General features: G+C 31.6%; 2 protein-coding genes across 2 annotated transcripts; both read right to left on the reverse strand.

The window, feature by feature from the left end:
• Window positions 1-39281: 39281 nt before the first annotated feature.
• Window positions 39282-41764, reverse strand: LOC112274275 (N-alpha-acetyltransferase MAK3). Its single transcript, XM_024503597.3, has 4 exons — window positions 41268-41764; window positions 40204-40324; window positions 39873-39928; window positions 39282-39676 (listed from the first exon to the last, which is right to left on the reverse strand). The coding sequence occupies exons 1-4, from the start codon at window positions 41508-41510 to the stop codon at window positions 39392-39394; spliced, it is 705 nt and encodes a 234-aa protein (XP_024359365.1). The 5' UTR covers window positions 41511-41764; the 3' UTR covers window positions 39282-39391.
• A 615-nt stretch (window positions 41765-42379) lies between these two features.
• LOC112274274 (uncharacterized) lies at window positions 42380-48512 on the reverse strand. Its single transcript, XM_024503596.3, has 13 exons — window positions 47862-48512; window positions 47065-47214; window positions 46630-46806; window positions 46267-46410; window positions 46021-46126; window positions 45620-45768; window positions 45331-45456; window positions 45084-45227; window positions 44811-44898; window positions 44311-44684; window positions 43742-44059; window positions 43213-43446; window positions 42380-42871 (listed from the first exon to the last, which is right to left on the reverse strand). The coding sequence occupies exons 1-13, from the start codon at window positions 48138-48140 to the stop codon at window positions 42734-42736; spliced, it is 2427 nt and encodes an 808-aa protein (XP_024359364.1). The 5' UTR covers window positions 48141-48512; the 3' UTR covers window positions 42380-42733.
• Window positions 48513-63958: the final 15446 nt, after the last annotated feature.

The following is a 63958-nucleotide window of genomic DNA, read 5'->3' on the forward strand; positions in this document are numbered from 1 at the left end:
GAAAAAGCTGACTCTCGATAAGGTTCCAAACAAGACACGTGAAAGACTGGATGTACCTTCATAGTAGCTGGTAACTCCAGACGATATGCCACCGGATTGATCTGCTTCTCGATAACAAATGGTCCTAATCTCCGATAGTCCAATTTGTCACATGGCCGCTTGGTCTTGATATTCCGTCGAAGAAGCCATACTTTACTTCCAACTTTAAAAGTAGGCGCCTCATTTCGATATTTATCTACAGATGCCTTGTAACTCTCTTGGGCAGATTGCAATTGAAGCTTCAACGTCGCTTGAAGCTCCGATAGTTGCTTCACAAATCCTTCAGCTGCTGGGTTATTATTTGCTGAAGAACTCAATAAATCGAGCTTGGGTGGTATCTGTAGTTGGAGAAGAATGGTGTTTGTTGAGTTGACGCATGAAGAGTGTTGTTGTATGCGAACTCAACAAGCAGTAGATATGTAGTCCAATCATCTTGTTGATAGTTGATGCTGCATCGTAAATATTGCTCCAAAACTTGATTCACCCGCTCCGTTTGACCGTCAGTTTGAGGATGAAAAGCCGAAGAGAGCTTAATATCCACCTTCAATATCTCAAAGAGGGACCTCCAAAACTTGGATACAAACTGAGTACCTCGATCCGACACGATATCATCTGGTAGGCCATGATAACGATATATGTTATCAAAAAAGAGTCTTGCGGTGTCTTCACTTGAGGATGTTTTCTTGCAAGGCACGAAATGCGCCATCTTTGTAAATCGATCCACCATAATAAAGATGCTGTCAAATGAATTCGATGGCGGTAGGTCCGTAATGAAGTCCATAGAAACTGAAGACCATGGTCGGTGCAGAATAGGCAATGGCTGGAGAAGTCCATACGGACAATGTCGAGGAATCTTGGATCTTGAACAAACATCACAAGAAAGGACAAATTCCTTCACATCCTTCCACATTTGGGGCCACCAAAAATCTCGTGAAATGAGCTCCAAAGTCTTGTTGAATCCAAAATGTCCCGCAGCTGGAAAGTCGTGGCGAGATTGAAGTACTCGAAGTCGAGTTGGTCCGTTTGGGATATACAACCGCTCCTCAAAATACAGAAGATCTTCCTCCACCTTAAACTTGTCATTATCGATACGTTGTTTGATGTCAAGAGCTATAGAATCCTCAATGGTCGCAGTACGTACCTCGCTGAGGAAGCCGTCATCGATAGTTGCAACAGTAGCAAAAATCCTGAATTTTTCTGGTTTCAACAATGTTGTACATTGTTGATCAAACGCTGCTTCTCCAGCCTTTGGCGCAAGATACGATCTCCTCGATAATGCGTCAGATAATCCTTGCTGTTTTCCAGGGCGGTAGGTGATAATAAAGTCAAATCGTGATAGAGACATATTCCATCGAGCTTGACGACGATTCAAAATTCGAGCTGTCATGAAGTACTCCAAATTCTTGTGGTCCGTATAAACAGTCACTGGATGTGCAGCTCCTTCGAGGAAGTGACGCCACTCTTGGAAGGCATCCACTATAGCAAGCAGCTCTTTGTCGTGGATCTCGTAGTTGATCTCAGTAGCAGAGAACTTCCGTGAATAGAACGCAACTGGGTGAAGCTTCTTGTCTATGACCATCTGTGAAAGCACAGCTCCCAAAGCAAAATCTGAAGCATCGGTCTCTAAATAGAAAGCCTTTGCAAAGTCAAGGTGTACCAAGATTGGAGCCGTAGTGAATGCCGTCTTGAGATCTTGAAATGCTTTTGCTGCTTGTGATCCCCATTCGAGCTTGTCTTTGCTTGTTAGACGCGTGAGTGGTGCAGCAACTTGAGAATAATTCTTGATGAAGATCCGATAGAAGTTAGCAAATCCAAGAAAACACTGAACATCTCTAACCGTCTTCGGAACTTCCCAAGATATAATTGCTTCTACCTTTTTTGGATCCATCTTCAAGCCCTCTGTAGTCGCAATGAAGCCCAAAAATTCCATCTCATTCTGGTGAAATTGACACTTCTCCAACTTGGCGTAGAGTCCTCGTTCGCATAGTTTTTCAAGAACCAAACAAACGTGCTTCTCATGTTCTTCTTCATTCTTGGAAAATATCAAAATATCATCCAGATAGATGACAACAAAGTCATCGAGGTACTCCCAAAAGATGTCGTTCATCATATGCTGAAAGATCGCTAGAGCATTGGTAAGACCAAAAGGCATGACATTGTACTCAAAATGGCCATACCTTGTACGAAAGGCTATCTTCCATTCATCTCCTTCTTTGATTCGCACAAGGTTGTAGGCTCCTCTTAAATCAATCTTTGTAAAAATCCTTGCACGTCTAAGTTGATCTAAGAGGCCGGAGATCAAAGGTAAGGGATAGCGATTTTTCTTGGTCACCTTATTGAGTCCTCGGTAGTCCACGCACATCCGCAGTGAGCCATCCTTTTTCTTCACGAATAGGATTGGTGCTCCAGCTGGCGACTTTGAATGTCGAATAAAATTCTTGGCTAGATTCTCATCGATGTACTTCCGCAATTCTGCCAACTCCGTCTGCGATAGGTTGTATATTGGACCAAAAGGTGGTTGCGCTCCTTCCTCTAAGTCTATGGCGCAATCATATGGTCGATGTTCCGGCAGTATATCGGCGTTCTTCTTTTGAAACACGTCTTCAAAATCCCTATATTGCTCTGGTATATTCGATGTTGAGATATTCTCGCCGCTAGTTGGAGCTGCATAAATGACAAATGGTGCGCCTTCCTTGGACGATCTTAGGAACGCTCTCGCTCCAATAAACATGGATTTCTTCATGTAGGTTCTACCAACAGGTTTATTATTATTTTTTTCAGGAAATGTTATCCTTCGTAGCCTCCAATCAATGGACGGATTATGATCTTCTAACCAAGAAAGACCAAGGATAACAGGGCTTGATGGGGTTCTAATAATATTAAAAATAACGTGACTACTATGGTCCTTAAACACCACTTCTATAGGTTCTGATTCGTAGGTAACGTTGCCTGACAATAAGGGTCGTCCATCTATCACCTCTACGTGAACAGGTTTGGACTTCTGTACTAAACGGATCTTGTGGCGTTTAGCAAACTCTTCATCTAAAAAACAAGTAGATGCCCCCGAATCCAATAAAGCTAAAGTTTTTTGTTTTTGAGGGCCTAAAAACAAAGGAATTATAAAACAACGGGCAGGTTGGACAGAGAAGGAGGAACCTGATTGTTGTCGTGATATTAGATTGTCCAGCCGCACGGTTCCTACTGTGGCTGGGCGTCGTCGTTTTCCAGAATCATCGCACTTCTAGTCTTGACAGGGTGCCAATTTTGCTTCTTGGGGCAATTTCCAACCTTGTGACCTTCTTCTCCACAGTACAAACATAACCCTTCCTCCATACGCCGTTTCTTCTCTGTTGGAGTAAGAGATCGGACACGCGCCGTGTCGATTTGCATGTCTGTTGCCTCCAAATGTGAGTTTAAGCTATTTGCAGACATAGTCACGTCGTAACGAGTCATTTGGTGTCTTGGACGTTGGTCTTGGCGACGCTGGAATAGGCGATTGTCACACTTTACAGCTTGGCTAATAGCTTCGTTGAATGTTTGAGGATCAGGAAGAGATAACAGCAAGTCCTTCACATCATCCTTCAAGCCCCAATAAAACTGACTCACCAACGCCTCTTCACCCCAATTAATGTCACTTGCCAATTGTCTGAAATCCGAGGCATAGACTGATGCAGAGCGTGTTCCTTGTCGTAGCGATCGGATCTTTGTTGTAGCCCATCAAACTTTATCATGCTCGCCAAATGCTTCTGCAAACGCCTCCAAGAACGTTTCAAAGTTCCTCAGGATTGGCGATCGCTTCTCGAATAAGGGAGTAAACCAAGACAAAGCTTGTGCTGTTGTCAAGGACAAGAACTCGATGAAAGCTAAAGAGTAAGTGAGACTTTTCTCAAAAAGAAATAGGACAAAATAGAAATATGTATATTAAGAAAGAAACTGGAATAGCTATTGCCAAAATACAAGAAAACTAGAGACCCTTGAAACTAGACTAGAAGCAAGAAAGGAGTTGACAAGAGTGAAGAGGGCTTCACTCTTGCCTCTATATATACTATCTAACTAGAAGCCACGTGGCGATGTTCTATAAGACCTCCAATATATGTTGACTTTCTAGGCCACATGCCTTTGCTTGCAAGGCAAGTTTTCTATGGATGGACCACGTAGTTAGCTTGTTCTTTAAGCTTCCAACATGTGTGGCACATGGCTAACTTGTTGACCAAGTTTCTAACCTAAAAGTCAACTATAGACTCCTATAAAGTCAAAGCAGTGTCTATGAAGCTTCTAAGAAGCTTCTCTAGAAGATATTACACAATTAACCTACTTTTATCTACTTTTACATACTTTTATCTATTCATATAGGTAATTATATGTATGTCCGTGATATTACCCCCCCCTTCTAGGGACGAGTTCCATGAGGAGCGGTGATTATATATTGAAAAAATCTAATATGCGGCGAATTGTATTTGCTACATACTCTGATCTTTGTTCTCTTCGAAGATAGTTGATGGGTCCTCTTAGCCATCGATAGTGTCCCATTCCAGGGCGAGAAGACCACCCTGTTATTTGATCACTGTTGAGGCCTTCATAACTTCCTTCAAATAATACATTTGAAACACCATCAGGAGTCGTTCCTATCTCCAATAATATCACCAAACATCGAGAATCTCTTCCAAGGTCGTGATACCAAACGCGTTGTATCTCACCATCTATTCGAGGAAGAACATGTCGTTCTTGAGGGTCTTCATGTCGGTTGCGTCGTCTTGAAGGTTGTGACAATCGCAATGTCTCATCCGGTAAGTCAGCAAACGAAGGTTCTTGAGTTGAATCCGCTGGTTGTTGGCTCTCCATCTAATTAGCGTCACAAAATGCAAAGAAGTTACAAACAAGGATAGGAAATTGAATGTTATCTTGCCTCAATCTTGTCTCTTTTATAAGAGAGGTTTTCATCTTGGTTTTGATGGATGTCGTTGATGAAAAACTTTGACTTTAGCTGATGCATTTGCTAGATTCTTAGATGGCTCCCATGTGCGCTCACTAATATCATATCCGCACCAATGAACAAGATATTCCAGCTTATTTCGGCGCCGCCTTGAGTCTAATATCTCTTCCACCTCAAATTCTTCATTATTATCTACTTCTATAGGAGGCGGTGGCATTTGTCTTCTTCCTTGTATATCCACTATCTTATATGGTTCAAGAAGAGACACGTGGAATACAGGATGGATCTTCATTGACTCCGGTAGATGTAACCGATATGCAACTGGGTTGATCTGTTCAGAAACAGAAAAGGGGCCAAGCCTATGATAGTCCAATTTGTCACAAGGTCGAGTGGTCTTGATATTGCAACGAAGTAGCCATACCTTATCACCCACGTTGAGTTGTGGTTGCTCTTTACGATATACATCTGCATTTATCTTTTGTCGTTCTTGAGCTTTCTTCAACTGCGCCTTCATTATTGCATGTAACTCTGACAACCGATTTGCCATATCTTCTGCTGCAGGATTATCAACTTTTGAAAAATCAAAAGTATCAAGTCGTGGATGATAGCCATAATTGGCAAAGAAAGGTGTTTGTTGCGTGGAGGAATGTACCGTATTATTATAAGCAAACTCTGCCAATGGCAGAAGGTTTGTCCAATCATCTTGTTGGTAGTTGATGGTACACCTTAAATACTGTTCCAAGACTTGGTTTACGCGCTCTGTTTGTCCATCAGTTTGAGGATGGAAAGCTGAAGATAGCTTTATGTCCACTTTTAAAATCTTGAAAAGAGTCCTCCAGAATCTCGACACAAATTGAGTTCCCCTATCTGATATGATATCTTTAGGTAATCCATGATAGCGATAGATATTATCAATGAAAAGCTTAGCTGTTTCTTCACCTGTGATAGATTTTGTACATGGCATAAAATGTGCTATCTTGGTGAAACGATCTACTATCACAAATATAGAATCATAAGATCTTGAATTTGGAAGATCTGTGATGAAATCCATAGAAACAGAAGACCATGGTTGTTCTAGTATAGGTAATGGCTGAAGAAGTCCGTAAGGTCGATGTCGAGGAATTTTTGATCTTGAACAAATATCACATGATTGTACAAAGTCTTTGACTGACTTCCACATTTGTGGCCACCAAAAATCTCTTGATATGAGTTCCAGAGTCTTATTATATCCAAAGTGCCCTGCTGCTGGAAAGTCATGACGTGCTTGAAGAACACGCAAACGTGCTTTTCCTTCTGGAACATATAGGCGTCCTTCAAAATATAATAGATTATTCTTGAACTCGAACTTAGAAGAATCATGAGACTTGGAAGAATTATTCTCGATATCATGAACAAGAGGGTCTGAGGACATACTGGACTGGATTTGCTTGAGAAAAGTTGAATCAACAGTCAATGTTGATTTCACTGCTCGGAGATGAAATTGCTCCGGTTTCAAGAGGACCGTTCTTTGTTGCTCAAAAGCTGCATCTCCTTCTTTTGGTGCAAAATAAGAACGTCTAGACAGGGCATCGGACAAACCTTGTTGTTTTCCTGGCCGATAAGTGATAATGAAGTCGAATCTTGACAAAGACATACTCCAACGAGCTTGACGACGATTCAACACGCGTGCTGACATGAAATACTCGAGGTTCTTGTGATCTGTATACACAGTGACTGGACTAGAAGCACCTTCTAGATAATGATGCCATTCTTGAAAGGAATCCAAGATTACAAGAAGTTCTTTATCGTGGATCTCATAATTGATCTCGGCTGCTGAGAATTTTCTTGAATGAAAAGCTATCGGATGAAGTTTGTCATCTGTTCCCATTTGTGATAAAACTACACCCAAGGCAAAATCCGATGCATCTGTTTCCATAAAAAATACCTTGGAAAAGTCAACACGATATAAGACTGGTGCAGAGACAAACGATGTCTTCAAGGCTTCAAATGCTGCTTCCGCTTCTTGATTCCATTGGAATTTATCTTTACTAGTCAAGCGTGTAAGTGGAGCTGCAACTCGTGAGAAGTCTTTGATGAAGATTCGATAGTAATTGGTAAATCCCAAGAAACATTGGACATCTCTTACAGTCTTTGGAATCTTCCAATCCATGATTGTTTGGACTTTCTTAGAATCCATCATAAGACCATCATTTGAAATGATGTACCCTAAAAAGTCAACTTGAGTAGTGTGAAATACACACTTTTCCATCTTGGCATACAATCCTGTATCTCTGAGTTTTTGTAATACTTGACGAACATGTATTTCATGTTCTTCAACATTCTTAGAATAAATCAGGATATCGTCTAGGTAGCAGACGACAAAATTGTCTAAGAATTCACGAAATACATCATTCATGAGATGTTGAAAAGCAGCTGGTGCATTCGTGAGTCCAAAAGGCATGACATTATATTCAAAATGCCCGTACCTGGTTTGAAACGCAGTCTTCCATTCATCTCCTTCTTTGATCCGTACTAGATTATATGCTCCTCTTAGATCTATTTTTGTATAGATCTTAGCTTGATTTAACTGGTCAAGGAGTCCTGATATCAAAGGTAATGGATATCTGTTCTTGATTGTGATCTTGTTGAGTCCTCGATAGTCAACACACATTCGTAAAGATCCATCTTTTTTCTTTACGAATAAAATTGGAGCTCCTGCTGGAGATTTTGAATGGCGTATGAAATTCTTCGCTAAATTCTCGTCAATATATGTCTTGAGTTCAGCCAACTCATCTTGCGATAAACTGTAAATTGGTCCAAATGGTGGCAGAGTTCCTTCCTTGAGATCGATTGAACAATCGTATGGGCGATGCTCAGGAAGAATATCTGCATTCTTTTTTTCAAAAACGTCTTGATAATCCTGATATTGACTTGGAATGCCACTTGAAGTCTTTACGCTTTCAGAAATAGGTGCAGCATAAATAGCAAAAGTTGATCCTTCTTTTGCTGCGTGTATAAATGCTTTTGCACCTATAAGTGCGAGTTTTACTATACTAGACTCATGGTTTTTTACTTGATTAATAGAACTGTTACTAATGCTCTGAAGAAAATCAAGTTTACGAGAAATCCAATCTATTCGAGGATTATACTTTTCTAACCATGATAAGCCTAAAATTACTGGATTAGAGGGAGATCTAATTATATTAAAAATTACGCAACTACTATGACCATTTATTACTACATCTACAGGAAGTGTTTCGTGAGTTACATCTCCAGAAGACAACGGACGACCATCTATGACTTCTACGTGTACAGGTTTAGTTTTTTGTATTAATGATATTCTATGACATGTAGCAAATTCTTCATCTAAGAAACAAGCTGAGGCTCCTGAATCTATCAAGGCAGAGGCTTTGTAATTATTAGGTCCTAAACGCACATCTATTATAAAACAAGGAGATGGTTCTGAGGAGAGGATAGGACCTTCATTAGAAGTTGTACAAGATTCCAGCCGCACGGTCCCTATTGTAGCTGGACGTACTCGTTTTCTGACATACTGTCTTCTTTGATAGCCGTACTCCTCATTTTGTAGTTACGTCGCTTCTTTGGACAATGTTGAGCAGTGTGCTTAGGTTCTCCACAATATAAGCACAATCCTTCTTGTCGACGACGAGACTTTTCTTGCTCAGTAAGAGGTTTGAAACGTACCGCATCAATTTGCATATCCTCTACTTCTGAAGGTATGTGTTGAGGAGACGACGGTGTTGCCATTGAATTGTAGTAACGTTGAGGCCCACTTGTGCGACTCTCGGATCGAAATTCAAAAAGTCGATTGTCGCACTTCACAGCAAAGTCAATTGTTTGACTCAATGTTTGAGGATCAGGTAAATTAAGCATCAATTTCTTTACCTCATATTGTAATCCGTAGAGAAATTGACTCACAAGTGCGGCATCATCCCACTTGATATCAGTTGCAAGTTGTCGAAATTGCGAAGCATATAATGTTACTGATCGATTGCCTTGTCGCAAAATACGGATCTTGTTGGTTGCAACACGAATTGCATCATGTTCTCCAAACATGGATCGAAACTCCGCCAAAAAAGCCTCCAGATTATCCAATATTGGATCTCGTCGTTCAAGAAAAGATGAAAACTATGACAATGCTGAACCTAAAAGAAGTGTACCAATGAATCTAACTTGTGACCCTGGAGTTGGATAGCTCTGGGGTTGAAGTTCAATCACTAGTTGGACCTGATTGATGAATCCTCGAAACTTTGATCTCGTACCATCAAATTTCTCAGGTAAGGCAACTCTTGGTTCTCTACTGTGTATAGGGTGTTGTACAATTGGAGAAAGAACGTGATTTGTTGTAGATGTTGAAGCAGCCCCAATCATCTCTATATCTTCACTTCCTACCATTCTTGTTGCTCCTTGTGGTGGTAAATTGAGTTGATGCATCGCAAGCATTAACTCCCTCAATTGTTCTTGCATCTGCGCCATTGCACTCTTCATTTCAACAAGCTCTGCCATAGTAGCACTTAGAAAAGAGAAGATGTCTAATAACGCTCAAAACAAATAGAAGAGAGGAATTGATAACAAAGAAAATACTAAGAACAATATCAGTTTAAAAGAGGGTAATCCGCAACTTCTAATGCGCTTACGTCTTATCAAGAAAAAGGGGTAATCCACTCTTAATCAAGAAAAGACAAAGCTCTGATATTGTAAGTGTACTCTTGTCAATCTGTCAAGGACAAGAACTCGATGAAAGCTAAAGAGTAAGTGAGACTTTTCTCAAAAAGAAATAAGACAAAATAGAAATATGTATATTAAGAAAGAAACTGGAATAGCTATTGCCAAAATACAAGAAAACTAGAGACCCTTGAAACTAGACTAGAAGCAAGAAAGGAGTTGACAAGAGTGAAGAGGGCTTCACTCTTGCCTCTATATATACTATCTAACTAGAAGCCACGTGGCGATGTTCTATAAGACCTCCAATATATGTTGACTTTCTAGGCCACATGCCTTTGCTTGCAAGGCAAGTTTTCTATGGATGGACCACATAGTTAGCTTGTTCTTTAAGCTTCCAACATGTGTGGCACATGGCTAACTTGTTGACCAAGTTTCTAACCTAAAAGTCAACTATAGACTCCTATAAAGTCAAAGCAGCGTCTATGAAGCTTCTAAGAAGCTTCTCTAGAAGATATTACACAATTAACCTACTTTTATCTACTTTTACATACTTTTATCTATTCATATAGGTAATTATATGTATGTCCGTGACAGTTGTAAGCAAGGTTCCAACAAGCCCAACACGCGCTTCCTCCGTCAGATAACGTTCGGGCTGTAAAATTGTTATCAACCTGATTTGGTTGACAAAACCTCGAAACTTGGAACGAGTTCCATCAAACTTATCCGGAAGACTAACTTGAGGCTGCTTTCGTTGTAGGACTACTCGATCTTGTTGAAATGGAGGTAGAACTGCTTCTTTTGGCACAGAAGTTTGAGGCTGATATGCTTTAGATGGCGCTATCCCAGATGCTCCATTGTTATGGAGTCCTACCATGACTCCTTCGATCTCTGTTGTCCTATGTGACAACGAGGCAAGAGCATTTATGATGGCGTCTAGTTTGGATTCCAAACTTTCAGCCATTTTAACGTCTTAACCTTCGGCTAACCTTCAGAAAGAAGAAAAAAGAGTTTTGACAAGAGGATAATATTGGTTCAGAGGAGAGTACTCCGCAACCTCTAAAACGCCTTAAGACTCCAAGATGAGGGGTAATCCACTCTCTCCAAGAAGAATAAGGCTCCAATATTGAGAAAGAAGAGATATCAGTTTAGAGGAGGGTAATCCGCAACCTCTAAAATACTAGCACACCTTCAAGAAGAGGGGTAATCCACTCTCTAACAAGAAGGAACTAGCTCTGATACTAGTGAAAATGTAGTCTCGACAAACTGTCACGGACACAAAATACAGACTTGAAATCTAACAAGAAGTTCAAGAAGAAGTGGTAGAACTAGATTAAACAGATGAGTACAAGAACAACACCAGAAAGGTGAGCTAGAACTCCAAGAGATGTGTTGTCGAGACTGAAGAACCCTTCAGCCTCGACTCCTATATATACTACTGAATAGGAAGCTTCTCGAGCTACTTCCGCTAACTAGGACGCTTCTCCAACAACTTCTACTAATTAGGAAACTTCTCGAGCAACTTCCTAGAATCTATCAGAATATTCTAGAACCTTCTAAGAATATTCTAGAACCTTCTAAGAGAATCTTTAGGGAATATTCTAAGAATCTTCTAGAACCTTCTAAAGGAATCTTTAGAGAATCTTTAGAGAATATTCTAGAAGAATATTCGAAGAATCTTCCAATGTATGTCCATGACAAATAGAAGCCTTGAAGACAAAGGAGTTGACATCTATTTTGCTAAAATTGAGTAAGCTTAGTACATACTCTAAGACTTTAAGACAAGAAGATGTATGTCATTGGTTCTTTAACATGCAACAATACCTCTAATTATTTGGGGCAAATACCATTGAAAGAATTATATATGCAACTAAATATCTGAGAGATGCAGTAGCCATATGATAGTAACATTGAGTTCAAAGCTGTAAAGCTTAAGGTAGATTTTGTAATTGAAAGAAGTTTGAGACCGAGTTCAAGAATCAATTTTTGTCCATCAATGCGGAAAAGATAATATGTAATCAATTAGAAAATTTTACGCAACAAGCTCGGTGTAAGATTATGTCTCTCGATTCAAGATCCTATACATCCAAACTGGCAATGTTTCATAAGTAGAGATAATGGTTCAATTACTATGAGGTTTAAAACTTGAAATCCAGTGAAAGGTGGAACTAAGGGATGCTTAAACATTCAAAGAAGTGATTCTTATTGCAGAGACGGTCAATGCTATAAATTTAAAAATTTGTAGAATACAACCTATAGTGTGAAGTCTTATGGTGCTATCTAATACTATGGCACAAAAATCAATGCTAATGGAGATTGATGGCCTACAAAGATTATTGATACTACAAAGTCAATGAATATTGGAACAAAAAAGATTATGTTTCTATTGTCGAAAGTCAAGCCATCAGATTGGAGGTTGTCCAAAATGTCAAAATTTAAGCACCAATAAAACAAAGCAGATTCACAATCTTAAAACTCACCAAGTCGATAATAAATTAGAGTACAAAAATGGTGTTGGGATAGAGAGAGTTTGCCTCAAGAAAGCATTGAGCTCCTAGCAGCCACTAATTACTCAATCAAGTCTTGAGATAAGAAAGACCAAGTTTTTATATATATATATATATATATTTAACACTTTTAGGTACTATTATACCAAATATATAAGTCTTAAGTTTTCAAAAATATCCAAAATATGATAAAATCTCTAAACCCTTAAATATCTTTATAAGATATTATTTTTGAACTTTAAAAATTCATATCTTCCAATCGGACCATTGTCATATTGTATGATTTGCTATCTGGAAATATACTAGGTATCTAATTGTAGAGAGTTTAGGTTAAACTTTTATATGTATCTTGTCTTAGCTTCCAAAACTTCTTTATTTTGCATAAAATTCAAAATATAGCAAAATTCCTTCAAAACATATTTTTCCCACAAAAGATTTTCTCTTCCCAAACTTTAGAAATTCATAACTCTTGATCTAACTATTTTATTTGTTTAAACTTCATAGGGTAGGTAGAATTTATCCTTATATTTTATCACAAAAAAATCCAACTGCAAATTCACTTATGATCTTCTAGCATCTAAGAAATCCTAGTAGATGCTCTAAATCCTAATTTACAAGCACTTAAATACCATTTTCTTAATATCTCAAGAATCCAACACTTAAATACCTTTAAACTTATGTATAATGTTTATTAACATGAATATACACATTTTTTGAAATTTTGAGTCAAAACCTTATCAAATTGCTCAAGATATAGCTCAAGACACAACTATTAGTAAATCGGGTTACTTACTATCCTAAGATTGCATGTACTAATTTCAAAATCTAATATCTCCTTTATCTTAAATTAGAATCTAGAAAGCTACATATGAAAAGTGTAGTTGTAAAAATACCTTCTTCAATTGCAATTGTTGATCTTCAATTGCCTTCTATATACGTGCATTTTATCAAAAAGAGTGATAGTAGCTCTCAAATCAATACCTTAACTTTGAGCACCTACATCTCCTTCATATAAAATCCAAATCATACGAGATTTATACCAAAACCATAGCCAAATCTCAATCATTATTCCTTCGTTGTTTTTCGTAAACGTATATTATAATCCAAAGAGTGACAGTAGGTATGAAATTGATACCTTAACTTTGAGAACCAATAACTCTTTCATGAAAATTCCAAATCACACAAAATTTACAGATAATCCATATCCAAATACCTAAACTTGATGACACTAGCCTCTAAAGCTCAAATTACTTCAAAAAAAAAATCCTTATCCCTAACAAGGCCTTAGGCAGCCTCCTTGAAGTCCATTGGGCATAGCCTTCGACCAATAGGAATAAAGATCTCCATTTCTTGTCTTCATCCAACCATGTTTTGCTTTCATCCCTCCCAATAAGCCTCCTACTAATTAAGAATTTCTTCTTTAGGCTCTAATCTCCTCTCAAGGCTTCATATTAAATATTTAGATCCTAAATTTTTTTTAAATGCTATAATCAAAATATATAAAACTCAAAATAAAGTTTTTTTATATCCACTCTCTTTAAATTAATCTATTAACTATTCTAACATACACCAAGATTTATAAATATATTATATGCTCTAACTAATTTTTACATATTATAAGAAATTATAGTATAATAACAGGGCTCTTCAATAAAGGTGTCGAGGACTAGTATTAGGAATAGCTATTATCTCTCTGAGATAAATACTATGACCTTGGATAACTATAAAAAGAGTCGACTAGTGTATCTAACGGGACTACTAAGAGGACAATCATGTTGAGTGCTTATAGATTACGATTCTACAAAAAAATTCATCTCAATTAAAATTACCAACTGACTTAGAATTAAAACTAAGGCAATCAAGGGAGAAAGTATATACCTTGCAGATGATCGAAAGAACGTATTAAGTGAAATATGTGAAGAAAATTTTTTGAGATAAACAAACGCTGTCGTACTGTAAATACTTACAGTATGTAAAAATTAGTTAAAACATAGTATATGTTGATAAATCTAGATGTGTGTTAGAGTGGCTAGTAGATTAAATTAAAAAGAGTTGGTATAAGAGACTTTACTTTGTTTCTATATTTCTTTTGATTTTGGCATTAAATCTATATATATAGATATATATACATATAGGACCTAAATATTTAGTATGAAGCCTTGGGAGAAGGTAGAAGCCTAAAGATGAAGATTTAAACTAATAGGAGATTAATTGGGAGGGATGAAACCAAGGTATGGTTGGATGAAGGTAGAAATAAGGATCTTCGTCCCCATTGGTCGAAATCCATGCCCAATGGGCTTTTAGGAGGGTGCCCGCAACCTTTATAAGGGTTTCGGCGACTTCAAAGAGGCCATTAGGAAATCAAAGGCAAGGGTTGTAAAGTTTAGGGTTTTGGCTACAATTTTTGTGCAAATTTCTAGGGTTTGGAGTTAGGGTGAATAAGTTATAGCCGTTTGAATTTAAGGTGTCAATTTGAGACCTACTGTTACTCTTTTGAGTTTAAGAGGAGTTTTACGGAAGCTTTTGGAGATCGGAAGGTGCGGCTGGAATGGCAACTTCAAGACATACATCTTTTGCGAAGGAAATTTTGCATTTGGAGTTTATGTAAAGGAGTTATAGGGAGTTAAAGACAACGCATTCAAATCAAAGGCAGTAAGTGAGTGGTTTTGTTCAAAGTAGTGTTAGGAGCCATAACTTGAGTTTTCGAACGAAATTTTGGCTCAAACTTTAAGAAAATGTAAAAATTTGTGTTATAAAGCTATCTATATAAGTTTCGTGGCATTTGGACTTATGGTTTGTGGGATATGAAGAAAATTGCGCACGCGTATATAAAGATTAGGGTTTGAAGCGACTGTTAGAGTTTTGAAGATATCTCAAGATCTGCGACGAATTTGCGGTTGAAATTTGTTGTACAAATTAATAACAACATATTAGTACTTTATGTAAATTTTGAACTTGTTTGGACGGTTGGATCAAGAGTTATGAGGTGTTGAGGTTCGGGAGAATTTCCACACAAGGATATACAAGGTTTTAGAATACTTCTACTATATTTTGGGTGTAGTTGGTTATTTAAGACTTAAGTATTTGGTGCAATTGTCCCAAAAGGAGAAATTATATACATAAAATTAGGGTTTCCTTATTTTAAACTTGATTGAGCAATTAGTGATAGCCAAAAGCCCAGCGCTTTCTTGAGGCAAAACCTCTCTACCCCGACAACGCCTATATCTTGAGAGAGAAATTCAAGGTGTTAAAGCTAAGATATGATATTCCTCTTAGTATACTATGGCTAAAGATGAAAAATAAGTAAGTTGATTAGGTAGCAAGGACAATATTTTTTAAAGATGAAAGATGCAAAGTGTCTTGTGACTATAAATTTCATCCCTCTATCTAAATTACAAGATGGCCTCAATTAAGAGTTACTTGTAATGGGTAGTGTGAAGTAAAAGATGTAATGAAGAAGAAAAAAAGAAGAAATAACACAAATAAGTAAAAGGAATGTATACAAGCAAATACACACTCTAAAACTCGGTTACAATCTGTTCACTGAGTTTTTACCTAATAAAAAAATAAAAATAAAAGTAAAAAGTATATTTTTAAGAAGTTAATTTTTTAAGATTTCCAATCATATAAGAACATATAAATCCAAGATACTATGAATAAGTTATGAAGGTTTAAAAATAATAAGTAAATAAATAGAAGTTAAGTGAAAATGTTTTACCTCAAGGATAACTTGTTTATAGGTCAAGGGTTCGAGCCTCACCAAGGGTCACATGTAGTATATATCGGGTATCTAAAGAGGCCTTGAGGCCTTAGTCTTATCTTCCTACCTATATCCAAGGTGCTACAACCCATATAGGACTTGTACACCTTCCTTCCTACAAGGACTAGACTAGCTGTTGGTCTTCCTATTTTCTACTAGTAAAACTCATTTTTTTATATTTTTGACTTCACCATGGTGTTTAAAAACACCCAATTAGCTTAGGAATGTAAAATGGCCTTCAAATCTTACTCCCTTTCTTCATAATGGCTTTCGAAGTCGTAAAACTTATTTTTACCAAGATCTTAAATATTGTTCTAAAAAATTATAAATAAATTTTAAATAAATTCTGAAAAATCCTATAATTTTTCTATAATACTAATATCCATGTAAGGCTATATTTTCCTAACTTTGTGATTTTTGATAATAATAAAAATCAATTTAAATTCACTATAAATCCTATTTTTTATATCAATAACTAAAATGACATGAGGTTCTTTCTCATGCTTCTTCTAACTACTAACATTTATAATTTTTATAATTAGTATATAAATATATAAGACCAATATAAATATTTGCCTTAATAAATAATCCTTAATATTCAATAATAAATAAAAATACTAAATCAACGAAGATAATTACCTTCAAGACTTACTAAGACTCCATGTCCACTACTAACATTCTAATTTTCTATTTTTCAAAGGATTTCTACACTACTCACTATATATTGTGATTTAAAGCATTCTTAAGGTATATTTTTATTCTAAATCAATAAGTGAATCAATTTGATGATTCACATGACTCTTTATACATCTTCATCAAGTGAAAAGAAAAGACTTATTTATAGAGATGACCTTTATGAAGAAGCAAATACAGCATGACCAACGAGTATATATGGTGATTCCAAATCTTACATCAGTGGTGGAAAAGACTGCCAAAGGGATAGAATGGGTAAAGCAATTCATATAAGAATATCAAAATATCTTTCCAAATGACCTACCTAGTGGCCTCCTTTCAAATAGAATTATTGTATAGAGCCAAATCAACAAGTCAACCAATTTATTGCCTAAGACCAAAAGAACCTGAAGACTTCCAAAAGACATTAGATAAACTCTTAGAAAAAGACCTCATTTGAGAAAGCACATCACCATGGAAGCACCTGTATTCTTTGCATCCAAAAAAGATGGTGGACTTTGCCCTTGCATCAACTATTGAAGTCTCAATAAGCAGACTATTAAAAATATATATCCACTTTCATGCATGGATGATCTTCTTGACCAACTTTGAGATGCAACCATTTTTAGTAAATTGGATGTTTTAAGCAACTATTAAAAAATACCTATTGTGAGAGAGGATGTAAAAAAGACGGTATTATGTATGCACTATGGTTATTTTTAAATAGTTGATTTTATCCTTTGGCTTCACCAATATTCAAGCCTCTTTCATAGGTCAGATGAACAGATTGTTTTAGAAACTTTTGGATAAGTATGTAGTTGTCTTCATTGATGATATTCTTATATATAGTAAAATTTTTGAAAAGCAGAAGCAACACTTATGAGAAGTATTGCATATTCTATAAGATAGTTAATTCTATTATAAACAATCAAAATGTAAACTTTGGAAGTTAGAAGTCACTTTTTTGGGACATATGGTGTCCTCCAAAGGCATGCATATGGAGCAAGATAAGGTGACAGCAATGGAAGATTGACCAACTTCCAAAGATGCTTTTGAAATTTGCTCATTTTTAGGCCTTACATGATACTATTGTCGTTTTGTTTGGCAATTTGCTCACATTCCTATGTCATTGACAAACCTATTGGAAAAAGATACCCTATTTGAATTGAAACTAGAGTAGCAAAACGCCTTTGATAAGTTGAAGGATGCACTTATTACTGCTCCAATATTGCAATCGTATGATCTTAATCTTCTTTGTATGCTTAACATTGATGCTTTTAATTTTGCCATTGGAGTAGCCCTTCAACAAGACTTTGGTAGGAGCCTTCAATCTATGGCATATGAATCACGTAAGCTTAGAAGGACAAAACACAATTACTTTGTACATGATTGAGAGCAATTAGCAATTATACAAGCTACATAGGTGTAGCAACACTATCTATTGGAAAAACCAATGGTTGTTTGGATTAACCATTAATCCTTACTATATGATTTATATTTGAAAAATACGAAATTGTGGCATTATCATTGAGAAGAACAGTTGGAGCTTTTTGATATCTAACTTGAATACAAGCAAAGGTGACAACATACTATATTAGATAACTTATTGTGGAGACTAGACTTGAAGGATGAATTAGGAGACAAGGCAAAAATCACTACCATTAGTAATATCATTTCAAACTTGATAAAAGAAGCTGAATAGAAAGAAGCTACATATTGAAATACTTATATTAAAATGGTTAGTGATTGACTGAAGGTGGGCGATATATAATATCAAGTTTATATTTTTAGTAATGGCTTACTCTATTTCAAGAAGTAAATTTATGTATCTAACAATACTATACTTCAGACGCACATATTCTAAAAAAAACATGATATTCTAATATCTGGATATCTGAGACGAGAGAAGACTCTAAAACGGATGTCAAAGATATGATTTAAGGCAGATTTGGATTATGATGTTTGAACCTTAATACGCTCTTGCAAGTCATATCAATATAATAAAGTATGCAATGTAACATCTCTTAGAATATTGTAGCCAATTTTGCTACATATGGCACATTGAGAGTAGATAATTATAGATCTCATTATGTATTTACCGCAAATACTTCATAATCATACCGAGGTTGCTATCTTTGTGGATTGACTCTCAAAGCAACTTTACTTGGCTGTAGTACATTCGGATATTGATGCTCCAATGCTTGCAGGAGTCTTCTTTGATACCATCTTTTGTCACCATAGATTACCTCTTGTCATCCTTTCAGATTGGGATCCATGCTTCACAAGAATTTTTTAGTAAGCCTTATTCAAGCTACTAGATAGACAACTTGTCATATCTATAGCCTTCTATTTTCAAACTGATAGATAAATATAGCATACAAATCAAACCTTAGAGAATATGCTGTAGGTATTTGTAATAGTTCATCATATTGATTGGCATGAATACTTGACGTCTTTTGAATTTTCTTACAATGATAGTATTTAAGTAAGTATTGATCATTGATTATTTTTTCTTAATATCAGTCAACATCTAATTATGCCAAGAACTCTCCATCGTCCCATTGACACTAATAATCTGTTAATGGAGGAATTTACACAATCGCTTATAATGGCCTTACAAGAGGCATGACACTACCTTCTTACTACACAAAATTGACAGAGCATTATATAAATAACCATCAACAACACAAGACCTTTTGAGAAGGTAATCAAGTGCTACTCTCCAACGCCAACTTGCCACTTGCTATACCAATCCAAATTCATAAATTAGTACCTCGGTGGCTTTGACCTTTCTATATTTTTGCAATAATTTTTAATGTCAAATACTACCTTGAGATTTTGCTACATATTCGGGTCCGTTCAATCTTTCATGTTTTGCAATTGAAGGAATTTCATACTGAGCCAAAATATATTTTGGATCGACATCAACCACCACCGTTACCATCAATTGTAGTTAATGACCAATAAGAATATAAAGTGGACAGCATTTTAGAGCATCGCTACCTTCATCATGGTAGTCGACATCTACAACTTTAATACAAAGTTCTTTAGAAAGGTTATCCCATTTATGATGCAAAGTGGCAACCTGTACAAAATCTCATCCATTACCAAGAGACAATTTGGAGATACCATTAGAAATGAAACAAAGATGTTCCGCATTAGTAGAAGAGGATTAATTGTAATAGGATATAGATAAGATAATTGTATAGATAATTAGAACCATGGAAATTTTTAGAATTGAAGTTATATTAGTGAACCAAGTAGGATCTACCATGGAACATTCTAGAAAGAATTTAGGGCAATTATTTAGGTGGAGACTACTATAGAATCTTCTAAAAAAGGCTTAAGGTGGTTATCTAATTAGGGCTTATTATAAAACCTTCTAAAATAGGAATTTAAGGTGATTATTTAGATAGGATCCATCATCTATAAACATTCTAGAAAGTCCAGAGTGATAAGATAAGGTATAAATAAAATGGCCAAGGCCTTTTGAAGCATCTCATGAAGTATGGCCTTTGACCTTTTTTCTTAGTAAAATTTGGTTTTGCATCTTTTTATTTAGTTCTATTTTCGTTTGCTCAGTTTTATCTTTGAGGTCCTATTTTGTTTAATTCTATTCAATTTTGCTCTGGTCCAGTATGTCCTATCTTATAATGAGGTTTTAAGTTATTGTGGATTAGAAGGATCTTGGATACTTGAAATAGATCAGTCTTATTTCACATAAGATTTCTATTTTTAGAATATTGATAAGTTTATAAAATCTATAATAGTTGCAAATCTATTCTTACTTTTGTTGAGAGTGAGAATCATGTCCTTGACTAAAAGGAACTAGAAAGTCACTCAAATATGATATAATATTGAACTAGAGTGGCTATTGCCAAAAACAAGAAAACTAAAAAGTCTTGGAATAAGACTAAAAACTAGAAAGATGTTAACAAGAGTGAAGAAGGCTTCATTCTTGCCTCCATATATACTTTCTAACTAGGAGCTATGCGGCAATATTCTATAGGACCTCCAACATGTATTGACTTTACTAGCCACATGTTTTAACTTGAAAGGCAAGTTATTTATATGTATACCATATAATTAGCTTGTTCCACAAGCTACTACATGGAGTTAACTTGTTCCACAAGCTACCAACATGTGATTAACTTGTTGGCCAAATTTCTAACCTATAAACACATCTAAAGTTAAAATTGCATCTATGAAGCTTTTAGGAAGCTTTTTTAGAAGACTTTATGAAATTAATGTATATTTACCTATTTCTACCTAATCATATGAGTAACTATTGGAAAATATATACATATATATATATATATATATATATATATATCCGTGACAATAGAAATACAACAATAATTCTATTAAGTCTAATAAAATCTTAAATAAACTTTAAATAAACCTTAATAATCTTAATTGAACTTTAATCAATTCAAAATAAATTTAAAAGAAGTTATAAAAAAAATACAAAGAAGTCCTAAAATAACCTCAAAAAAATAACAAGAAATGTTTTAAAAATATAAAAATAAACCTTAAAAGAAATAAAAATAATCTTAAAAAATTACTAGAAAGAAAAACTTACAAAAAAATACCAAAGAGTCCTAAAAAATACTAAAAATAAAAATCTTAAATAAATCCTAATCAAATTCTAATTTAATTCTAATTTAATTCTAATTAGATCTTTAATTGAACCTTAACATAATTCTAAGTTAAATCCTTATTGAATCTATAATTGAATCTTAACCAAATTTTAGGCCAAATCTTAATTCAAATCCTAATTGAACCTTAATCAAATCCTTGGTCAAATCTTAACAAAATCTTAATGAATCATAAACCTTAGAAAAATCATAAACCAAATCTTAAGAAAATTCTAATAAAACTCTAAATCTTAAACAAGTTCTTATAAAATCCTATAGCAGATTGAAATTTCAACAATTAATGATCAAACTATTGATATGAACTCAAATTTTGCACGCTTCTTAATAACTTAGTTAAAAACTAGTACAGAAAGATGAAATTAATTGCACTTACCAATTGAGAGAATTTGCAAGATAATTCAATCAGATATTGAGCAACCTCCTACTCTAACCTAAATATTGAACTTTTAATACCAATATGTCCTTTTTGGATTTTTTAAGTAAAATTTCACTTAAATGTTAGAAATTAAGTCTAGTATCTATATAAAAAAATTCATTTCAATCCAATTAAAAAATTCTAATAGTCTTAAAAACACTCATTAATCCTCAAATTCCAATTTCTAAGACCTAAACCCACAAAAATCTTCATATACTTCAATCAAACCATTTGATTGATTTCAAAATTTTCATACATATTTACAACTAATACACCAATATATTACCTAAATTTCACTTGTATACATACTACAAAACTCAAGAAATCTTCAAATTTGTTAATATATTTTTATTTTTCATATTCTAATCCTACTAAGAATATAATAAACTTTGAAAATCTCTCAAAATCTCAATATTGATTTAAAATGACATAAAATCAATGCCCAAAAATCTCTCCTTAAGTTTTTTTTCAAATCTTACTCTTCAATCTACCAAAAATCCTAGAGTCACCATATAGACATGATTTTGTACCTCAGGATCTGATTTCAATCCTAGTTGACAACAAGTCTTCTCCGGCTATCAATTTTAAATAATTTGAAGTAAATTTTACTTTAATATATTTTTAATTCTTTCTTAAACATGCCTATATTAATTTCTTCTCTCATTTATTTTGATTTTGTTCATTTATGCCTTTACAAAGTAACTAGAAGTTCTATTTATAAAAAATAATATTAAGATTAAATCTTTTACTATCTTTTTATTATTTATCTTTATTTTTCTATTACATCTTTTTATTAGACTCTTCTATAATAATATCCATGTTTTTATTTTTCACTATATAATCATGTTAATACACAACATCTACCCCCTTTAAACTTGTACATCCTTTGATATGCATCAAATAATTCAAATCTTATTTGATTTATATTATGTTCTCTATATCTTCATCCACATATGCTTCATCATTTTTGTTATGTAAGTCAAAATCATCTTCTTATCTTGAAAGTTTTATGTCATCAACAAGATTGTTTATATTTATTTTCATTTATCTTTATTTGAATGTCTTCACTTGCTTTCTTACAATTGGTATTTTTAACCTTAATCTATCTACTTCTTGTAATTAATAAGTTACATTATCATAAATATTTGTTACCACATATGGTCTAAACCAATATTTAGAAAACTTCCTTAAAGTACTATGTTGATTGTATAAACTACTATCATAGACCAAAATCCAATCACCTTCTTCAATTGCCTTAGGTCTCAATTAATATTACTTATCAAATTGTGCCTTATTTTGTAACCTTATTCTTTTTAACCTTTCTAATGTTATTTCCACATCTTTTGGTCTTTATTCAAATTTTTGAATTCTAATAGCTAAAAGTTCTTTTCTTATCAATTCATCTTCTCATGGTAATACATTCCAAGTAAGTACTTTCTCTTCAATTGGCATAATAGATTTTTAATTTGTCATGAGCTCAATAGGCATTTATTTCATTATCGAACTATGCAATATTCAATCAATCCACATTACAAATGGCAAAAGTTAAGGCCATTTTTAACCTTCCTATTACATACTTTAACTAATGCTTTCATAATTGGTAGATAATCATGTTTACTTTTTGTATTTCCTTCAAAATTATTGGAAATAATCAATAATAACTTAATTCCACATCTTTTAAAAAAATCAAGAGTTTTTTGTGCATTTAATTCTCCATGATTTTTAACAATTTTTCTTACACATCTATAGCAACAAATAACATCTTCAAGTAAAAATGTACAAATTTCTTCTAAAGACTTTATTTCCAATGCTCTATCTTCTACTTAGTTTGATAGAATTTCACAAACTAGAACTAAATATCTCATATGTCATAATCCAATTAGTATAATAACCAAGTCAACAACCTATTTAAAATCAATAGCAAAAAGATATGTTGGATATAGATTATTTCAATGTCATACATTAGAATATGCTTGATAAGTTTCACACAATTTTATAAATAAAAACATATCTCGATACATATTTTTTTAGCAATATTGTTCTTAGAATTTAGCAAAAGTAGTCCAAATTTTCCTATGGCTAGTCCATAAAATATTGTAGAATCTTTTTAGTAGTTTTTATTGATCTTCTTTATTTCCTATCACTCATTTTAGCATCTCAATTCTTTTCTTTGGTCTCTTCTATAAAAATCCTTCTTGAAGAAGAATCCATATGATTTTTTTTTATTTATTTAAATATTTTTTTAGACCAATTTTCTTATTTAGTGAAGGTATTAAAATAATAATTAATATTCAATAATATTTTTTCTTAAAGCTCCTCAATAAACAACTTGTCTTGCTTATTAAGATTTGATACTAAATAGAATTTTGATCCTACATCATCAATGTCTTCAACCATCTCATCTTCTCTTTCACATTTGACTTAAGACAACATGTCCACTACAAAATTGTACTTTTTAGCAACATGAATAAATTTTAGATTAATTAATTTAATATAATTAATTTATTTTACTATTGCAATAGTTGGTATTGAATAATTAGTAATCATTCTAAACAAAGCTTTATGTTGGTTCTTAGCAATATTTGCATAAATTGAAAGAATATCTATAGGAATTTTTCAACCTATTTCTCAACTTATTGCACCTAGTATTGTAGCTGCAGTTCTTAATAATGCTTTTTGAGGTGTCTTTTATTTTTTATTATAGAAATGGCCAAAGTCAAAAATCTACTTATCTCTATACTTCCATCAAAGTCATCATCTATCATAGTGCCATAACTTGCACTTTCTTGTGTTGCTATTCTATAAATTATTAAATAGTCTTGAATCAATGCTCTCATACCTCCCTAGCCAAAATCGGTTTGAAAGAAATCTCCAATATCTTTTAATGCCACCTTTCCATCTTTTCATAAAATAACTCCCTATTGTATCATATCATTAAATCTATTCTAATCTTTCCTAATATGAAAAATATTATCATATCAAATACATCTTTGTATATATCCTTATTTAGGAATAGCTTTTAAATTGATTGTAGAAGTCTTTTTTTTAAGTCTTGCTAATTTTATTTGAAGATTTCACACACCACATATAATTTCTTCAACTCTCATATCTTCTTTTTTTGATGTAGATGCTTAAGATTGAATAATAGGCATTGTTGGTCATATTACATGTACTTGAGTTTTAGATGCTTGTACTACTCTTAGAATATTAACCCTCTCCTTCAACTTCTCTTATTTTGTAAGTAAATCTTTAGCTTCTTTATAATTTTTCTACTTCATTATCAATACTTCATCTTCTTCTTTATTTTCAAGAAGCAACTTCAATTTTTCTTATTATTTTCTATTGGCTCCTAAAGAAAATAATTCAACCTTCTTTGGCTCTAATGTTTATTTTTCAACCTTCAATAATTAAAAATATTTCATTTCAAATTCTTTTATTAGCTCTATTGCTTATAAATTCTTATTAGACTATTCAATCTATTTTAGAAATAATTTCTTAGTAAGACAATCAGTGTCTTTAAAGAAATATTTGTCTTTTAATGCATGTAAAAATATCTCCCATGAACTCCTATAATGCCTCATAATTGATATAACATATTCTTGTATCTCCAGTACTATGGTAAGTCGAAATAGCTCAATCATCTCTTTTTCAAAATCCAATTTAATTCCATTTTTTGCATATAACAACTTAGACACTTTGAGATGTTTCTTCTATCAAATTGATCAATCTTGTTAACCATTGCTTGCAATGCTTTGATTGTCAAAGCTTCTTTGCAATTATTACTTTGTTGTTATTGCATAGATAATATAAAAGCTTGAAATATGCTTGCAATGGTTATATCCATATATATACCTTATCTTTTAGTGAAAATTTTACTAGTAGCTCTACTTGAGGCTCTTTCCATAGCTCTTTCAAAATTCTTGTTCTTCTTATCTATTAAATAAAAATAAAAAATAAAAAAATTTTAATACCTTCTACCTTAAGCTTTTACATAGGATTCACTACTTATATCATATTATATGTGTTCTTGCTTGAAAATGCATTGAGCACCTTGCTATGGAAGGTAAGTAGAAATGCAACAATAATTCTACTAAGTCTAATAGAATCTTAAATAAATTTTAAATAAATCTTAATAATCCTAATCAAACTTTGATGAATCTAATATAAATTTAAAAGAAGTTACAAAAAGAATACAAAAAAGTTCTAAAATAATCTCAAAAAAAATAGTAAGAAATTTTTAAAAAATATATAAATAAATTTTAAAAAATCCTAATCAAATCTTAATTTAACCTTAATTAAAACTCTCATGAATCTTAACCAAAATTTAAGTCAAATCCTAATTGAATCCCTAATTGAACCTTAGCCAAATCTTATATCAAATCTTAATTAAAGCCCTAAAGAAATTCTAAACCTTAAACAAATCTTAAACCAAATCCTAAGTAAATCCTAATCAAACTCTAAATCTTAAACAAACTCTTAATAATTCCTATAGCAGATTAAAACTTCAAAAATTAATGATAAAATCATTGATATCAATTCAAATTTTGTACACTTCTTAATAATTTAGTTAGAAACTAGTAAAAAAAAGATGAAATTGATTGCACTTATTAATTAAGAGAAATGCAAGATAATCCAATCAGATATTAAGTAGCCTCCTATCCTAGCCAAAATGTTGAACTTCCAACGTCAATATCTTCTTTTTGAATATTTTAATTATTCTCAAATTTTATCTAAATTTTAGAAATTAAATTTAATATCTATATAAAAAAATTCATTTCAATCCAATTACAAATTTTTAGAGATCTTAAAAATATTCATTACCCTCAAACTCCAATTTCTAAGACTTCAATCCACAAAAGCCCTCATATACTTCAATTGAGACATTTAGTTGATCTCAAAATTTTCATACACATTGACAACCAATACACCAATACAGTGCCTAAATTTCACTTGTATAAATACTACAAAATTCAAGAAATCCTCAAATTTGTAAACATAATTTTATTTTTTATATCCTAATTCTACTAAAAACATCACTAAATTTGAAAATCCCTCAAAATCTCAATATTGATTTAAATGACCTAAAACTAATGCCTAAAAATCTCTCATTAAGTTTGCCCTTAAATATTATTCTTTGATCTACCAAAAAATCCTAAAGTCACCATATAGACATGGTTTTGTGCCTCGAGGTTTGATTTCAATCTTGGTTGACAATTGGTCTTCTTTGGATATTAATTTTACATAATTTGAGGTAAATTTTGCTTTAATCTATTATTAATTTTTTTTAAAATATGCCTATATTAATTTCTTCTTTTATTTACTTTGATTTGGCTCATTTATGCCCCTATAAAGTAAATAGAAGTATTTTTAAAAAAAAATAGTATTAAGACTAAATCTTTTATTACCTTTTTATTAATTATTTTTATTTTTTTCTTTTACATATTTTTATTAGGCTCTTCTATAATAACATCCATATTTTTAATTTTTACTATATAGTCATGTCATTACACAACAACGGTCTTCTTCAAGTATCAATTCTTAATATTTTGAAGTTATTTTTGCTAAAATACATTCTTAATTTTCTCTTAAAAATACCTTTATTAATTATTTATCTCATTTTTTTTATTTTGCTCATTTTTTTTCCTATAAGTTAAATAGAAGTTTCTTTAATAAGAAGATAGTATTAGAAATTATTAAATTTTACTACTTCCTTATCTATTATTTATATTTCTAAGATAGTTCGCTAAAATATTCTCATTTAAGCTCCTCTATAATAAAATGTTTCTTTTCTTCTTTCACCTAATAGACATTATTACACAATATGTTTTTCTTCATAAATACATGCATCTTCTAATGTATATCAATGATTCTTCAATTTGTTGATATAAGACACTTTTCATCTTAGTCAAATTCTTACTCTTTAATTTTTTCTTCTACTTTCATTTTAATATCATTTAATAGATTTTTTTCTTCATCAAAATATGTACATGCACCTCTTTACTTAAGTAATTTGATTCACTTGCCTGCAATAGGTGTCTTCAATTTTATTCCATCAACTTCTTGTACCAAGTATGTATCATTATTACAAACTTCTATTATAGCATATGATCTAAATTAATGCTTAAAAAACTTTCATAATATAGTATGTTGGTTATCCAAACTATTATCATAGACTAAGATCCAATTACCTTCTTCAATTGTTTTAGGTCGTAGTTAGTGTGTTTTATCAATTTTTTCTTTATTCACTTTTTTTATTTTTTTCAACCTTTCTATTGATATTTTAATATTTTCAAGTCTTTTTTCTAATTTTTGAATCTTTAATACTAAAAGCTCTTCTCTATTAAGATTTTTTTTTTAAAGCAACACTTTTTATGTAGATACTATTTTTTCTATTGGCATAATTGGCTTTTATCCATATATTAACTCAAAAGGCATATGATCAGTTAATATACTATAAATTTTGTGATCTGCCAATAATACTAATGATAGTAGAAAAGCCATTAATGTACTTTTTTGTTGCATATCTTTATTAATGTATTAACTATAAGTAAATGTCTATGCTTACTATTTTCATTACCTTCTAGATTATATTTTATTATCAAAGAAAGTTTAATTTTCATCCTACTAAAGAGTTATCTTGTTCCTTTGCATCCAATTCACCTTTATCTACAATGATTTTTTCAATATAATCATAGCATCATTCAATTTCATTTAAGAGAAATTCACATACAATTTCAGTACTTTTTGTTTTTAATGCTTATCTTTCAATCATATTTAATAAATCTTCATGTACAAGTATCAAATACTTCATTTGTCCATCTTCTATAAGTATTGCTATTAAATCCACAATCCACTTATAATATAGTACTAGAAGATAAGTTGGATGTAATCTATTTTAATATAAAATATTAGAATAAAATTGAAAAATCTCATACGATCCTATAAAATCAGCCACATCTTTGTACATGCCTTTCTATCAATAATTCTCTTTCAATTTAGTAAAAGTTGTTCAAATTTTTTGAAGTCATGTCTACAAACTCTTATGGAATTTCTTAATAATATTTTAGTAAGCTTTTAAATCACATATCACTAGTTTTTTCTTCTTTTGTGCTTCTATAAATATCTATCATATAAAAAATATCCATAGTCTTTCTTATGGATTTTCTTAAATTTTTGATCTATCTAACCTTCTTATTACTTTAATGTGCTTAAATACTTTCCAAAATCTTTCCATTCATCTTCATATAAATCTCTTTAAAATGTTTCTAATTGTGTATTCAAATATACATCTTCTTCTTTTGATAATGCATTAATATAAAATTTTGTATCCACATTATCTTCCAAATCAATTATATCTTCTTCATTGTAATACCTTGCTCTTAATAATATATTTATAATTAAATTATCTTTTCTTGCAATATATTTAAACTTTAGATTTATAGATTTGATATATGCTATCCATTTTAACATAGCAATATCAAAAGTTAAATAACTTGTAATCATGCCCAATAAAGATAGATAATTTGATTCCATAACTATCAATGCATCAATTAATTTTTTTATTTTATTTTTCATTGCTATTACTACAATACATAATTTCCTTTTGATTTGTGCATATGTCCTTTGTTTAGTATTCAAAACCTTTGTTCCAAATCTTATTACATGTTTGTTTCTTTTTTCATTATTTTGTTCAATTTCCCAACCTATTCTAATTGGACTTGTATCAAGTGCTAATATCACTAACCTTCTACATTCATAATTTACTTTCTTCAAAGTTGAAGGTGAATAAAGAATTTTTTTTTAATTTTTCTATAGCTTTTTTTTGTTCTTCTTTCTTTTAAAATTTTTGATTCTTTCTTAACAACTCATACAATGAATCTACTACAAATAAAAAATAGAATATCCATATATAACAAAAAATACATATTTCTAAAAATCTTCCAACTTCTGTTATATTTGTACATTCTTTCATCTTTTTAATAATATCAATCTTTTCAATACTTGGCTTATGTCCATATAATCTATATATGTAGCTAATAATAGATATTTTATTAATTATAAATATAGATTTAATATCCAACAAGGTCAAATATACCTCTTTCAATTGTTATAAAATCTTTTCATAATCCATGATGTGATTTGCAATAAATCTTTGACAAATCTTTTAATTCAATATTTCAAATTTTTCTTCATTTATATATCTTTTAATTAGAACATCATCTAAGAATGGCATAGTCTTCTTTGATATAAAATCTCTCAACAATTTTTTTATTCCATTCATCATATAAATCACTAAATTAGTAGTCCTTTGAAGCAATGTACACATTCTTACTAAACCCAATAGAGTCTTTATAGTAGTTAAATCTCTACTTTGTAATACCAATTAAAATTGATAATATTAAGAATAAAGATCATCCATTAAATAGATTATTTTCCTAATAAATACTTTTAAAAATTCATTCATAATTGGACTTGAATCTATATTTCTAATAGTCACTTTATTCACAAGTTGCATATCTTATATAAATTTTATTGTTTCATTTTTTTTAGTACTTAAAATCATTGATTAGAATAATATACAATAAATGGTTTTAAAATCCTCATTTTAATATTTTCATTGAGTAAATCTATAAACTTAGATAAATGTGCTCTTAGTACTAGAGTTAGTTGTAAATTCCATAGTTCATGAGGAATAATAAAAATAACCATAGGTACTATAATATTTGAGTCAATATATCTAATTTCATGTGCTTCAAATGTAAAAGCTTCTCTATGTTGTGAAATCATGTCTTTAAAATATTTTTCTTTATAATTTGTCAAAAATCCATCACATTCAACTTTTAATCCATCTAATGTAGCATTTATAAATTCATGCCTTATCTTTCTAAAATCCCTTAAATTTTATTGTATAAATACTCTACTCACCTTTTCTTCATAATCTAATAGTAGTATCAAAGCCATTGATTTTAATTTTTTTTATCATTGATTTATACTTAATTTCAACACACCTCAAGGTGACTTAAATTTTTTATAATTATTTAAATTTTATCATAAATTTCTTTAGAACATACATTAATAACTCTATTTTTTCTTCATAATCTATATTGCAATAAATAATTTAATTCTTCCATAGTATTTGCTAATCCTACTTCTTCAAATGTTCTTAAAATTAATTTATTTTCAACTAATTTTCTTTTTTTAAAACTTTTTTTAATATTTTTCAATAAAATATTTTTCCATCTTTTTTATCTTTTAAATATTATTAAATGATAATAAACAATCTTATGTTAATCTAATAAAATTAATAAATAATATCTTTTTTTTTAAACCAAGTAAAAGTATTTTTTTATAACCCATTACAATCTTGTTTTACAATGGTGTACGATAAAAATCCTTAAGATCTTCAAAATTTTCATTTAATAGTAGCTTCTCTCATAACTTATTGCAATCTCTTTCATAATTGATGGAAATAATTAAAAATTGAATTATTTTTTTTCATCTTTACTTCTTATTTTTACATAAGTTGAATCATTATCTATAGTCTTTATCTCCATTTGCAATATATGATTGTTCCAATATAATAGGATATGTATACATATCTTATGTGAAAAAACATTATTCATAAATAATATCTTCTATCATTACCTTAATATTTAGACAAGTCTCATGTAAATTTTTTTTTGAATTAGTTGCTATTCTTATTATTTACCTATTTTTAATATCAATAGGCCGTTTTTTTATATATATAGCTCTTTTGACATCAAATTGATTTCAAAATCAAAATAAATTAATATTAAAATTGTTAATTTTAATTTCTTTAATTTTATTAAAATTTCTATAATAGATCTTATCTAATAATTTTTAGAATAATGACTAGAAGCTTGAATAAAATATTTTTCTTTGATAAATCTAATTTATGAAATATCACCAAAAATTTGCATTTCAATCTCTTCATCTATACTACTTTTTATTGTCTTTGTTCTTTGTACATTTGATATCATAATATCTTTTATAGTTTTTTTTTTTTTTTTTTTTTTTGTATCAATAATAACTTCATAAAATTCACGTTTTGCAATCCTTAGAATCTTATCAATTATAAATTCAATCTTTCTACCAAAAATTTGTTCTTCTTCAATTTTGTAGTAGCTTCAATATTCAATTGTAATTTATAAGTAGGAGCCTTCTTTTTTTCAAAAAATCTCTTTTCTTTATAAAAATATTTTTTATTGTCTCTTCATATACAAGATTTTTTTGTTGTCATGTTTTTCTCTCCTTGTAGTCATTTTTGATGGCCTTTCATTATTTTCATCTTTCCTTCATTTTTCTTCAATTAATGATTTATGATGAATCCTTGCAATATATACATGAAGAAATAAACTACCTATTAGATCATTCCACTCAATAATTTTTTAAATATTATTTCTAAAATATTCTAAATTATTTTTTGTAGATTTTTTCTTTTTAGCATAATTTATTACACATGACTACAAAAAACTAGATTTTCTTAAAAATTCAAGATTTATACTTAGATATTTATTTGGATTTCTTCTTATTTAATATGATGATGCTTTATTGCTTGAGATTTTAAATATTTTTCTTATAAGTACCTTCATTTTTCATTTATCAAAGTTTGTCATCAATTTTTTTCTTCTCCTTTAATTATATTATACCATCTTTGAGAAAAATAATTCTTTTTTGTAGTGTCTTTGTAAAAACTTCACACTTCTTTTTTGAATAATCTACACTATCACATCACTTGTACCTATGCACTACACCTTCTATTGATCCTAATTTTTGTCTTATTCATACTCTTGATGTTTGATCATTCTCTTCAAGTTTTACAAATTTTATTTACAAATCTTTCATTTCACATATAATTTCATCAATGCTTATTTCTTCTTTCTTTGATGTAACTATTGATGGTTGAATCATAGACATAGGATAATTAGTAGGTATTTTTACATTAGATGTTTGCAATAGTCTTTGAATACCTACCTTATCCTTTTTCTTTTTTTATTTTGCAAGTAATCCTTTTGCCTCTTTTAATTCTTCATAATTTGTTGTCAATCCTTATTTTTCTTCTTCTTTACTTTCAAGTAAAATTTCCAATTTTTCTTGCAACTCTTCATTAACTGCTTGAAAAAAAAAAATCTACTTTGCTTAGATATAGTAAGTATCTTTTTTTCTTTAATAAATAAGAATATTATCTTTTAAATTCTCTCAATAATTTTATTACTTGAAGATTCTTCTTAGGTCTTTTAATTCACTCAAAAAATGACTTTTTTGTAATCTAGTCACTATCTTCTAAGAAAAATTCATCTTTCAATACTTGAGAAAGTTTCTCCCATGAACCTCTAAAATATCCTATAATGGGCTTTACATGATTTTTTATTTTTGAAACAAAAGCTAATTCAAATAATTGAACCATCTCCTTCTCAAAAATATACTTCAATTCCATTTTTTTAACATAACACCTTTAATATCTTATAATATATTTTCCTTTGAATTGATCAATTTTATCAAAAATTTCTTAGAAAGCCTTGTTTGCCATGCCTTCTTTATAATCTTTAACTTGTTTTTTTTGCATAAATAAAAAAAAAGCCTCAAACATGCTTGTAGAGTTAGAATCAAAATATATATATTTTCCTCAACTTGTAGCTCTACTTTCAACTCCACTTGAACTATCAATTGAAGTACCACTCAAAGCTCTTCCTTCTATTGTCTTTCCTTCTTTTTCTATAATTCAAATAAACCAAAAAATCCAAATACCTTCCATCTCAAGCTTTTAATATTGAGTTCACTAAATATAATATATAACAAGAATTCTTACTTAAATATGTACGAAACACCTAGTTGTAGAAAGAAAATAGAAAATGCAACAATAAGATCCTACCAAGTCTAATAAGATCTTAAATAAATTATAAGTAAACTTTAACAATCTTAATCAAACTTTAATCAATCCAAAAGAAATTTAAAAGAAATTACAAAAGAAACATAAAGAAATCATAAATTAATTTCAAAAAAAATAATAAAAAAATCCTAAAGAACTAAAAAATAAAAATCTTAAAGAAATAATAATAAATTTTAAAAATATTAAAATATAAATCTTTAAAGAAATAATAAAAAAAATTAAAATATATAAAATAAAAATTCTAAATAAATCCTAATTAAATCTTAATATAGTCCTAATTTAATTTTAATTAAATTCTAACTAAATTTTAATAAAATCTTAAATCTTAAACCAAATACTAATAGAATTATAATAAAATCTTAATCAAATCCTAAACAAATCCTAAACAATATCAAGATAATCTTTAATAAATCTTAATCAATTATTATAGTTATTTTAGAACCTCAATAAATATTAATTTAACTATTGATCTTAATTAAATTTTAATCACATTTCAATCTACAATTAATTAATAAGCATATAATTTTTAAAGAGAATCAACTTACTAATTTAAAAATAAAAATTCCTAAATCGCTCAAATATTGACTGCCCTCCTTCTCTAATCTAAATGTTGATATTCCAATAGTAATTTCTTCTTAATGAGCTATTTAATTTCTTCAAAAATTTACTAATATATAGAATTTTAATTCCAAATAGGTATCACCAATTTTTGCTTCAATCAAATTGGTAGATGTTGCAAGATTGCAAAAGCCCTCACTAATCCTAAATTTTAATTATTTGAGATCATAATCCACAAAAACTCTCATAATTGCCAATTTAACCATTTAATTAATATCAAATTTCACAAACATATTCAAGACAAACACAATGATAGATTAATAAAATATCACCTATTAATATACTACAATATTTAAAAAAATCCTCAAAATTATGAACTTCTTTTATTTTTCACAATCCAAACCTATTAAATACATCTCTTGCTTTGAAAAGCCCTCAAAACCTTAATAAGACTTCAAATCTCATAAAATGAACTCTTAAAAATCCTCTCATAATTCTACTTTCAAATGTTGCTTTCTAATTAATAAAATTATTTTATAATTTTGCTCTCAAATCTTATTCTTTGATCAACTAAAGAACCTCACAAATGCTGTAGGTACGTGATTTTATATCTTGAGGTCTAATTTCGACCTTAGTTCACAACCAATTCTCTTCAAGTATTAATTCTTTGTATTTTGAGGTAATTTTTGCTAAAATATATTCTTAATTTCTTTCTTAAAATATCTATATTAATTATTTATCTCATTTATTTTTATTTGGCTTATTTATATTCCTATAAAGTAAATAGAATTTTCTTTTATAAGAAGATGGTATTAGCACTTATTAATTTTTACTACCTTTTTATCTATTATTTATATTTCTAAGATAATTTATTAAAATATTTTCATTTAAGCTCTTCTATAATAAAATATTTTATTTCTTCTTTCACCTAATGGCTATGTTACTATAGAATAACATGAATGTAGGCTTTACAAACTTATATCCTTAAATAAGTTGGATTTGGATTACTTTAATACAAACCTTTAAATGGTGTCATATTTAGCAATGCATAAGTTGGATATTAATTAAAAATATATGTTGAAGCATAAAAAATTTCGGATAAAAAAATACATATATATTAATATTAACATAGTTTTATCTAATTTAAAAAGTGACAAATTTTTATTTTTTGCTATACTTTTTTATGTATACTAGATAAGATAATAAGTTATCTTTGAATATTGTAACTAGCATAAATAAAAAAAATTAAATTAAAAATAAAAAAATATCTTGAATGATATTTTTATCCTTAGTTTATTTAAAAAGAATCAATTTTTAGTAAGAACTTGGTTTCTATTAAAGTTTTAAACTATTAAAGAAAAATAAGAACTTGGCTTGTAGTCTGCAAGAAAATCTAAGTATAAGAAAAAAAAAGTCATCAATAAACATTAGTATGTATTTGTCCTTAAACAAAGATTGAAGAGGCATGCAAAGATCATTAAGAATAAGCTCAAGTGGACATGTTATAGTCTAAGAATATTTGGAAATTCTTTTACAATGGTTTTTTTTAATAATACAAGTTATGCATTGATACTTCATTGGATATAACCAAGGAACTCCAATGACCATATTTTCAACAATCATATAATATGTTGATTGGGAATTAAGATGTGTAAGCCGCTTATGCCATATGTCATTGAAGTCGTGATTCTTATGACTAATTTCACTCAACTTAGGCAATTAAGTTAGACATTAAAGGTACAATCTATAGAAGTAAGATATTACATTCTTGAGTTGTGTAGACTTGTTTGATTATAGAATAGCTTAACCTCTTTGTGAAGGTTTTAATCTAAATAATTTATATTTTAAATTACATTTTGCCCAAAGATATCTTTGGAAGACATTATCTTTATAAAAAATAAAGTAAGATTTGGAGTCAAATATAATATTATACCCATTGTCAATGAGTCTTCCAATAGATAGTGGATTTTGGTGAAGTCCTAGCATGTACAGAACAAATTTCACAGCTTTATTTTCCAAAATAGCAATGCTCTTTCTGGCAATTGACATAACAAATCCACTTGCAATAGTAACTTCAAGTCCAAGACTTGAGGTGTTAGGTTTGAAGCTGCTGAAAAGATCACAATTTTCTGTGACGTAACTTGTTGCAGCTAAGTCAACATATCATTCACATTGTAGCTCAGTGACATTAGCCTCATGCTGGTCGGTCTCAGCTTTGTACTCCCCATATTGAGGCAAATAATCTTTGTATTCTTTAACGATGTGGATTTGAGTCTTGAGGCCAGCCTTATTGCAGTGATTATAGTTGTTGGTATTGACTATATTTGCCCCAACCGTGAGAAGAGTAATGAGTTGTATGAGCATAACTCCCATAAAACCCACGACCGTGTCCACGTTCAGGTGAGTTGAAAAATTGTCATCTGGTCCAAAGTGCTTCTTCAAGGACCTAGTCTTGTTTGCCTTTTTTCTAATATTTCTCAATTTGCATGAGCTCAAAAAGCTAAGTGTATATTAGAACAAGCTTTATGGCAAGGTTAGAACCGAAGTTGAACAAAAATAGTCCCCAACTTAGAAGAAGTCCATCTAGAATGATATGTATCAATTTAATCCCCTCCACTTCAACATTGATGCTTGCAAGTTTGTTGGTCAGATTTTCAATGCTTTTCAGGTAGTCTTTGAAGTTCGTTCCTTCAATCATGTTGATGGCTTGTATTTGCTTTTCTAGTCGAGGTCGGTGGCCGTAGAAAATCATCATTGTATCGTTGCTTAACAAGATTCCAACATGCCACTAGATTATTGGTGAATCAACCAACAGTGGGTCTAAACTTGTCTTTGACTGTGGCCATCAGCATTGGCTTTGCTTGCATACATAGACTCCTTTTCTGTCGTTTAGTGAGGTGGTTTATTGTCAGCATTGGTATTGTCGTCAGCAACTTCATTATTGACATTGTTTCCTATCTCAGGCTCAATTGGACATCGGTCCTCAAACTCCAGTTTATCCCAAACATGTCTCGCTCGAGAAGGGTTTGAACAAGGAGTGCCTAGGAAACGTAGTTCTGTGAGACATCAAGCTTGATCTGCCAAAAGACTTCTAAGCAGGAAGTAGAGACTAGACTCTACTACACAAACTAAAGTGACTTCAGATATTTGATCATTTGAGAAGAGCAAAAGAGCCGTCTCTTTAATACTATGTTGCAAAAAAGCTCTGGTGACACAGTCTTTACTAAGGTAAACAATATACAAGCGGAGATGCCAATTTAACATGAAAAAGGAACTGCGGAAATGTAGGTGTCCACGGTAGATCTAACGGAATAATGTGGCTATTCTAAATCAAAAGATCAGCATTCACTAATCTACTTATCTAAAGAGGTGAGTATAGTCCCTTGAATTGCTACTATCAGAGAACACTTGCGAGCCACAAATGTGCTGTCAGATTACACCTTACCTGTCTGAGCAGGTAATTTTCCAACACCCGCTTGATGATCTTGAGCAGTTTCAACTTGACAATATCCCTCCATCATGTCCTGTTTGTGAAGAGTTACTTCTTGTGGCAATTGAGAAACACTATCGTGACAAGTATATGAACTATTAGACTACTCTGATTTTCCACACCATAAGAGGAGCTGACGTCCTCCATCCTGGTATCTTCCGACAGTTGCAGCTAGACAAATTATCTCCAAGATGACTACACTCGTTCAGCATACCACAAGCCTTTTCAGAAGCAGAAAATACACAAGAATTGCAGTACATAATATTACCACCGAGAGCGGCCACCTTAACAAATGAGGGATACGTAAGCGCGCCTGCAGGAGGAGGCATCTAAAGACAATTAGTGAGGGCATCGGATGGAGGCTTGGGAGAGAGCACCACATTTACGCAAGTGTTTGACCATTTGAGTTAATGTTTGGCCATTTGAGTTTCTTCGCTTTCAAGTGTCGCCAGATGCGGACATATTTCAATGTTCAGAGCCACCAATCTCATCTGCAACATAACATATCACCGAGCGTAAGTGACACATGTTCCAGTTGTGTCTTTTTCAATATGGATTTAGGAAGTTTGGGGATAAAGGAGCTTGATCATTTGATTAGAAACGGCTCTCTTAGTTTTTGCAGTGGTTCAAATTGTGGGGCAGATTAGAAGGGCCTGAGGTATTTTGTCCAATCCTACTTGAGGTTAGATGCAATCCGTATGGACGACACAGCAAAACATTAGCCCGTAGGCTTACGTTGCCACGGTTCGAGGAAGATGCAAAAAGATGAAAGAAGTTGTTGTTTTCCATAGCAATACGCTACCATGGGACAGTCAAGCTTGAAAGTGTGCAAAAGCTACTTCTCGATTCACTTGGAGCATGTACTCGGTGCAGCGATTCTGTAGGCAAGAGTCGAGGCATGTGGTTATCAACTTTGAATGCCCTGGAAAATGTTGCGACGCAGGTGTTGGAGAGCGAATGAGCTTCCGGATGTGGTGAGGAGCTGTGCAAAGAGTTTCGTGAACAATTTTGCCCTTCTGCCGGCTCGGTATACGTTGTGCTAATCGGAACAACCACATGGGGATGTTCTGCGTCCTGTAGCAGTTACTGTGTTCGAATGGAGCTATTTCAGTAAACGCGAGAGGCACAATATGCCACCAGCTGCTGCAGTTATGGTGACTCAACCGCCTCAATCTACCAGATCTAGTCCAGCGGCGGAGGAGGTAAAGATACAGAAGAAAGAGGCCTGCAGTATTAGGCTGGTGAGAGAAAAGACACGCACATCATCGGTGGTTGTTCCGATTAGCATATTGCAGTTTCAAGACGTTCTTGACCATCGGATGGGTGGTGTACATATCTTGTCAGCAATTAAAATTTCCTGTGACTTGGCGCGAGGTTGTGCACGAGTTTTGAGTAATCGATTTAGTGGATTCCTCTCTGTGCATGCGATCTTTGAGCTTGGTGATGTTGAAGCACAGTTTGAGGTGTTGTGCTGGATTACATCTCCAGCGATGTGCTTTATTAGCTTCTTTGTTACTAATGTTTTTTATGTCGTTTTTTTTATTTTTTTTTATTTTTTTTTGTTTAATATACCTTCCGGCTTTATTAGTGTCTAGCTTGTTGAAAACTTTGAAATAGTGATATATTGTTGGTGTAGCACTGGATGTCCACGCAATAAAAAAGAATGACACAATAAATTAAAAAAGTGTCCAGACAATAAAAGGGGGTGTTTACCAAATGGTTCCCAAAATATATTACATTGTCTTGTAGTATAGAGCCAGAAAATAAGCCCAAAATCATTTGCAAATCAGGAATTCTGAACCTGGATGGAGAAGCTGGTTGCCTTTGTGAATAGTACCTGGTCGTGGTCGTGATCAAGTTTGGAGCAGTCGTGCATTTGGTAAGGGTCCATACTGTAACCACCTCCTAACAACATTCTATTGGCATCATGTGGCCGTGGAAACAGTAGTTTCAAACGGTAGGCATCAAACCCGTTGAGATAGTATCTGTGGAGCCGCTTGGCGCGGATGAAGCCAAGGTTGCCATACAAAGCAAGAGCACCTAGGTTTGTCACCTCAGCTTCCAAGGTCACCTGAAAGACAAAAATCAACTAAGATCGCCTTGACAAGCAGAACATTGTAGAAAAGGAATCACAAATTTAAGGTGCGCTTAGCTTGGATGAAAGTGGGACATATTCTGCACAAAAGGGGGAATAATAAACATCTACAGTTCTACTTGTACTTCTTGCGAAATTGTTTAGTTGTACGTGAATGAGATTCGAAAAGTACCTCGTCACATCCGGCGTCGCGCATGACTTGAATGCAGCGAGTCACCAATTCTGTGGCTGCAGAGCCCGCTTAATGCATAAGAACATCCACAAATGACACAAAAATGGGGGCAGCTGTTCAAACACTACTTGACACTGGAACACCACCTACTTGCTGTATAAGACAAGAAGATTATCGATGACATTTCAAAATTGAACTGCAGGGCCACTTGCATGAAGGGTGTTATGGCTTCCAATCGGCACCTCGTGTGAGTGTGTACATACACACAAGGAAATGCCAAGCAAAAACGTGCTGATTGTTAGCTGTTGAGAAATTATGCTGATCTGCTTACCAATACCCTTTCCTCGGTGTTGTTTAACAACAACAAGCATGGCAATATATCCACGGAAGGTGTTTCGATGCTGCCCCATCTTGCAGACAAGCGTACCGATGCACTTTCCTTCATGAAAAGCCTGCATTATGAGTGATTGAGATGAGCGGATGTATAAGACACGTTGGTTGCAGACCCTAAAGGGTGTTATTGGTCAAGGAGGAAGAAAAAAATCACGGGAAGCTGGATAGAATTTCATTTACAATTAGCTCTTCAAAATAATTGAAAATAGACCAAGCAACCGATACAACTGCTGCCTATTCATAATACGCGAGATAGCATATCAAACACTAAGATGTGGATGGGTCATCATGCACTAGAATCCTCATGGTTAATATTAAACAAACAGAGGACAAAGCAACCTTGTGCTAACTGAAGTGTTGACGGAATCCAACCAGCATGACGGCCCCAATTTGTTCGTTGTTCTGCAGTGACAGGGAACAAGCATTTGAAGATTACCTGATTCTGTACAAGTCCTAGAATGTGAAGAAATTATGGCTTCCACCGGAAAATAAGTTCATGCACGTCGTAATGAACGTAATTGAATAGGCACGATACCAAAAGATGTCACTCAACATATGATTCGCAGAAAACACAAATTAATTGTAATGAATTCTTGAAGATACAGCAACTTGCTAAAGCTGTAGAAAGCATTACGAGCCATGCGATTGAGAAAACATAACTCAACGGTAAATGAAACACAGCCGGGAACGAAGATGCGACCAGGACCTCCTTTAACTGAATTGCTCTAAAGCCATCATCCACCCAACTCCTGGAACTCAATTAGGAGGATAACGAATAGAGGTTTGTTCCAACATTTATCGCCCATATCCATGATCGTGGCGGTGGGTGCAAACATTACTGATTTAATTAACAGAGCACTTGGATCATCGACGACAATACTACCCTCCCTCGTCAGAATTCACGCACGCAAGCAGTTTCGTGTAGTAGCTTAGCCTTAGGTCGAATTTCCCCATGTGCATTCAAGAATTCTCAGCAAGTTTGAGCTTGTGCAAATAGCTTACCATGAAACAGAGGTCAGGCCAGAGAGTGATGAAATAGCGGTAGGTGAAGATGGAGTAGGGCTCTGACAACTCCTGGTCAATCAGTGCCATGATGTCCGGCAGCTGCGTCTCATCTTTGTAAGAAACATACTCAATACGGCCACTACCCGCACCGTCACTAGTCTTCGAGTCTTCCTCCTCAACCCTCCCGATATCTGCTTCTTTTGCTGAGCCATCCGCTTCCCTTCTCTCAGTCTCTGCCATAGTGTTCCAATTCTCCTAACGCCACACTAATGGATGCCTTACGGTCCCTTTACTCCCGCGTACACAGATGCTTATCCCAAGATTCTCAGTCAGAATCAAAAACAATAAACATTCGCATTATTTTACGCTGTATTGCTCTCACCCTGTCACGATAATAGAATCTTCCCTATTCCCCGCGCACTCGCAACAAAAACGAACATGGATCGAAAAACGATAGCTCACTCCGTTACTCGCAAAGCCCTAATAATGCTGCTTTCGCTACGGAAACAATCATTTCTCAATTGAACTGCCAAAGCTTCTACGTGGGGCCAAGCGCTGCGAGTGTTCAAAACAGAGCTTTAAATTAGGACTTTAGATTGACTTCAATTCCAACATCCTAAGATCCTTCACCAAATTTAGAGTATACCAATCAAAGATTTAAGCCCATGTCATATCATGGTCAAATTACTGGTTTCCTGAGCCACAACGCTCTATTATTTTTTTCCTTATGGACTTCGTCAATGAATTAGACACCGGCCAAGACACTTAGTGTCCAGAAATTATGAACACGAATTGGGAACACCATCTAAATTCTTCACTTAACATTTGATCCAATTATACACATGTGCACGAACTTGTGCACACATCATGGTAGTTTAAGTGATAAATACTCAGACATAGACAAGTTTTTGGTTTCCAAGCCACTCCAATTCATGACAAATGTCAAACAAATATCGTTCACAGGACTGCTGGGGGTTTTAGCTTGAAAACTGATTCAACTAGGTCTGTGACGTGCCATTCGCAATAGAGTAAAGTGCTGATTTCAGGATATGTCATAAGTCGAACACGCAATAGTTTTCCAAGTAAATATTTACAGCAGTAAAAGAATATAACATGCGAAAAGACTTCAGCGTCCATGCAAGTGATTTCCAGGAATCCAAAGAGAGTCGGTACTCTTACAAACGCTGGTCTCAGCCTAGTTGAATACTGGACAAACAGCGGCTAAAATACAGGTCTCGAAAATACCTAGAAGTAATCTAGATTCGTGCTAGGCATGCTCCTGGTGTGTGTCACTAATTGAATGATGTACAAATGTTGATGAACAATGGCAGTTCATGTACACTTCTGAGCCGCATCTAACAAGTACAACGATGTGCACTAAAAAATATGTGATTACCTACATGTAGAATCTTGACCTAAGACAATATAATAGAATTGAAATTGATGAGAATCAAAAGACCGAACTACAGAAAGATTTCACGAAGGGTACGGGCTGCAACCCGGGATGTGAGTCGGTTCAGGAGGTCAGGTAGAATATTTCTTGCAACATCTGGAAGCACTGGCAGCAAATCTCTCAACACTTCTTGAAGGTTCACGTCTCCCTACAATCCCCAATTGCACAGAAATCATAAATAATTAGTAAATTGCACATGGTGTCTTCAAGAAAAGATGTATATAGTAAACTAATTCAATCAGTGTAAAACATAAAGTTCCGAGTCACATCGATCACTACAACTTGGTAACGGATCAGTCTTCTTCACGTAGATCCCCGAAAGAAAGCACAAATGAAGACGACCTAATCAAATGGTTCACTGATATTAAATAAACTAATAAATCAAGTTGCATCCTTTGGCATCCTTAGAAAAACACAGTTCTCGATTAATATTAACCTGAAATATGCTAACATATGGCTTATAATTCTAACAGCCACCCAAATACGTACCTGTTCTGAAATAGACCGAGACGCTGGAGAGCCAGACGAAAGAAATGCTACGACCCGCCGCATGTTGTTGAGCACTACCTCATCTTCCTTCGTGACAGTGGGCACAAGTGAGAGATGTCTCCGAAACCCAGGTAGAGCAAAAGAATTTAGGATAGGGTCAAATCTCTGAAGACCTAAAGTCATCACAATTCTGGCCAGCTCCTCTCGTGTCACTGCATCAATTCCCTTAACAACCTGCAGTAACAAAAGTTTCCACCCATGTATCAGTATCAGCAGCAGTACGTAGTAACGCGGTCCATCGCCAGTTTATTTCGGGAAGGAGAAGATTCAGGAATCTAGATTGTTAGGTAAATTGAAACGGTGTGTTTAACAGACTACTAGAAACTAGAAAACTATCCATGAAAAAATCAAATCGTTATGTTGTATTGCAGACATTTCTTAGATCCAATACAAAACTACTGGAAGTTAAAGGTAACAAAGTTATGCACAGAACTTTGCTGCAGAGAGTGAGGTAGAGTATTGTAAATACCTCATCCAATATGAATTCTCGGAAAAACTCGCCCTGCTCTGAAATCAAGAAGCTCAAAGCAGCCCTAGTCTGCACACCCCCTTGCTGCCCTACTCGAGCCAAAGAACCACCTGCAGCAGGAGATTTGCCAGCAACTGCACCTGAGAATGCAGAACTCCCTTGCATTTCTTCTCCTCCACCACTCTTAGCTGCTACCGTAAACGTTTCAAATGCTTCCATTACGTCAATGAATCTTTCTGCATCGAAGTTTGAATTTCGCCCATATATGGTATAACGCAACGCCTCCCTCAGTCTAGGAGAAGGGTCCGTCAATAACCTCTGCGCATTAAGTCTAATTTTCATTATCCTACTCAAAACTTCAGATAAAAGACCAAAAAATCCCCGTCCCTCCCAAGATCGCAATCAGTGTAAGTAACCTTTAAGTTACAGTGCATAATTACGGCAGTAGCCGCATCACAGACAAACTCTCAGAATGTGCATATAATAGACGCTAAACGCTCAATCTCTTTATTACATCATGTATCATGAGAACGATATGCAATTAAGTTGCTTAGTTCAAAATGACTTACTTGGGCAATATATGGATAAGCCTCATCAACAATAGCGAAGTCTGGATTGCCAACCAAAGCGATTCCTTCGAGTACACCAATTGCACGGATAATAAGTGCAAAGTACGGTGGAATTCGAAAAGGATAATCGAAAGTGATTTGTGCCAGGTCCGCGGCAAGCTCTTGGAAGTTGATATTTTTTGCACCACCACCTTCTAAGGCTTGATCGAACACTTTTGCAAGAACTGGCATGATTGGCGCTAAATTAACGCCTTCAGGAATGAAATCCAGGAGAACAAAATCTTCAACGATGGCCTCATAGTCTCGGTGAATCAAATGAGATATGGCTTCAATCATTCCATACTTCTGGTTATCAGTGATTTGAGTCATAAGGCCTGTGTAGGCAAACAACAGACAAAGGTCATACGGTGTGATCAACCAATTCAGTTCTCTACACAGACACAACATCACTGAAGGTCCAAGAGAAAAACTTCAAGCAAAATGAAAGCGGCAGAATTTACCAAAGTCGAGTATAGCCAGTTTGCCCTCAGGTGTACGAATAAGGTTGCCAGGATGTGGATCCGCATGAAATAGCCCGGTGTCCAGTAGCTTTAACCACAAATTACAAAAGATCAAAATAAGTTAACACGCGGTCCTTGACCAGCAAAAAATGTACAAAGTTTGAACGGACAATGTAAAACAAGTCGTGCAATTTCACGAGTGCAAAAGAAAACATAACTGGCAGCATTGCATCCAAAGTCTTCGCTATGGATCAGAAAAAATGATACATATACCTGTTTCAGGTAGCAGATAACTCCAATGTTCACAAGATCACCAACATCGCTAGCAGTACTTTGTGAGAGTTTCTCTCCTTCTATCCAACTGGTTGTCAAAACCCGTCGTGAAGTGTACTTTGTGAAAGTCTTGGGTACAACGACCTGGCCAACAATAACACAAGAGCGAATGGATAAGAGCTTTTGAGCGAAGAAGCAATTCAGCAACAAACACGCCAACAAATTTGAGTCAACATCAATCTCTTACCTGAGGAAGGTCAACTTTCATTTGCTCAGCAAATCTTGTCCCATTTTCTCCTTCATTGATATAATCCAGCTCTTCAAAAAATCGAGCTGCCCACTCGTCAACAAGCCCTACAATGTCTGTAGCAATCTGCATTCCTACGGCAAAAAATTGCCTTTCACAGTTAATTGTAAGCCAAGAACTCACAACACTGAATGAAACACCTCAAAAGTTAATTTTGCAATACGAGACATACAGTTTCAAGAATACAACTGCTGCAGGCTAATAGATATGATGACCACAAGTCACATGCCTGAGGGAATCTGCGAAGAGCAACACCCAGACGACGGATGATAAAGAGATCAATTGTCACGGTCTCCAAAACATATGGTCGTTGAACTTTCACAGCCACAGTTTCACCTGTCTCGAGAAGTTTTCCCTTATACACTTGACCCAATGAAGCTGGCCAGAATCATAAAAAAAATTCAATATGTTAGATCCTGTCCTAAAAGTGAGACTCAAATGACGTTGTCAGGTACAAAGGCACAATACCAAATCTGTTCAAGGGATTGACGAAAGCCCAGAGATTCGGCTAGGCAACAGTCCGTTAAATTAATCGCACGGTTTTATACAAAAAATTACATATTCTGTAGAGGAACAGTTTAAATGTAAGCAAACTATGAGACAAGAGATACCGTAAGACGTTGTAAGTACCTGCCGCTATTGGGGATTCAGTTAGCTCAGAGTAAACTTCTTGCCAGGGTTTCCCCAACTCAGATTCAATAAGCGCCATGGCTACATCATTCGGAAATGAAGGAACCTGTCAAGTGAAAACAAGAACAGGTTTTCAGAGATTTGATCCTAAAAAACAGTTTAGCAACTTCCGCAATGAGAATAAGCAAGAGTTCGCACCACAAAATGGTTTGTGCAACCTGCAATTTGCATGCCAGAAGTGGATACCTTATCACAAAGCTTTTGCAACTCAGTCATGGCAGAAGGAGAGAGTATATCAGGCCGAATACTAAGAGCTTGTCCAAGCTTAATGTAGGCTGGACCAAGTGACGTTACAATCTCCCGGAGTTCAATTGCTCGCTTCACTTCATTCTGTAAGAAATTGATAAGAAATGTCAAATTTCTTCTTCAAAAACCTTCACACTGGCATTGAAAAGAACTGCTCGCCTTCTCTCTAAGGTTTAATTCAACCTGAAGATAAAATAATCTCATAGTTATACGCCCATGATTCCTACAAAATGCATGAAAGAAGAGGGCGGTGAAGAAGAAGAAGAAGAAGAAGAAGAAGAAGAAGCTGATTAATTTTCTTACCTCCTTCACTTTTTTCGTTATAATGTCCATTGCAATTCGCGACAAAAATCCACCTGCGACTCCGAGTAGTTGAGCAATACGAGTCGCAACAGATCCAGGGCGCTTGCCCCAGTATGCGGCAATAGTTTCAGGATCGTAGACAAGTGGCAGGCTATCTTCGCCTTGTACATTATCTACCTGCACAACGATAGCGTTAATTACATTACCACCTCTCCCGATGTCATAACACGTTCGCCAATTTCACAATTTTTCACTCATTGCTTAAAAATTCATCAAGTAATAAGGAAAAACAGTAATCTAGCTGTGTAGCATTGTAAGTTCCCCGGCAGAAATAGCCAAGGGGCACGTAAAAACGATCTGGGGCATGCCACCACAATCAACCAACATGGAGACGACAGAATTACACAGAGTGTAATATGGGGAGAAGAAATCAACCTCGACAAGACGCATCACAACGTCATCCGCTGCAAATTGCGAATCTGAAAGGTTCTGGCCACGGAGACCACGCATGAGAGATGCGACCTGCTCGTCTTCCTCCATTTGGGCCCGCATCCTCTTCATTTCCTCTGCCATCTCTCCCACTCTCTGGCACAGGAGCAAAGATTGTAGCAAACATTTATCAGCTACAGCTAGATACAATTGAATGGCATCGATGTCTCAAGGAACACTCGGTGGTAGCCGGACACTCCCAATGGCATCTAATAACGTTCTACAATACCATGCCTACATCATTTGCTTTCTTACCAACCATCTAATTTAAATCCACGGACTTCGAGTCTTTAGTGCTGATAACATCGTAGCTTGGTGTCCGCATGCTATTTGACATTTAGGAAAGACTGTAGAACTAGCTTGGATTTCTTGAGTCAACTGAAGCTATGATCACAACAGAAAACACGTGTGCTAATTCTGACTAAACAATAAAACCTGTGATACGTATTTTTTCAATAACAGCAAACATCTTTTTCTACCATTCTCGTGAAAATGCTAAGCGAAAAAACTCAAAACTCGACCCCCTTGTTTTGTAATTTGATTAAAAATTATTTCTTACGCTTTTCACCCCCCAAAAACAATTCAAACCCCCTATATGAAGCCTCTCAACTCTCTACAATTCCTCACATGAAATAAAAAATAAAAAAATAATAAATAATAATAAAATAAAAACTTCTTTGCACGAGTTAATTTGTACAACAAACATGAATTGCTAGCACAAGTCCAATCACAATTTGACTTACCATCGACCGCCCTTTCATCACGGGATTGTTGACCACACCATTCGCGGCCCCATTGGAGCTCCCACTTCCTCCACTCACCGCTGCGCTGCGAGGCGGGTCACGCGTCACCACGGCCCGCGCCCGCCCGGAAACCTTACCGATCAATCCCGACTTCCGCCCAAACGGCCTCACGAAGCAGCTCGACGACGGACTCAAGAATTGGGACTGCGACGACCTCAACACTTGGGACACGCGATTGCCTGTCCTCACCTTCCCACAAGCCTCCAACCCAGTTCCCATCTTCGCCCTAAATGTCGCACACAGAACACCGTCACGCAGGCAATACTCTCACGAAACCCACCTCAAAAGACGCTCTCGCTAACAAAAACTCCCGCAACGAACTCCTCACAACTCTCCCGAGATGCGCTTCTTCACCTCAAAGCCTCTTCCTCGCGTGAGCTACAGCCCCAATTCCTACAACACTACTCCCACACATCCTTCCTCAAATCCCTTTCTCGAATCTTTCTCTCAAACCTCTATCTCAAATCTCGCTCTCTCTTTCTCTCCACAACACGTCGGGCAAGGTAAGGTTCGTCTCGAACACGCACACCATCTACTGCGACAAATTGCAACCCAATTTTTGTCCTGGGCCCCAGCCAGATTCACGAAGCCCGTGGCCCTGAATTGAATCTATTTCCGCCCTCTCGCTAGCTCGCAGCCTCTCCGCGGGGGACATGCTTGCAACGAATCGCGGCCTCAAGGGCGACCACGTAATGAGAACCGATGCCGTTGGATCTTCCAACCGGGAGATCTGAGCCTTCGATGTCTGCCGAGATGGGGAGACCTTGTATTGAAGGGAGAGGCCAGGAGTGAGCCACCAAGGGTGGAGTCCACGTCGGATTTCCACGTTGGCCTATAATGCTTACGTGGACGGGTCCTTGTGGGGGGGGGGGTTGTGGGTTTGTGGGTGATCGATCTCCACCACATAGAAATCTAGTTTCTGTGTGTTTTCTTTTTACTAATTCTGGGATATATTATTTTTATGTATAGATAGATAGATAGATAGATATATATATATATATATATATATATATAAATTTGGAAAATAAACTAGAAATATGTCTTGATATGTAATTCATTATATGTGTTGAAATTAATGTAAAATAACAAAATTGTACATGGGTAACAGGAAATATGTGTAAATCTTTTATCGGATTCATTTTCAAGGTTTTCTAATAAAATATTTGAACATGTAGTAAATGAATAAAATAATTCTCTAATGCTAATATTGCACAACAATATAAAACATTAGAAACACGTTATAGTGAAAAAAGTATATATCTAATAGTTGTTTATACAAAAGTAAGATTTTCATTGCATTGTACTTTCTATTTCTATTTTTATATTGCAAAAACGTATTGAGTAATTTTTAACTTCGTGATAACCCAATAAAGCATTTTTTAAATATCTTCATTATTATGCCACAAGTAATTTATTTAAAACACAAAGAAAAGTAAAGTAAATCCCAACAGTATTAGCAGTAAAACAGTACGTTTTGTTATCTTCATATTCTTAAAAGAGTCCTATGCATTTATGTATTTTTTTTAAAAAAATCATTGGTTTGTTACTGACTTGAAAATGGGTTATGAACCAAAATTCCTCTACAACTTCAATATTACCAAGCTTTAGCCAGAGTTTTACAAATCTTTTTCGGTACTTGTGGTAAATTTGTATAGATTTTATACATTCATTTTTTATTATTATTATTATTAATGCTTTATATACATCATAAGCTTATGAAATGAGTTTAATTTTTTCTTGAAAATTCCTCCAGATTTTAATGATAAATTATGATCATTATGTAGAAATTAATCTATATTTTCTTGTAATAAATGTCTTGTCACTTCACCATGATTTTTTTTTAATTATATTTTATATATCCAATTGCTATCATAATCATGTTTTCGGTATCATAAAAAATATGTTTAGCATAATGAATATATTTATAATATACAGTGCTATTTTAAAAAAAAACATTTACTTGCTTCAAATTTACCTACCATTTGCTTTTAATATTTTTAAATATTTATTTTCACTTACATAAATAAAAAATCAGGTAAATTTTTATTTTGTCTGACATGACAGCAAACCCCAACGTGGACTTTTAAACAAGTTGTACAACTAAAATCTTATTAAATACTTTGTATCTTTAATGAATATATATACAAGTTATTGTATCAATAATTTGAGTAATCTCTCGTATTCAAATAATAAAGACAACTAGTTATGAATGTCATACTTTTTCATTCTTTATATACCAGCAATATTTGCATGCTGACAACATATTGCATTATTATATACAAGCACCAAAACAACAAGAAGTTTTTATTCCTTTGCTTCAATAATGTTGAAATTTCTCAAATAATGATAATAATAATTAAACATAAAAGGAAAACACAAACTGTATATGTAAATAAAGGAATAGAGTTCAGATGAGCATAAAAATATTGAAGAAGAGGATAAAGATCAAAAAATCATTTAAAATTTTCGTCTCTAACAAAAAAAATTAATGTGGTTCCTTCAGCAATTTCTTCAAGCTTCTACTGTCTCTAAAGGCGGGCGCTTTTAAATAATGTTTTTTTCTGTATTAAGCAAAAGTCCTACATAACGCTTTTATATCATGTTTATTAAAGTAGGCTTTTGATTGTGAAAATCCTATCTATAGACCAATATTCAACACATCAGTGTAATTCAAATAAAAAGTTTGATTAACTTAAGGTAACTTAATTATTTATTTTTTATAGATTATAATTTAAAATAATTATATTTAATTTTAATTATTATAAAGAAATGAATAGCTGTAAATATTGATAATAGACATTAACAAAAATTCAAAGCATTTACAATAACATTCAATTAAGATATCTTAATAAGTATGAATTTACATGTGTAAACTTCAACAATTTTTCTGTCAATCTGATTAGTTTAATTTTTTTCTTAAATGTTTAAAATTATATTTTAAAACATAAAAAAAAACATGTATTTTCACCAAAAATGTATATTTTTATTTTTTTATTGTCTTAAATCAATAGTGTATAATATTCTTCTTGTATTGATAATACTATTTAAGTGTATATGTCTATATGAATACATATACATATACAATTGTTAATATTTCTGATTGCATTTTCTATGACAAAAAAAATTAGTTGATTAAAAAGATTATTGTGAAGGTCACATAAGGAAGGAATCAAACTTTAAAAAATTAAAAATAAAATTAAAAAATGGATATCATGATATATGTCTTCTTGATTTCAGCATTGATTTCAAAGGATTAAGTACTTATATCAAATATGATGTAACCATCTCTAAGAGGTGGTTATATCAAATATCCACATCTCATATCAAAACATATTTGTTTAGCAACAGTCTAAAGTCTTGCAAAATTGCTTTGAAAGATTGCAAAACAATCATGCGGTGAGTATTTTGTCCAGTGAATCGATCATGTGGTGGATGTTTTGCAAACTTTGCAGTCTAACAATTAAAAACAAGCACAGCAATTTAAAGAAGAATTCACTTTACTAATTGGGTGTTTTGTTCAGTAAATCAATCATGTTGTGGGTGTTTTGTCTAGTGAATTGATAATTATGTAGTAGGTGTTTGAGCGGGATGAACTCAGATCTTTGTTGCATTTTCTATGCAGCATTAAATCTGGTTCAACAGTGAGTGCTTGATATTACAAATCGTCTACAGCTTCAAGCTCAAGGCCATGGTGTTTGTAAGCCGTAAGATGCAAGCTTCTCTAATGTTTTCCACAACATTCTGAAAGAGAGAGGGAGGGTTGTATGGTCTGTACAAGGAACTTGATCCAGGTTGAGAGAATAAACCATATCGAAATAATGCTTTACTAAAATAACAACAACATAATTCAAGTATTAATATGTGTTAGTATAAGTATAGAAAGAGCATAGGGGGTGGGCCACTTGTGTCCATAATAAGTGGATCTTTTATCTTAATTTCTAAACCTCGTAGATCTCAATACTAATGATATTTATCAAGAGACATTGAGTAGGGATAAATGTCCCAACACCTTCCTTCACAATAAAATTGTCTATAATGAAGAAGATCAAGAATAAATGTGCAACTATCTCCGAGAGACTTAAACAAAACATCATACATATTTGAAATGGATATGATCTAGTTAGTAGTCTTAATTTTGCCAATAGTATTAACAATTATTTTTCTAGAGACATCAAGATACATTCATTATAATGTCTTTTAGTAATTAATAATAATAACTCTTGCTACCATATTCTTGACCAGTTGCATAACATACAATAGAAAAAAAAATGAGTCATCAAATATAGAAGTTGGATCTAAACTTTGTCCAAGTGATGATCTATTAAATAATATTTGTGATAATCTATAGGTTTCTTTAGACGTTGCCAACTTATTAGATAGAGACAGTATTCTATTGTTTCCTAAAAATGGTCCATATAATGTCTACTACAATAATTTAAAGCTATAAGGATTTTCTCTATATGATCCAAAAAAGAATGTATTGACCAACTCTCATAGATATGTCTTCTATTATAACATTGCAAATTTTTCAACTGAGTTACTACAAGCTAATTATTCTAAAAAAGAAAAGATTTATCAATTAAAAGATGCTTCTCTTCTAAAGAACTCAAGGTACAAGGAAACTTGTTAGTCTTCTAATTCTTCTATATAAAGAACTTGATCTAAAACATTGCATTTTAGATGTTTTTTAAATTGGAGATTTGCCAAAGAAACATATTTTTCCAAATTATAATTAGTGAGAGAGATTGAAGAAGAGATAAGAATTTTTATAGTGGAAGAAGATCTTTTTCATGAGAGCCTTGGACAATCACAAAATGTAGCAAAGTACTTGTTCAAATTACCTCTAGAGTTCACACTGCAACTAATAGTGTATTAATTACTTCAACATCCTAAGGCAAATGATGGTATATACAGATTGCTACAATTATTAAAAAAGATGCATGAAGAATGGAAACATTCAATAATTGATGCTAAATAGAATAAAAATAAGGTAGTGAGGATAAAAAGATTAGATGGCTAGGTTCTCCTATTTTTGACTCTAGAATAGAATTGGATGATAGAGGCATATTAATATGAATTAGCTTTAGAAGAAAAGATGAAATAAATATTCTAAAGAAAGCTAAAGAAAGAGGAGTAATATAGATAGTAGGTGGTATTAAACTATGTGAATGAGAACATAGATTATATAGTAGTTAATGAAATGATGTTGAGTTTAATTTATTTATTTTTGAATAGTCCTTGTCCTAAGGGCTTAATAAATATATTTTCTTATTTTAAAGAAAGAACATATTTCAATTAAACTTTGTCAATTTCTATCTTCTTACAAGTAAAGTGATGGATTATAGAAATATGCATTATTTAAAGACTGATATCAAGATTTGTGGACATCTTCATACTCCTTTTATTAACATAGTATACAATGATAGCTTTGGATATGTTGAGATAAAAATCTTAAGTTAATTTTTTAAGCCATGCAAATTTATGAAATATCATAGAAAGATCCAAGTATTTAGCTTTGGTTAAAAAAAGTACAATAGTTGCTTGTTTTTTAGACATTGAAGTGTTTAAACTTTGGCCAATCAACAATAAAATCCATTGTTGACTAGCTATTAATTAAGTCTCCTATCTAGTTAGTATTTGTGTAGCCTAATATAATATAATTACAAGTGATAAAATAGATGATTTTATAATTAGATGGACCTATAATATAACAAATAATTTGTTAAGCTCCTATTAAAAAAGACACTTGAGGTTGATTCATGAATTTTCTTATAATGCCAATTGAGATAAGTCCAATAAAATATGATTGAATTGTACTAATTTTCTAATCATGTCTTTATAATAGGTAAAATCTATTGTATCTTCATGAATTTTAAGGATTAATTTTAGGTATTCTACCATAGGTGGAACAATGGTTTGGCATCCCTCTAGTTCATAATATTTCATTGCCTCTTGTACATAGTTTTTCTATATTATGAATATGCCAACTAGAATACAAAAGATTTCAACATTGAGGTACAACATAAGATTTCTATCATCAAGTTCTATTATTTCATATTTAATTTGTGGTGTAGTCTTAAATCAAACAATCTAATTATTATAGTTGCTCGTAAACATAAGATCATCAACATATAATAATAAGACCAAAACAAATCTATCATAATGCACTAAGTAGAAATTATAGTGTTTTTTTTTTAATCCTTGGTCTTTTAAACATGTATCAATTTTATTATTTCATATCTTTGGAACTTAATATAGGCCATAGAGATCCTTGTATAGTCAACATATTAGATGGTCATGTCTTGCAATAATAAAATCTTAAAGTTGACTGATATATACTTCTTCTTATAGATTATCATGTAAGAAAGTTATTTTAATATCCATATATCATGGACATACATATTTATTCTAATATTTATCTATATGATTAAATAGAAGTTAATAAAAATAGATTTATTTCATAATATTTTCTAGAAAGCTTCTTAGAAGCTTTATAGATACTATTTTGACTTTATATATGTTTGTAGTTAATTGGTAGGTTAGAAACATGGTCAACAAGTTAAGCATGTACTCATATCTTGTAAAATAAGTTAATTATATAGCATACATATAAAAAACTTATCTTACAAGTTAAGATATGTCTTCTGCAAAGTCAACACATTTTAGAAGTCCTATAGGATATTGCTACATTGATCCTAATTAAAAATATATATATATAGAAGCAAGAGTGAAGCCTTCTTCACTCTTATCAATAACTTTTTAGTTCTTAGTCTTGTTTTAAGATTTTTTAGTCTTCTTATCTTTGGCAATAGCCATTCTAATTTAATATTATATCATTTTAAAATAAATTTTTAGTCTTTTTGAATAATATAAGAATGTATTGGCATTTTAGTTTTTTGAAGTTCATATCTTTGATAATTTGAGAAGAGTACTAATTCATTATTTTTATCTTTTTTTAGAAGTGAGTGGATTATCTCACTTCTATTATTATATTTTGAAGGTTGCAAATTATCCACCTTTAATTAAACTATTCAATTTTCTAACACTATTTTATTTTATTTTATTTTATTTTTAAAGTTGATTATCCATCTTTTGACATTAGAAGTTGCATATTACCATCTTCTAAGTTGACTTATAGATTTATTAAGTTGCTAGAAATATTAGAAAAAATTATGGACACTTTACTTAGTGGAAGTGAGAATAGACTTGCAACTATTACAAATCTTTACAAACTTGTCAAAATCCCTAAGATGGAAATTTTATGCATCACTAATACTAACCATAAAAACATTAATCCTATGCCTATGGAAAAAATTCATAGTATGCATCAAGAAGTTGTACAATTAAAAGAAGTAAGTAGATCAACTTCACAACCAAATCCAAGAAGTTTTACTTTTACAAATATAATAAAGACAAGGAATAATATACCTAAGAAGTTTTTTGGAACAAAATCAAAACTTTGAAGATTTTTACAACAAATCAAATTCTATCTAAGATTGCTTTTCTTTCAATACTTGAATGGATTTATTCAAGTTGGATTCATAGGCTCATTTTTATTTCAAAGTATTTTGTCTTGGTTTGCATCTTTCATAGAAAAGAATTCACGGCACCTTTATAATTTGGATTCATTCTTAAAAATAATTATAATTATATTTAGAAAAAGTGATTAAAAAAGAGTAGTAGAAATTAAGCTCTTATTTTTAGAATAAGGAATATGGTTAGCCACTATATATGCTATTAAATTCTAAAACCTTACTTGTGTTATAGACTGGAATGACAAAGCCCTTATCAATCAATTTTAATATTGGTTAAAGGACAATGTCAAAGATTTATTATTGACAATTCTAAAAGAAAAATTATTAAAATAACTCATTTCTCAAGCCATTGCATTCAATAATTTATTATTTAAAAGATATTAAAAACAAAGATTTGGTTGAAAAAAAACAAGTCAAGTAATGATGGCAATTCTTAAGTTTTCATAAACTTATTTACCAAAGCCAAAACCAATGCAAATTGATATGGTGATATTCAAATTAAACAGACTTGTTGTTATCAAGAAGGTTTGTGTCTATATTGTGAAGAATCCAAACACACTACTCAACATTTTCCAAAAAAACAACTCAATCACCAAATAAAGAACATGATTACTAAAGATGATAATGTATTGGTGTCATGATGTAATAGAGCTAATGAATGAAATAGAAAAGATATTATATTATAAAATATCTTATTTTAAAATATTATAATAAATTATCTTAGAAATACAAATAATAATTAAAAAGATAGTAAAACTAAAAAATACTAATATTACCTTTTTATAAAATAAGCTTCTACTTACTTTGTAGAGCCATGAGTAAGAGAACAAAAGTAGATTAGAAAATTAAATAATATAAACATGTATAAGAAGGAATTAAGATTAGATTTTAGTAAAATTTACCTTAAGAAGCCAAGATTTGATATCCAAAGAGACTAGTTGTCAACATGGCTCAAAATCAAACTCTAAGGTACAAAACCACACACTTATGGTGATTCTAGGATTTTTTGGTAGATTAGAAGATAGGATTTGAGGGCAGATTTGAAGAGAGATTTTAAGACATTGATTTCATATCATTTAAATCAATATTGAGATTCTAAGAGATTTTCAAAGTTAGTAATGTTCTTAATGGAATTAGGATTTGAGAAATAAAAACAAATTTATAAATTTGAGGGTTTCTTGAGTTCTATGGTGTATATATAGATGAAATTTGAGTAATATGTTGATATGATACTTATGAATGTGTTTGCAAATTTTTAGATCAATTTAATATTTTGATTGAAGTAAATGAGGATTTTTGTGGATTGAGGTCTCAGAAATTGGAGTTTGAGGGTTAGTAAGTATTTTTAAGATCTTTAGCAATTCATTAATTAGATTGGAATAAAAAAAATTTATATAAATACTAGAATCAATTTCCAATGTTTAGGTGAAATTTGGAAGTAATTCAATAATTCAAGAAGGAGATAATGGCATTGAAAGTTTAGTATTTAGGTTGGAATTGGAAGCCATCTAATACTTGATTGGATTATCTTGCATTTCTTTCAATTAATAAGTACAACCAATTTCATCTTTTTTATACTTATTTTTAACTAAATTATTAAAAAATATACAAATTTTGAATTGATATCAATAATTTGATCATTTGTTATTAAGATTCTATCTTGCTACAGAATTTAATAAAATTTTGTTTAAGATTTAAGATTTAATTATGATTTTTTTAGGAATTTATTAGGGTTTGATCTAGGATTTGGTTAAGATTTAATTAGAATTTCAGTTAGGATTGACCTAAGATTTGATTAAGATTCAAATAAAGTTTTAATTAGGATTATATTAAGATTTTTATTTTTAATATTTTTAAGAATTCTTTGTTTTTTTGTTAAATTTTTTATTTCTAATATTTATGAAAATATTATTTTTATTTCTTTAAATTTATATTTTTATATTTTTTAAATATTTCTGATTATTTTTCTTTAAAATTAAATCATGAATTTTTTGTGTTTTATTTGTGACTTCTTTTAAATTTATTTTAATATATTAAAGTTTGATTAGGTTTATTAGACATTATTTAAAGTTTTTTTTAGGCTTTATTTGACAAAATGAATGAATTGCACTTAAAGAATATATTGATAAAAATTTTCCTAAGAACTTTATACGCCATTCTAACTCTCCAACTGAGGCTCCTATCTTATTAGTGAAGAAAAAAGATGGATCTTTGCAGATGTTTATAGACTATCAAGGACTCAACAAGATCACCATCAAGAATAAGTATCTTCTACCCTTCATTTTAGGACTTCTTCATCAACTAAATCAAGCTAGTATCTATACTAAAATAGATCTATGAGGAGCATATAATCTAATATACATTAAAAAATAAAAAAATAAAAAATAAATAATTATATTTCAAACTAGGTATGGACATTTTAAATATAATGTCATGCCTTTTAGATTAACAAATGTATCAACTATTTTTTAGCATCTAATGAATAGTATCTTTTATAAATTTTTTGATGATTTTTTTATTTATAATTTAGACAATATCCTCATCTACTCTAAGAACACAGAAGAGCATGAACTTCATATTTGTCATGTATTATAAAAATTAAGATGTGCGGGATTATATACCAAGATGAAAAAGTGTATATTTCACACTATTCAAGTTGACTTCCTAGGATACAACATTTCAAATGATGGTCTTATGATGGATTTTAATAAGGTCCAAATTATTATAAATTAGACGATCTCAAAAATAATCAAAGATGTGTGATATTTTTTGAAATTTATTAATTTTATCAAATCTTCATCAATTTTTTTTTCAAGTTATAGCTTGTTTATATGCCTAACATGTAAAGACAAACTTGAGTTAAGCAATGAAGTTGAAACATCTCTTGAAGCTTTAAAGACAACATTTATTTTTGCACCAAACTTATATTGCATTGACTTTTTTAAGGTATTCTTCATAGAAACAACTGTATTAGACTTTGCCATGGATATTGTTTTGTCACAAATGAAAGCAAATGACAAGTACCACTTGGTACTTTTTTATTCTAGGAAATTTTTAATAATTGAGATTAATTATGAGATTTATGACAAAGAACTACTTATAATTATAGATTTATTTCAAGAATAATATTATTATCTAAAAAATACTTCTGATTTAGTTACTATGTATATAAATTACAAGAACCTTGAGTACTTTATGTTGATACATTTTTTGAATTGTTGCCAAGCCTATTGGAATATGTTCTTATCAAGTTCACTTATTGATCCAAAAAACAATAAGGCTTATTAGACATTCTTTTTAAATATTTTTATCTTACATTGAAAAAAAAAATATAACTTTTAATCAACAAAGAATGATTTTCTTGAAGCCAAAGTATTTTCATCTTTGAATAATAAAATCAACATTGATTATTGATTTAATCTTTGTCAAGCAAATTCAATCAAGTATATACTTTAATTTTCCTATTTATAATATGAAGAATAATTCTTCTAAATCTTATAATACTTCCAAGTTAGAATTAAAGATTAATCTACTTTATTTTGAGAGACAATTATATATTCGAGAAGATGAAATACAATTATGTATTTTTCAAGCTCGTCATGACTTTCCAATAACTAGATATTTTTTATAGAATAGGACTTTGGAGCTAATATTTAGATATTTTTAGTAGCTTCAAATGTGAAAGGTAGTTAAAGACTTTGTACAATGATGTAATATTTTTTCAAGATCAAAAATTCCTTGGCATCAATTTTATAGACTTTTCTAGCTATTACCTATTTCAAACCAATCATGGTCTTTTATTTCTATGGATTTTATCACAGATCTTTTAATCTTAGATTTGTGTGATTCTATATTCATGATTGTAGATTTTTTTATTAAGATGGCTTATTTTATATCATATATAAAATCTAATAAAAGTAAAAAAATAGCTAAAAAATTTCTTGATAATATCTATTGCTATCATGGATTATTCAAAGATATTATATTGAATAAAAGAACTTAATGTATATCAAGATTTTTGAAAATAAAAATTTAACATTCTAAAGATAGATATAAACTTCTCTTTGACTTTTGATCTTTAATTAGATAGGCAAATAGAATGTGTGAATTAAGTTATATAGTAATATTTGAGGTGTACCATCAATTATCATCAAAATGATTGCATAACTCTTTTGCCATTGGCAAAATTTAAGAACAATAGTTTTGTATATTTTTCTATTCAAGAAACATCTTTTTTGGCTAATTATATTTATTATCCATGACTTGATACTTTTGACTTTTAGAAAATTAATAATCCTATAGTAAAAACTTTGGAAAATCATTTATCAAAACTACATGCAATAATAAAAGTGCATTTAAAGGAAGTTCAAGAATAGCAAAAAAATAATGCAGATGACTATCGCAAGTTTAATATTTAGAACCTCAATATCTATTGATTATATCATTGATCTTTTTTGAGATTTTACACACCTCTCAATAATTAAGTTGGAAAAAAATACACAAAATTTGAAGAAGATCAAACTTACCAAATAGAAGATCAAACCTAAATTTTTCTCCGGTATTGGTTGGCCTGCTACTCCAATCTAAAAATTGAACTTCCAATACCAATATTTCCTTTTTGAACCATTGAATTGTCTCCAAAATGTGCCTAAATTGTTAGAAATCAAGTCTAGTCTCCATACAAAAAAAATCACTTGAAGCCAATTAATAAATTATTAAATATCTTAAAAATATTCATCAACTCTCAAATTCTAATTTTTGAGACCTCAATTTATAAAAACCTTCATACACTTCAATCTAATTATTTAATTGATTTCAAAATTTTCACATGCACTAAAAATTAAAATACCAATATATTGACCAAAATTCACTTATACTCACACCACAAAATTCAAAAGACCCTCAATTTTTTGAACATAATTTTATTGTTTAAAATCTAATCCAACCAAGAAAATCACTAACTTTAAAAATCTCCCAAAAATTAAATATTAATTTGATTGATATAAAATCAATGCTTAAAAATCTCTTTGTAAATTTGCTATCAAATATTTACTCTTTAATCTATCAAAGAATCTTAGAGTCACTGTAAGTATGAGGTTTTGTGCCTTAGGATCTGATTTTGATCCATATTGACAACTGATCTTCTCCAAGTATCAATATTTGGTAATTTGAAGTAATTTTTACTTGAACCTATTGATAACTCTCTTCTAAATATATATATATATATATATATATATATATATATATCAATTACTTGCTTTTGAATATCTTGATTTGATATATAATAATTGAATATATTGATTTTAATAGATGTCATTGATGCAAAGCATTAATCTTCTTTGGTATATGTGCAAGATTCTTTGTTGGCTTTCTCATGTATTCACTAATATCATATTTTTACCAATAAAAAAGATATACTAACCTATTTTGGCACTGATTTAAATCTAAGACTTCTTCTACCTCAAATTCTTGATTATTATCTACTTCTATAAGAGGAGGTGATATAATAATATATTTGCTTTTGAATATCTTGATTTTCTATAAAAAAAAAGAAGATTCTAATTTCTACTATTGATTGAAACTTCTATATTTTTGTAATACTAAAGAGATTGAAAATCAATAACTAGCAAATTTAATTTTAGAGCTATCATTTGTACACTTATTATATAAGACATTATAATTATTACAACCTTCAAGACAATATAATTAAAATAAAGATCTTTAAGAACAACATGTCCTTTGAATAGATGGTGAGATATAACATGTTTAATATTATGACCTTAGAAGAAATTTTTAATATTTGATGATTTTATTAAAGGTAGGAATGACTCTTGTTGGTATTTTAAATGTTTTATTTGAAAAAAGCTAAAAAGGCCTTAACAACAATCAAATAATATGGTGGTCTATTCATCTTAGTATAAAATACCATCAATGGTTGAAAAGACCAATTAACCATCTTTAAAGAGAATAAAGATCAGAGTATGTGGCAAATAGAATTTATTGCATCTTAAATTTTTTCAATATATGATAATTCATCTTTGTAGAACTTGTTTCTAAAAAGAGGTAATATCATAGACTTACATATTTATCCTAATATTTATCTATATAATTAAGTAGAAGTAGATAAAAGTAGATTTATTTCATAATATTTTTAAGCAATTAAGTGACATAAGTACATATTGAGAATTGTTTTTTTCAAAATTCATGTCTTTGATACCATGTGACAAAGTGACTAATTGTTTTATACAGCAAGTGCAAGCAAAAGGCAAATAATATCCTACTTTATGACTAAAACAAATGTTTATATATAATCTAGTCCTTTCTTTTGTTCAAAATTTCTTGTAATTAATCTTGCTTTATTTTTTTAGAGAGTGTCATCAATTCTACATTTTTCTTTGTAAATCCACTTGATTGATATAAGTTTCTTCTATGGTAGAAGCTTTATAATAATCCATGTATTATTATCATATATAGATTTTATTTTATCCATCATATTTGCTTATCATCTGAGATTGGTGGTGACTTCTTGATAAGTACTTGGTTTGGTAGAGAGATCTAATAGGCCACAAAACTAGTCTTGTAAATAGATGGATCATTTGATAGTACGACAAGAAGCACCATTTAGTAAGATAAGATGTATTGGAATAATTTTTTTTAATCCATTGTGATTGAGTATGGCAATAAGCAGATTAGTGATATTATATAGATTATTAATATAAGATGATAAATCATTAATTGCATCAAAATTTTGTTATTCATTAATATTGTCAAGATTAGTATAATATGAGGAAAAACATTTCTTACATAATGAATTAAGTTTAGGAGCTAAAATTGGTATTTTTATGTTATTGGTAGTAGACTATTGATCAAAGAGAGTTATAACATCTAATTATACAGCAATTGAAATTGGCTCAAAAGCAAGCTCTGTTGGTAATGGAGTAGTTGCATGGCTTAATGTTTGTATAAGCTCAAAGCAATGTCCAAAGCTTAGAGCTTGTATAGATTTACAAATGGACTCTAATAATGATAATATAGCTATAGGTTGCAGTTCTTTTGTTGCTAACATTGACATTAGATAATGATGTTGCTTTAACATAGATGTGGCTTTTGGTCTTCCATCAAAATCATTCTTATTATCAAATTCTTTGTAGGTAAAAAAGACCTTGATTCAAGGCATTAAGTAATTAAAAGGTAAGAATTGACTTTATATCATTAGTCTTTAGAAATTTGGTTTCATCAAAGATTACATTGTAAATTATTTAGATCTAACAAAGTCTTAAAAAATATACAAAATATGCCATTAATTCATATTTTATTTTCATATATAGTCATATATGCAATCATGGATCTATTTTATATTATTTTATATCATTGTATAAAATATAGCACAAACATCCAAATATCCAAAAAACATTTAATCAAACTTAATGCCAAAAAATATCTCATTGAAAGCAATTTTATTATTGTCTTATCTAGAATTTGTATTAATGATCAACATTATAGTCCTTATAGCCTCAATCCATAGATATTTATGAACTTTATCTCCAATCAATATTGTACGTACTTTGTTGAAGATAGTGTCATTCTTTTTTTTTTGATTCTTCATTCTATTGAGGCATACTAGTAGTACTAAATTATCTCAAGATACCATTGTCTTCCAAGTACTAACAAAATTCTTAAGAAATAAACTCACATATTTTGTCAAAATAAAGAAATAGGATTTTATATTGTCTTTGTTTTTCAATCATAATATAAAAAATTCTAAACTTGTCAATTGACTCATCCTCATTTATTATAAAGTAAATCCATAAGTGGTAGCTAAAATCATCTGTAAATAGTATGTAGTAATAAGAATGTCCTAGTAATTTAATGAATAGAATATCTTAGACATTTGTATGTATCAATACTAGAGAAATTGTAATCCAATTATGAGATTTTCTAAGAATTATGTGAAGTTTTTTTACCTTAATAACAAGCTAAGTATAAGATGTTCTTAACTAAAAAAATTGATAACCTAATAGCTACTCTATGAGAATTCATAATAGCTAAATTTCTAGCATATATATATATATATATATATATATATATATATATATATATATTCTAACCTTTTGTATCTAAATGAAGAGAGGTTTTTTGAGGAAAAATTTATGTTGTATAGTTTTTGATTGTCTTCTATTAAAGAAGTTGGCTAATCATTCAATTTTGCCTATTCAAAATTTTAATTTTAGATATTCTAATTTATTTAATCCATCATTTAGATTTCATATTAATTTTTTCTACTATCATGTCTAAATTCTAAATTAATACTATACTACACTATGTGAGATTGAAGATGTATAGATTTTTTACACTAATGATTTGACCAACTGATAGAATATTGCAATAAAAATTGAGAATATAACAAACATCCCTTAAGGTTTTTATTTCTTTATTTGATCAAGACAAGTCAATTATACCTTGACTAGCAATTCTATGATTTTGTCCAAAAATTGATATCAT

Source organism: Physcomitrium patens, chromosome 21 (assembly GCF_059467195.1).
Source record: "Physcomitrium patens ecotype Gransden chromosome 21, ASM5946719v1, whole genome shotgun sequence".
NCBI lineage: Eukaryota > Viridiplantae > Streptophyta > Bryopsida > Funariales > Funariaceae > Physcomitrium > Physcomitrium patens.

Coding starts and splice junctions, on each gene's coding strand:
- LOC112274275 (XM_024503597.3), bottom strand. CDS start 41,510: ATGGCAGAGACTGAGAGAAGGGAAGCGGATGGCTCAGCAAAAGAAGCA. Junction 40,325..41,267: donor GGCCTGACCTCTGTTTCATG/GTAAGCTATTTG, acceptor CTCATAATGCAG/GCTTTTCATGAAGGAAAGTG. Junction 39,929..40,203: donor ACACCGAGGAAAGGGTATTG/GTAAGCAGATCA, acceptor CGGGCTCTGCAG/CCACAGAATTGGTGACTCGC.
- LOC112274274 (XM_024503596.3), bottom strand. CDS start 48,140: ATGGGAACTGGGTTGGAGGCTTGTGGGAAGGTGAGGACAGGCAATCGC. Junction 46,411..46,629: donor TAACGAAAAAAGTGAAGGAG/GTAAGAAAATTA, acceptor AATTTCTTACAG/AATGAAGTGAAGCGAGCAAT. Junction 44,060..44,310: donor CTTATCCATATATTGCCCAA/GTAAGTCATTTT, acceptor CTTAATGCGCAG/AGGTTATTGACGGACCCTTC.